Source organism: Lacerta agilis, chromosome 3, assembly GCF_009819535.1.
Source record: "Lacerta agilis isolate rLacAgi1 chromosome 3, rLacAgi1.pri, whole genome shotgun sequence".
Taxonomy (NCBI): Eukaryota; Metazoa; Chordata; class Lepidosauria; order Squamata; family Lacertidae; genus Lacerta; species Lacerta agilis.
In genome coordinates this window covers 110,528,685-110,590,527 of record NC_046314.1, presented here as the reverse complement: position 1 = coordinate 110,590,527, position 61,843 = coordinate 110,528,685, and the positions used below count along the sequence as shown (strand labels likewise).

Here is a 61,843-nt window from a genome sequence, read left to right as displayed (position 1 = left end):
CTAGCAAACTTTGATCCCTACATACGGACGTTTGGGATTTTTAAGCCTTTCAAACTGATTTCAAAAAAATTCTAAGGGCGAACAGAATCACATTAATTCCTTTTTTGGAATATCTCATTATTAAGCAACACCAGTTCTAACGTACAAAGGGTAGAACTGTATCTTGCAATAGCTCATTATATAACACACTTATTCTGCAGTATGAAAAGGCCGTTACCTAAAAATGCTTACTGTCCCCTCCAGTCCCTTTATATAATGCCTTATTGGATTGCAAGCTGTTGACGGAGTGCTTTGGTAAGAAGGAGGCCTATACATGTAATAGAAGCCCAGAGTTCTGTGGCTTTGTTGAAATTTGCAGCTGTTTCCATAACGTGGTAAATTTTGCTTCTTTTCTGGTCTGCGGGTAAGGTTCACTTTGCCTCTCAGATGGATGCCTCTGGCAGAACTCATCATTTCTGCCTCACGCTTGGTGTTTCATCAACACCAATGATGTATCAGTTTCGCTCGAATTTTGGGCAATGTGGCAGTAAGCCAGATGTGGACCTTCGTTTGACATCTGAAATGGTTTCTCCTCTGATGAAGAGCCATTTTGTCTTCTGAAAGTACTCCAAGAATAAATCTTTCCAGCATTGGACAAGCCGCTCGTTTAGGCCTTAGATATTTCCTCACACCAAAGCAAAATGGCAGCATCGCTAGCTTTCAAAATGGCCGAAATATGTGTGTTGGGCAACAGTCTCACATGATGAAAGGCTGCTCTTCCTTCCACATAGAAATAAGGAACATTGGGATCTGCCTTACATGAGAGTATCTACTCCGTGGGTAGACAAACTAAGGCCTGGGGGCTGGATATGGCCCAATTGCCTTCTAAATCTGGCCCGCGGACGGTCCAGGAATCAGCATGTTTTTACATGAGTAGAATGTGTCCTTTTATTTAAAATGCATCTCTGGGTTATTTGTGGGGCATAGGAATTCGTTCATCCCCCCCCAAAAAAAAAAATAGTCTGGCCCCCCACAAGGTCTGAGGGACAGTGGACCGGCCCCCTGATGAATAAGTTTGCTGACCCCTGATCTACTCAGTATTGCCTACACTGACTGGCAGCGTTCTCTCAGGTTGCCGAGAGGGAAGATGGAGCAAGTTTGTTTTCTCTTGCTCCAGAGGGTAGGACCTAAACCAATGGCTTCAAGTTATAAGAAAGGAGATTCCGATCAAACATCAGGAAGAACTTTCTAACAGTAAGAGCTGTTCAACAGTGGAACGTTCTCCCTTGGGAGGTGGTGGACTCTCCTTCCTTCGAGGATTATAAGCAGAAGTTGGGTGGCCACCTGTCCAGGATGCTTTAGTTGAGATTCCTACATTGCAGGGGGTTGGACTAGAGCAGGGGTCAGCAAACTTTTTCAGCTGGGGGGGCGGTCCACTGTCCCTCAGACCTTGTTGGGGGGCCGGACTATATTTTGAAAAAAAATATGAACGAATTCCTATGCCCCGCAAATAACCCAGAGATGCATTTTAAATAAAAGGACACATTCTACTCATGTAAAAACACGCTGATTCCCGGACCGTCTGCGGGCTGGATTTAGAAGCCGGTTGGGCTGTATCCGGCCCCCGGACCTTAGTTTGGGGACCCCCGGACTAGAGCACCCTTGGGTTCTTTCCAGCTCTACAGTGCTGTGATGCAGAAATGTAGAGAGCTGAACTTAAGACGGGGATAAAAATCAGGAACACAGAAACCAAAACTGACAGTTTCACCCATCCCTAGCTCTGGTGCACAAAGGTGATCAAGGGGCTCAGGAGGAACTGACCCTGCTGCCTGCAGCACATCCCTTGCTTTGCCTAACGGTAGGGTCAACTCTGAACAACACCTCATCTTTGCCAGTCAAGCAATGACAGAGTTAAACTGCAGGTCATGTCATTGCATGGTTGGATGTAGATTGCGTCAGTTCAAGAGGCCTGCAGATGTCACTGCAGAGCTGTTATCTGATGCAAGTGCCTAGCTTCGGACATTCAGTTGGGCTGCAGCTTCTCTGCCTGTGGTGCTCAAGCAGACTGGATTTTGGATTGGCGCACTTCGGATCGACACTGCTGAGCATCTGCTGAAGCCCAATTCCCAGTAGTGGACCCTCTTGCCCTGTACCTCACCTGCTCTCACCCAAGCGAGTGAGCAATAATCGAACCAAGAAGAAAGGCTAGCAGCCTCTACTTGCCTTGCCTTCTCCAGCTGGCCAGCAGTGTGGGTTGTGCTTTCACTGCAAGGCTTTTGGCCGCGACCAGGAAGGGCCCTACTGGATCAAGCCAAAAGCCCATCTAGCCCAACTTCCTGTTCTCACAGTGGCCAACCAGAACCCGAGAACAACGGGTCATCTCTCCCCATTGATGGCTCCTGCCAGCCCACCATTGTTTGATGTATTTGTGACATTATTTGATTTTTTCTTTTTCTCTCTCTTTTTTTAGTATTTTATTTGTTGAATATAAGAACAACATATAATCAAATACAAGCAATCAAATAGTGTTCCCCTATTCCCCCCCCAAAAAAAAACAGCCCCAACTATGTCCAGGTAATTACATTAGTGCTATAATCAACAACAAAAAATATTTCTACAGTTGCTGGTTTAAAAAATATAATTCCACATGTTCCCATGCGTTATAGGTGGTTTAAATGCATGTTCTTTCTTTGATGCATATGTCATAAAGGAGGACCACGTTATGTAAAAGTTATGTAATTTCTCACGTTGTTTTCTTTCACATACCCTTTCTGTTAACTTTTCCATCAAAATTAATTCCCAGACATAAGCATACCAAACTTCATATAGGTTCACGTTTAACGTCCTCCAGTGTCTAGCAACAGCAAGAAGTGCTGCAGTAATAAGATGCACAATTAAGTCTTTGTCTCTAAGATCTTGTGCTTCATCTGCAAATATAGAAAGCAATGCTATTTTGGGATCTAAATTGACCGATTGAGATGTAATTTGTTCCATTTGCTGAAATATTTTTAACCAGAAATTTTTAATCAATGGGCATTTCCACCACATGTGTATAAATGTTCCTTCATTCCCACAATTTCCCCAACATTGCGGAGAAATATTTTTGTCTATTTTGCTTAGTTATGTGGGGTGCAAGTACCATCTGTGGGTTAGCTTTAAAGTGTTTTCTCTTATTCGGGCAGAAATAGCTCGAAAGGGAGCCTTTTGCCACATTCCTTCCCACAAACCATCACCAATCTCTTCTCCCAAATCTCTTTCCCATCTAGTCTTCAACATGGAGGGCTTTGAGGTTGAGAAGTTTACAATCGCTTTATAGATTAAAGCAGTTAGACCTTTACCCCTTGGGTCTTTGGTATATAAAATATTTTCAAATGCAGTTAGTGACTTCGTTCCTTGTTTGTGGATTTCTGTGCTACTTACAAAATGGATGACTGGATGGATTACTATCCAATTGTAGGAAAAGTTTTGAACCATTTCTTGTAGTATTAATCCAGACAATGATTTTTATCTTATGCTTTTAATGGGAATTTGATTATATGAATCCATGATTTTCTAGCTTACACTCACTGTGTATTTAGAAAGAACAATGCGGGAGGGTTAATGATGACGCCGACAATGTGCACTTGAACACGTTTTGCCAAAAAAAGGTTTATTTACGCACACACAACCAGTTAAGAAAATGCAAAATAAAAATGTCATACCACAGTAACAGCAAGTTAGAACCTGAGAACTTTTAAAGTTTCGAACGACATAAAAACTTTTTCATGTTGACATGTTCATTGAACTGCCAGAAATTCTTGCGCCAAATATTGCTACAGGCTAGAAGGAATACTCTTCCCCCCTCCCATTTCATACTTTTGAGTATTACAAAAATAGAATTTATTATATTATCATAAAATTAATAAACCGCTTGTTCATTAAAAAAAAAACCCCACCCTCAGAGGTTTTACTAACACTTTACCTGCTTTAGAAGCACCACTAAAAACGGGGGGGGGGGGATAGTATCCTAAAAAGTTGGACATCCCTCCACCCTTACAATCTATTCACAAGGAAAGGGGGGGGGAGAAACCTTTTCACAGTGCAAGGAAAACCCAAAGGGAGTGTTGAAACTTTTCCGTCACCATATTTTTTTTTTATTACTGACTGTACTCATTTAGAAATCAATCAGAAACGAAAAAGCAACAAGAAACAAGAATAGCATCCTCATATCTGTGGCAAGAGTGGTCTCCTCAATGTGAGAATTCTGGAAGTTTCAATTAAAGATTATATATATATATACTCCAACATGTTTCAAAGGCATCTTTGGATTATTATTATTTTTTCCAAAAAAGAATTCACAATGACACAGTCATTACTTTCATCTAAATGTAGATTTGCCTAAATGCAAACAAACAAACAAACATATCAGTGCTGAATGTCAATCTCAAGAATAGCGGAGAGCTGAAAAGAAACCTGCAGATCTAATATTGAGTAAATTAAGGGTAACTATTTTGAGCCAGAGACAGTTCACAAAAAGAGTGACCAATTTCTTTCAATAGTCACATGGTTACATGTAGGTTTGTCATACTAATTAAGTTAAATCCTGGTCAATTAATTAACCAAGTTAACTCCGAAATCTTATGCATGCCTACAGTGGTACCTCGGGTTAAGAATTCGTTCCGGAGGTCCGTTCTTAACCTGAAACTCTTCTTAAGCTGAGGTACCGCTTTAGCTAATGGGGGCTCCCGCTGCCACCGCGCGATTTCTGTTCTCATCCTGAGGTAAAGTTCTTAACCCAAGGTACTATTTCTGGGTTAGCGGAGTCTGTAACCCGAAGTGTACATTTCATAGTACAGTGGTACCTCGGGTTAAGAACTTAATACGTTCCGGAGATCCGTTCTTAACCTGAAACCGTTCTTAACCTGAGGTACAACTTTAGCTAATGGGGCCTCCCGCTGCCACTGCGCGATTTCTGTTCTCATCCTGAGGTAAAGTTCTTAACCCGAGGTACTACTTCCGGGTTAGCGGAACCTGAAGTGTCTGTAACCCGAGGTACCACTGTATTTTAAGGACGTCCCGGTGAATTAAAAGTGGCTTGCTCCAAACTAAGTGTGCAGAGGAGCGCAGCCTAAATGTTCAGCCCCAATAAGACTGCAATATCAGTTAACAGCCCTTACATGGTAAAAGCATATTACCCTGCCTTGAAAAAGGCTAGGAATTGGGAGTCTTCGAAAGTTCAGTTGCCTGCAATTGTTATCAAAGGGGAATCCTTCCTTTTGTAAAACCTCCTTATCCGGTGATTGACGATGGAAGAAAACCAGTGCGTATGGGATAAAGTGGCCGGACCCAAAGGCAGAAGTACCCTAGCACAAGTAGCGTTATCTGCACTGCAGATGGGTTGCTGGGGTTTCAATACACAGTCTAGCTTGGCACCTATCCACGACCCATGGTAAATGGCATGCTGAAGCTGGCTGCCCTCTGGCAGAGTTGGGCTCCAGATCATGATGGAGAAGGGGAGTGGCAAGGCGTTGTGAGGGCTGTACAGTGTAAACCTGCCATCGAGCCAATTCAGTGCTCCTGCTGGCGCATTTACAGAATGCTGACCTCCAAGGCTCGGAAATACCTTATTTTCAACATGTCACCAGCTAAACATTGTGATATAACGATATAGCACTCTTTCTAAAATAAGGCTGAAAGTATGTAGAGGCGAAAAGTAGAGCTGGGCGATATCTGGTTTTCAACATCGCAGTATATCACCAGCTAAACATCGCGATATACCAATATATCACAATGTCTGAAATAAGGATGGAGGTACCGGCCAGCCTAACGGTTTTTCCCATATCATGATTTTTGCATTGCGTGCGCACGCACACACAATTTGCAATATATTGCCATGTCAAAAATTATGAAACCGATATCACGACATGGACTTCAAACTGGTTTGGGGTGATATACCGATCAATATATCGCCCAGCCCAACTGATCTCAGTCCTCCCCTTTGCTACTGCTCGGAATGTTTCTCTCCATCCCACAAGAACTTTGGAACTGAAGGCTTTGTCATATGGGACACTGGACCATCTTATAAAAAAATTAGATGTGTACTATCACAAGTATGGGTGCACAGGTCCAAGATTAAATTTGTTCAGGTGCAGAGGTGGCCTCAGTGAAAGGGAAGGAAGAGTCCCATCTTCCCTGTGTTGCTTCCATGCAGCTCCTAATTTGTCTCTGGCCCTGGCTGCAGTTGATGAGATTCCACATCTAACAGCCCTAGGTTTCTCTATTCCTGTGGCTTAGTCGCTATTGGGCCAGAGATGAATCCACACCTTGGAGAGCTTAGTCAAAGTACCTTTGCCAACACAATGGCATTTGAAGGAAGAGACCATATGGGCAGCAAGTCAAGAAGACGTTGATTTCAGCAGTAACGTTCGAAAGGGTTGTGGAAACAAGATTTTCACGCGGCGTGCTTCTTGTCTGAAAAAGAACTTTGCGTCGCTCCAGAGCAATAGTTTTTCCACAAAACGAAACGCACTCCCCTCCTTTCCCCCCCCAGAAAACACACAGGTCGAAGTTGCATTAAAAAGAGGGGGGGAGAGGAAGGGAGGAGATGCCACAACGTCAGACGTTCCTTCTTAAAAGGCAACCAACAAATGAAAGCACTGCATTTCCAATCTCACAAAAGAGAGGCAAGGCAGAGCTTGGCTGTTTTTCCCCTCAAATGTCAGTACACAGGAACATTGCTGAGCTGCTTGTGTGTAGGCAAAAGGGTGCGGCCCAAATTCAGCAAGGGAGATCTGAGCACAGAAGGCCTCTTCCAACCAAGCTGATACAGGTGGAAACTCGCATCTGCGCGCAGATTGTTTTAGATGCATCTTTGTTGGGGGTGTGGTTCATCCCTCTTTGGTGTCTATAGTTGTGTGATTAGAGCTGAATTGGGAGCCATAGGATCACATGAAACTGCCTTAGAGTAACTCAGACCAATGGCCCATCTTGCTTTGCATGGCCTGCACAGTAGCTCTGGTTTCAGCCTGGGAGTGTTCCCCAACCCTATCTGGAGACACCTAGGGCTGAACTTGGCAGGTGATCTGCCACTGAGCTAGGCCCTGCACAATTGCAGTCTGAAGACAAAGAAAGGGGCATGATGTGGCAAGGGCTGCCCCCTCCAGCATCAAGGGAGGACTTAAGGGAAGAAGACCCAGGCTACAGGCTGGGCACTGGCTATGGGAGGTATGGGGGCAAAGGCTCTCTACTCAACTATTCTCTGAACAAATGAAACAAAAATAGTGCAGTTTTACCTCCACTTGCAAAGCTACCAACACTGGCATAGTCAATGTTGCATTACAGCCTTTTAAAAAAAAAAATATTTTTTTTTAAAAAAAGAATTGCTGGAAAACTTAATCCGTCAGTGCCCAGTCAAGCAACAATGTGACCGCTACACCCTGTACAGAACCCCTACATAAGAACCGTCAAGTCCAGAATACAAAAAAGGGGTTGGGAGTTGCAGAACTCATTGGTTCAGCTGAACATGGCTTAACAAAAAGTCTGGCTACAACAAATGCACCAAAATATAATTTAAAAAATTAAATAAACCCTCTCAATCAACTTTTTTTTCAGCAGCACAAGAATATAACCACAGAGTGCTTTGTACAAAGCATAGTAAAAAAATAATAATAACAAAAAACCCTATCAAACCTCACCTGATTGCCCCTCCATCACTAATCCTAAAATTGCAGTGGCATTGTTTAAATTCCAGCATATACTAGTGCATTGAAAAGGAACATTACTTTCCCGCAAGAGTCATGTAAAATCTAATTATCTTGTTGAAAGAAACCATTGCCTGTCTACTGGAGCAACAACTCGACCTAATCGCTATTCAAAGCTTTAAATAATGGCATCAAAATTGCCCCCAAAAGAGTTAAGGAACTCTTCGTCTTGGGTGCTGTATGGAAAGTACTGGTTATTGGATAAATTCATTGGATTCTGCACGGCAAGGTTGCTAGGCGGTCTCGATTCACTGAGGCTATCCAGGTAAGCGAAGGGCATCGTCTCAAAGGCGCTGGAGACGGAACTCGAAGATGAGCTACCTGAAACTGCTACTGACATGCCAGGATGCGGTGCTGGCTGGACTTGCCTCTTGTGATCACCTGGATTCAAAACTTGGGTGAAGGATGCCTTCTCCAACATTATACTTGAGCACCGGGCATCATCCATCTCCATGCCGTTGCCGTTGGGCGTTGCAACGTTTACAGGGCGAAGAGGCTGGCTGCCGGCAGCGCTGGAGACACTCAACATGTCTTGCTGATACATGGATGACGCTGATGACGCTTGGCCATCCGCGGCTCCAAAGAACGCTCTGTAGAGGTTCCCATCCTTTCCGTTGGCCCAGTGCAGGCTGCTTTCCTGTCCCAGTGACGGAGAGCCACCGTTCTGCAGGCTGGTGTGCGGCGCTTCTCCTGAAAAGTTGCCTTGCTGCAGGAAAGAGCTGAGAGATGAACTGGAGGAACGCCAGCATGGCAGAGGAGCTCCGTCCTGCTTAATGGGCCCTGCCATCTGCAGACACGGGTCAGGGCATCCATTGGAACTGTGGTTGCTCATCGGAGGGGAATAATAGGACTGCATTGGAAAGGTCTGCGCAGGTGTTCTCTGCGGCGGGAGGAGGACACCCCCTGGAGAGTGATACATATTCAGTTCTGTGAGAAAGAATCAACACAGGTGAGATAGTGCAAGTCATGTATAACCATAGACAGAGATTCTCGAATTCAATAGTGTTTGTTTGCACGTGGAATGGACTTCCACTCCTCAACTCAACTTCTCTTTTCTCTCCTCGCCCACCTGCAGCGCCCTGTGAACCCCACAGCCCTTTGCTCAGGAGGGCCGGTGCCCCCTTAGGCATTTCAGTTCATAAATAACTTGGGTTGTCCCATTATTCCAGTGATGCTCCCAGGATTCCCCTGAACTCAGCTGCGGAACTTAATCCATAATGGAATCGCAATGCATTCTTGCTGCCTGCCTCAAGACGATGTCACTGCCCATATATGGGAAGATAAGGGGGGGATTAATGATGCTGTACAGGACCTCCTCACTGGGAGAGGCATAGTGTGGCAGATGCCCCCATTGCGATCTACTATATGAATAGTGTATGTTCTATATGCTCATGGTCATGGTAGAGATTATGTTGTGAGCCACCCTGAGATCTACAGGTGAAGGGCGGCATGCAAATTTAGTAAACAAATTAATTAAATAAAAGCTGATATGGGAAGGAAGAGAGACAAAGGTTAAAGGAAGAAAATGGGGCAAGCAGAACTAACCTTTCTTAATTATCTTTCCTTCACCAGCAGTATTCTGGAACAGAGAAGGTTTAGGCTTCTCGTATGGACCTGCCAGGGGGGGAAAGGTGGTTAAGCTGTGCATTTTCTTCTTAAAAATAATGATCATATATCAATCCTCTTAGGTGGTGAGTGCTGCCAAAAACAAATGCAAGGTGGAAGACAGTTAAGAAGGGGGTCTTAAGGGCTAAAGTAGACTTCATCAGAGGCCCTTTTCTGTGTGCTTCATACCGAGGGAGTTATGGATAATAACAGGCCTTTTCAGTGGTGGGTCCCCATTTGTGGAATGATCTCCCCAAGGAAGCACACCTGGCACCACCTGTGTCAGTTTTGAGGCACCAGGCCAAGGTATTCTATTCACCCAGGCCTTTGGTAGTTAAGTTAGGCTCCATTGTGGTGCTAATTGTTTAGCAGGGTGGGGGTCGACCTTATCTAGCTATTGTGTTTCGGACAATCATTTTAGGAACTCTCCGCTGAACATTCTTGGTTAAAATAAAGTAAAAGCCAAACATGCATCTGTTTGTATTTCATTTAGTTGAGTCGTTTTGGGACTTTTCTTCTGCAGAAAGCAAGTAGCAAATGCAATTATTAATTGTTATTAATTAATTGTTGATGACTGTCTGGCACCTTTCTGCATCCCCCTACAGAAGTGAGTGAATGGCATTTATTCCTCTGTATGAAAAATAAGACATAACACCTAGAGGCACTTGTTTGCGCTGAGGGCAAAACCTGACCCCCTTCGCCCGTGGTATTGTCCGTGCGGCCTGACTCTCACTGGCAGGGACCCTAATCCCTAATGGGGGGTGGGTGGGGTGGGATGTGATGCCATAGAGGCATTTAGAGTGCACAGGGCCTCCCTCCCAACACAGCCCATCCATCAAAAAGATAAGCATATTGTGATGGAAGCATAAAAAAACACACTTTGGCTGTTACTACAGAACATCAAAACAAGGAGAACTGGAGGGGGGAAATGTGAAAAGGACCCCTGGACAGTTAAGTCCAGTCAAATTTGACTACGGGGTGCAGTGCTCATCTCCGGTTTCAGGCCGTTTACCTTCCCGCCACAGCGGTACCTATTTATCTACTTGCACTGGCGTGCTTTCGAACCGCTAGGTTGGCAGGAGCTGGGACAGAGCGATGGGAGCTCACTCTGTCGCAGGGATTCAAACTGCCGACCTTCTGATCGGCAAGCCCAAGAGGCTCCGCGGTTTAGACCACAGCACCACCCGCATCCCTGGAGTGGGGGTGGGGGAGTATCCTTACCACAGTCTTGCATTAGCTTCTGCAAAGCAATTGGTGATCTCTGTTTTTTTGCCTTATGACCGTAAGGATCTAAAAGTGGAGGAGAAAATGGGATTGCGGTTAGCGATGTTTCCAGAGGAAGAAAGGCCCAGATTTGAGTTCTGTTCAAATTTTCGGTGGAATATAGGAAATTGTCTTATATGGGAGAATTGGGCTATTTGGTGTTGCAGGGCACTAACTTGACCAGCGGAGTTCTACCCATATTTCTTTCCCATCATTTGCTGCTTGACCCCACCCCCCTATATATAAGCTGGAAATGTTAGGGATTGAACCTGGGACCTTCTGCATGCCAAGCAGGTGTACTACCACTCCTTCCTACCCTATTTACACTTAACCCGGCAGCGGTGGGAGGGCAGGGGTCAGAACATTCCTGCAAGACTAAATACAAGGCTCTGTTCCGAAAGGACTTTCATGTGTTGAGTTTTAAAGCTTGCGGCTCCTCCTCCTTTGAGAGAGTAACTTTTTATTAGGGCAGAAGAGGAAGCTGCCCGGCATTAAAAAGTAAAGTAGTCTTTGAGTTCAGTCTTAAAAATATCTCGCTGGCGGCAGCAACGCTGTAGTGGAAACGGAAGAGGAAGTGGTTCTGAAAATAGGTTCTTGTAAGCTCAGTGGCCAATCTGGTTCCTGTGCAATTTCTTCCGAGATTTAATTCAGCAGCACTAGCAAACCCTGCATTAGATATCCAATGTGCGTGAGATGAGTCCTCTTCAGACTTGCACATTTTACACTAAGGACATGAAGGTCAGGTGAGGACATACATAATGGCTTGCCATTTCCACTACCCCGTCAACCTTCTCATTGTTCTACAACTCATGGAAGGTGACTGAATCGGAGAGCTTCGGGTCCCTGCATGTCTTAAAATCCTGGAAAATTAGGGTTCCAAAAAATAGCTGATGCAATTGTGAATACAGAAGGCTCCTTGGCCAGTTGCCCCCCATGAGGTATAGGATGGTGAGAACGATGGCATGGGAAGCAGAACTTGCCTCCCACTATGTATTTCATTAACACAGAGCTTTCCAAACTCTGTGTTGTGAAACGTGAGTGCGTCGGCTGCAATGTGTCGGTGTGCCGTGCGAACGCTCCTCAAGCGACTGGAAAGGGGTTTGTTTAACCTCTGGTTTGCTAGTAAAACTGAATTACTGTGCCGTGAAATGATTCATGTCTAAAAAGTGTGTTCACCAGCATGAAAAGTTCGGAAAGCTCCGCTATTAACCCCAAGGGGGCTTGCTTCCTCCAGCCGGTGCGGTACCTTTCTCCTCCGGCAGGTATCTGAAGTCCATGGGGTCGCTGACCTCTTGATCCGAAGGCCTGCGCAACTGCATCTTCACAGTCACGGGCTCCCCGATGTCTTTGTAAAAGGGAGGCGTCCTGAAGACAATGGCAACTTGCCGGTGCACGTCGGCTTGTGAGAAAATCCCCTTGGCTTCCCATTCGTCCATGACGAATCTGACTTCGATGTCATCTGGTTGCCAGAAAAACAACAAAGCGTTGGAGTTAGCGCAACGATTTAAAGAAAAAGAAGAAGAGGGCCAAGCACTTCTTAGCATCGCCGCCCAAGTTCTGCTTTCTGCTCTTGCCGTTTATCTTACGGCAACCCTATGAGGTTAACTTAGGTCACGTAAAATTGGCTTTGCTCGAGGCTGCCCAGCAAGCTCTGTGATGGACCAGGGACCCCCCCCCCCATGCCTAAACCCAAACTCAATTCGTAGCATCACACTATTATCAGTTTTGAATGATTAGGTAAGCAAAGGAGAGGAGCCTTTTGCAGGCTCATGTCAAAAGGTCCATTAAGCTCAGCGTCCTTCTTCACACAGTGGCCAACCAGTTGCCTCTAGGATGCCAAACACGAGGAAGGAGTGAAAGCAATGGCCCTTGTATCTAGGGTGCCGCCTATCAAGGTTCCACTTAGCCATCAACCTGTGGCCACCAGGCAATGGATTTCCCCACCTGCCTTGCCCCACCTTCCAGCCCTAGAAGCCTTTCCAAGACCATGACTCTGAGAACATCAGAAGCAGCTGGGAAGAGAGAAGAGGAGTTCGGGGATACTGTATTAAAAAAAAAAAAAAGATTTTATAAGTTGTGAGTCCTTGTTTCTCATTTCGATCCTTTTACATGGTTTTGTTTGTTTTCTGGCATTTTACGCATTGTGTTGTGCCATTATTTTTTCATTGATTATAGTTTAGTAATTCTTTATTGTAACTGATAAGTGTAAGCTGCTTAATTATTATTCCTCTGAGCCTCCGAAAGAAGATCTCAGGTCAGATGCTGATCAGGAGAACACACCAAGGCTGTCCAACAACCTTTTCCAGCAGTTTGCCTGTTGTTTCATGCCTGGCTCTGGATCCTAGCCTGCCTGGCTCCAGAAGACCCAATTTACGGACCATAAGACTATGCACATTTCCCTTTCTCTGCAGACACAGGAGGAAGTCTGGAGGAAACCAGTTACCTTTCTGAACTTTGTCGCACAGTAGGAAGATTTCGTCTCCTCCTTTCACACTTCCGCAATTTTTGTTCACACGACAGATTCTCAGTTCTGCTGAATTGGGAGCCCCTAAGCAAAAAAGAAAAAGGAAACAATGATTAGAGAAGAGAAGGAGAGCCGGTGAGGATGTTTACGGTAACTCATGCTTAAAAATAGAGGGGTGGGAAAGGAAGTTCTGCAGGCAATCGTGTTGTTCGGCGAGCAACTACCTGCCACAAGACTCTGCCATAGTACTGTGCTGAAATACAATTGGGAGGAAAAACGTTAACACTTCCCTGGAGCAACAGAGTCAGGGAAGTTTGCAAACAGGCCAAATGCATATTCACCAAATGTCCCTGTTAGCCATGTAAAGTCATGGGTCAGTTCCAGATCACCTGTTTATTGAGCATCCAACACGATTTGCTTGAATAATATTTGTGCAGAGGTTATGCAACATTTTGCTATTTATAGAGCACTCATTCTGATTGATGTGTGGGGAAGTTAGATGATGTTATATGAAGCAATTGTCATCCCACACTTTTCAGTGTGTTTTCCCATTATCTTCCTTGCTGCAAAAAGTTTATTATTATCATTATTATTATTATTATTATTAGTTTGTTGCACAAAAGTGTCAAATTCACTTTAATTGCACAACATGACTGCCAGTTTGGAACTGAATCCCACCCTCAAAATCAAAGACATCTTTGCAGCAAATTCCAAGGAAAAATATATGGAAAACAACTGCTTCAATAAGGCTTGCACTTATTGTGTTAATCCTATGGATGGCAACCATGACATGTACCTTGTGGGTTGACCAGCTATTCTGGGTCCACCTACTGTGAACTGCTCAGTCATCTGCCCCACCCATTCTGCTGGACAGCTGCCATCACTGACTAAACCACCACTCAGCTTAACAGTCTGCAGTTCCTAACTCTACATATTTGTAATCAGGAAGAAGCCCCAGTGATCTAACATGGCCCTGCAGATGTTTCCTCAGAAGTATCTTAAAGGTCAAGTGACACATGCATGGAATCTAAAGGGTGGAAATTTCAGACCTAAATTAGATATTCTAAAGAAGACAAAATAAGGATGAGAAAACAATGACAGATCCTGCTCCAGACTCACTGGAATATCTAATTTTCTATTACTAGACAACTGCCACTCAAATAATGCTGATGAATGTACTTAATAAATATTGTACTATGTTCTATTTATAGAGTTCATCTCATGCAATCTCTCTTTGCTTTCTTCTTTTGTCGTCCTTTTGTCAACACCTGATTCTTAATAGTTAACTACCATATTATGATGTCTCCGTTAGAAATGTTTATTACTGGTTCTTGTATTCCATAAATTGAGAGTGTACAGTCATACCTTGGTTGACGAACGCCTTGCCAGTCGAACGTTTTGGCTCCTGGAAGTGAGTGTTCCAGTTTGCGAACGTTCTTTGGAACCTGAACATCTGCCATGGCTTCCACGGCTTCCGATTGGCTGCACGAGCTTCCTGCAGCCAATCAGAAAACGCACGCTGGTTTCCGAACTTTTTGGAAGTTGAATGGACTTCCGGGGCGGATTCCGTTCGACTTCCGAGGTATGAATGCATACATGTTCTACACTGTTAAAGACTGTGATAATGTTAAAATTGAATAAAAGTTACAGTATATATGTGAGGTTTCTGTAGTGGTTTCTCACGAGTAAACACGTTGGACTCCCGACCGTCTGTTTACAGGTTTATTGTGCAAGTATTTACAGTGCAGAGCTCGAAAGTTCATGTCCATCTTAGTCACTCTCAGATTCCGGAAGTGGTGCTTTCCTGAAGCACCCCCAGCAAAGGAACTTGTGCACCCCCAGTCTCCTCCTTCCCTCCTTGCATTTCATCCCTCTACGTAAGTGGGTCGACTGAAACATCATTGCTCCCTCCTTGCTAGTCTGGCTAGGTGAGTGTGTGGGTTCTGGAACATCCCCCAGCCCTCTCCCCTCCAGGCTTCCCTCCTGCCTTTCATCCCACTCTCCTCACGGTGCTGGGGCTCTGTGTCCTTGACAGCCCCTGCACCACCCCGCTGGTCTCTGACGGTTCCCTGACTATAGATATAATATATATATGACTATAATATATATATATTCGTAAATATAAGCCGCGCCTTTACTTTTCACAGTCGGAATCTGGGGGGAAAGTGAGGCTTATATTTGGGACAATATGGTATATGCATCCTGTTATGTACTGAGTTGAATAGGATCCAAAATGCAGCAGTCTGATTGGCCCTAGAACAATAGGATTCAGAATGCAGCAGTCTGATTGGCCCTAGAACAATAGGATTCAGAATGCAGCAGTCTAATTGGCCCTAGAACAATAGGATCCAGAATGCACCAGTCTGATTGGCCCTAGAACAATAGGATTCAGAATGCACCAGTCTGATTGGCCCTAGAACAATAGGATCCAGAATGCACCAGTCTGATTGGCCCTAGAACAATAGGATCCAGAATGCAGCAGTCTGATTGGCCCTAGAACAATAGGATCCAGAATGCAGCAGTCTGATTGGTCCGCAGGAGCCACCCAATCCAGCTCCAGGTGGAAGTGAATCCGCACTCCGATTGGCATATCGGAGCATTCCGGAATTAGCCAATCATGTGGGGCCCATTGTGTAAATAGTGTATATAAAGCAGACGTTTTGGGGGAACTGTATTACTCACTACTATGAGCTGAATAAAGAGCATGAACTTCACACTTGACTCCGAGTATATTTCACATCCTCTACAGCACTATGAATTACTTTAAGGTTCAAAAAACATGTGTCTTTGTCTTCAAGAATATGGCAGGAGAGAGGTCCCAGAAAAAAGATGAGTGCCATTACTTCTCCTACTGCATGCAATAGCATTTAAAGTTGATATAAAGAGAAGAGCAAGAACCAAGTAAGCATATCTTACATAGTTTCCAGCTGACAGTGTCAGCTGCCTGCAGTTGCCCCTCAAACTGAACACCCAACCTGTTTCAAACAAAGCATAAAGGATTTCCCCCCACTGCCTTTGCCCTAGAACATGTATATTCTGAGCTCTCATTACTTTGACCTCTCTCAGTATATCATTTATGCCAGTTTGTACCATTATTGAAGGTATCAATTTCATTTTAATAAAAGCAATTGTTCGTGTGTGTGTGTGTGTGTGTGTGTGTGTGTGATAGATGATCTCTAATCCAGTCATAGCAGAAAGGTCTATTGCCAAGCTGTGATTTCATCTACAGATACTGAGGGAGAAGAGGGCATCTTCACACTCTTTCAGTCTATCGAAATGGCACTGACAACATTAGACCACAATGTTCGTCAGAACTGGTTATATCAACCTACTCATCTGAAATTTACCTAGTACTGCCTGTCACTAGCCTATTGTTTGAACATGTCTTGGTCATGTATAAGCCTATTCCGTTTTTAACCAATATCTGCAACTGTTGATTTCCGTCCGGTACATGGCACATTAAACAAATTTAGCATGCATGCTGACAACAGGTGGCATCCCTGAACTGGTTGAAAGAAAAAAAGGCAGACGAGTGGAGACTGCCCAAAGACGTGCTGAGGTTGGTGAGAGGGGGCTTCATTCACCCTAATGCACCAGCCCCCTCCCAGTTAGGTTCCTTCATTTTCAACCTCCCTCTACATTGGGGCTGTGCTGGATAATTACAGGATACTGCGCTGTAACGGATCAGCCCTTAGTCTGGGTATGGTCAGGAGCCCAGCGTATTATGAGTTAACACCCACTCTATGTGACTGGCGGCTCACTCGCAGGAGGCGAGGCTGTTCGCCCTTTTAAAAGGGGGGAATGGCAGTTGGTGAGGGTTAGAGGGTGAGCGGGTTGGAGAGAGCTTGTGAGAGGTTAGGCTTTGGGAAGGGAAGGAAAGGTCTTTACCCTTGCTATGTTACATGAAAAGAAGATTTGTAACAGTATTAACCCTGGACATCCATGTTTTTTAAGTTACCTCAATAAAGTTAATTGTGTTTCAACGTTTGTTGACTCTGGCAGCGCATCAGTGCCTAAAGAGTTGTGACTAAGGGGAGAGAACAAAGTTTTCCTGTGGAAGAGGAAACGGTTTGCTTATTCTCCAGTCATACAGAGGGCTCGGCAGTGAAGCCAAAGGTGCCACGCAGTTGCCAGAAGGGAAGGCAAACTGCAGTAGTTGGGAACCCGGGGAGGGAGATCCCATAGGTGGCAAGAGGTTTTCGAACGTGGAACACTGAGGTACCCCAGAGACATCTCCCATATGAACACTTTAGGATTCATTTTAGTCATCAGTGAAACCTAGGGAGAGACACAGTTTGGGGGAAGCATCGAAAGCGAGGGATCGGGAAGGAGATGGGGAATGAGGAAATGGTTGAGCGTGTGACCCAATGATGAGAGATATTGAACAAAGTACGTGTGGATCAGCCCTAACCCAGAAAGCACGGCTTGGGCCAAGGGGTCATCAGGCAGGGAGCCCAGCAGCAAAGAGAGAGAGAGAGAGAGAGAGATGAATCGCAATCTGATTCGCAGGTACTTACGGTTGTCATAAATAGGGTTGGAGATGACTGGGGCAAGGGGTAGCGTGCAGTTGCCATGTTCGTCAGGGAGGAAAGCTTGGAAGCAGAGCCTCACCACGTTGAGGTTGTACTCTTCGATGGCCATCAGATCCTCTTCAGATACTGTGGAAACAATGACAGTCCAGAAGTGAGGACAGGGCTGTAGGACAGTTGCATCACAGTGGCATCTGCTGAGGTCCAGGGGACTAGGTGAGCTGGGTCGTCCTGTTTCACATCGCAGTTCATACATTCTAGCCTATCATCCGCAGATCTTAATTCTAATAAGTTCATATCACCTATATTCTCGTCGATTTTACAGTCCTCTGTGCAAGGGTGTAATTTTTTCCCCCACTGGAAAAAAGAAGAGTTTTGTTCATTTCAGAAATAATTTTTTAAAATGCATTATTTGCAGCATATTAATCTTGGTGAAAGGACCGTAGTTCAGTGGTATGGAATATAGGAGGTGCTTTCAATGCATCTCCATGTAGGGCTGGAAATACTCCTTGTCTGAAACCCTAGAGAACTGCTGCCATTCAGCGTTGACAGAAGAACCATGTAAACGGAAACACAGCAATTACTTGAATTGCTTCACAAATTTTGCAATGCAGTTCTCCAAGCAAGGACAAGTGTACAATAATGTATCTGCCCTATAGGGCAGTGTTCCCCAACCTTGGGCCTCCAGCTGTTTTTGGCTTACAATTACCATCATCACTGACCACTGGCCTTGCTAGCTAGGGATGATGGGAGCTGTAGTCCAAAAACAGCTGGAGGCCCAAGGTTGGGGAACACTGCTATAGGGGGAAAGAGTGCATTAAAATAATTGTATTAGTGAAAATAACATACCAAAAGTACATTATACCTGGATAGACTGATTTGCAAAAATTGCACCATTGCGTAGGAAAACGGATAGATTGAGAGAAATTTGCACTAGAACGCTGATGAACTTTCACAGCTACTTTTTGACAGATAAAAAGATAATTGCAAAATGATGTGGAAATGTGGAGCACTAAAAACTTAAAGCTTGGAGAAATGGAGAGAAGCCAAAACCAGCAGATTCACCCATTCCTGGCTCTAAGCTGGACATGCAAGTCCATTCCGGTTGCCTCCTGCAGCTGTACCTGCTACAAGGAAACTTGCACAGCTTCCTCCTGTGTTATGTACTGAGTTGAATAGGATCCAAAATGCATCCTGCCTTGAGGTTTCACTCATTCATTTTAATGCAGAGAGGCAGCATCATGCATGCAAGGTGACACGCTTGCAGAACTATCTTCCTCCGCTGGAGTAAACGGAGAAGTGTTCGCATGTGGGAGCTCCCTGCACCACATTACAAATGCAAGCAGGCAGCCTTGATGCAAGCTACAAATCCATGATTGCTACTCATCACATCCTTACGATTATTACTCTTTCTTTTGCCTTTCTCTAATTTGCAGCTGAGAAAAAGAGGAAGAAGGTTTCTCTTGGGCTATTTTTAAATTCCACTTCCTACTACAAGAACAAAAGAGAACATGGTAAACACTTGTGTGTCCCACCCCCCACCCCCTTTTATAGGAACTATGATAACAATACCTAGTGTTCATGCAGAATTTTTGCTTAAGCACTATATGTGCATGATCTCAGTAATCCATACAAGAACCAGTAACGTAGGCCAGTCTTTTTACTGCCATGGTGCAAACAGGGATATCTGTGTGTGTGGACAAGGCACATGGCTGGCTTAAGGCCCCCCAGTGAGCTGTGAAGTAAAAAGGAACGGAAGCCTGCCCCCAAACCGCCCAATGTGTTTCCACACAATGTCTTCCTCAGGGGTGATAGTTGCACTTTCACCTGCCTTTAGAAAAGGTGTTTCCTCCAAAGGTGAGACTTGAAGCAGGTGTTTCCGGAGCCTCAGCTCACACTTCTTAACCACTAAACTGCAACATCATCTTTTTCAACACTACAGCATTTCCTGTACTGCCACCTCCACCAGAAAATTCTACCCTGGAACAAGAAGAGCCAGCCCAACCTACGGGCAAGTGAAGCAGTTGCCCTGAGCACCGGACATCAGCAGAAAGTAGCAGAGGACCAGATTCTGAGCATGTGGGCACTGTAAGGAATCGCCATGGATGTGCAGGCAAAGCACACTCACAAAGAATGATTAATGACCTTCACAAAGGTATCTGAAGAAGTGTGTATGCACACGAACGCTCATACCAAGAACTTCACAAACCAGTCTTGTTGTTGTTGTTTAGTCGTTTAGTCGTGTCCGACTCTTCGTGACCCCATGGACCAGAGCACACCAGGCACTCCTGTCTTCCACTGCCTCCCGCAGTTTGGTCAGACTCATGTTGGTAGCTTCAAGAACACTGTCCAACCATCTTGTCCTCTGTCGTCCCCTTCTCCTTGTGCCCTCCATCTTTCCCAACATCAGGGTCTTTTCCAGGGAGTCTTCTCTTCTCATGAGGTGGCCAAAGTACTGGAGCCTCAGCTTCAGGATCTGTTCTTTCACTGAGCACTCAGGGCTGATTTCCTTCAGAATGGATAGGTTTGATCTTCTTGCAGTCCATGGGACTCTCAAGAGTCTCCTCCAGCACCATAATTCAAAAGCATCCATTCTTCGGCAATCAGCCTTCTTGATGGTCCAGCTCTCACTTCCATACATCACTACTGGGAAAACCATAGCTTTAACTATATGGACCAGTCTTACTGTTATGAATTAACTTTAGACAACAACAACCTCTCCATTTCCGGCAACTATCACTCAGTGAATATTTTGTGGAATTTGCTGGTTGCTACCATTAACAGTAGGGCTGGCCATAGGGAGGTGACATTTGAACAGTGAATTGTCTGGCTCAGAGTCACAGCCACTATGCTACACTGGGTTCCCAGGAGGGACAGGGTCATTTCATCTTTCAAGAGATACTCTGCAGGAGAGAAGTATTTACATCGCCTACTGCTCACAGAAGAGAGAAAGCTTCTGTTTCTTGGCTGTACATACTCTGTGTTTGTCTATGGCTCAACTACTCCAGCATCTAAGGAGGTCAACCGCGAGCAAGCGAGATGCAACACAAGAACACTCTCATTACTCTAGTAAAAACTTCTGTCTGCTGGGGCCAAGGCTTTCTTACACACACACACCATTAGTCTTTTTTCTGCAAACATCCTGGCGACCGGTGGAAGGAAAAACTGTAAAATTCAGGCATACAAGTGATCAGAGAGAATGTTTTATTATCTGTTACATCGTTTCCCCCTATAAAAATTGCATTTTGGCCCTGGGGATGCTAATATTTTCCCTAGCTCCTGTGTGCTTTTCAAAGCAGCCTTGAGAGGAAGAAATCTGTAGCTGCTGATAGTGCTGATCTCAGCAGGGTGAGCGACTTTCCTCCCTCACTGATTTCAACAGATTATATAGCTGTTGACGGTACAGGAGCGAGCAGACCAGGTTACATAATGCAGCAAGGCATAGAGGCAAACAACTGCGAACTTTCCTTTTTCCTTTTTTTTTTTAATGCACCGAGATCATGTGCTTTGACAGAGAATGACTCCGGGGCTTGATTCTACAAACACACATTGAAAAAGCCATTTAGAACTCTGTGGCGAGTTTTGTGATTTTTCAGAAAAGGGGAGCCGGCAAAAATAAACTGGCACTAAAAATAACATGCTGGAAATGAAGTAAACGAGAAGCTAAACATGAAATAACAAAGATGTGGCAAGGACCATTGGCATCTGCAGCGGGGGTCAGAAAATGACTAGGCATCGAGTCCCATGACAGCTGGCATATCGAGATCCTACTCATAGCTAAGTCTCATGACCCTGTGAACACTCTCGGCCCCCCCCCCCGCGTGCACACATAGCCCTAGGCACTAGCCCCAAACCATTCCATGCACACATTTCCAGCACCACCTACACCCACTCAGCCCCCCCCAACACCAGACACCAGACACCTTCACCTACTAGTACATTATGTTCACAACAGATCAGCTTTCACCCACTCGCCCCACAAACCCATGACTCACCCTCCCACCCACCCACAGGCAAACTCCCCCTTGCGTGTTTGGGCCCAGACTGCCACACCTCCCCCCCCATCCACCCACATTTATTTGTGGGCATTGCAGACAATGATAGCTGCCAGGCTGCGTAAAGAGTTCTAAGAAACACGCTCCTTATTAACTGTCCTGTATGAAATTAGAAGACGCCTGCTTCTTGGGAGAAAAGCAATGACTAACCTAGACAGCATCTTAAAAAGCAAAGACATCACCTTGCCAACAAAGGTCCGTATAGTTAAAGCTATGGTTTTCCCAGTAGTAATGTACGGAAGTGAGAGCTGGACCATAAAGAAGGCTGATCGCCGTAGAATTGATGCTTTTGAATTATGGTGCTGGAGGAGACTCTTGAGAGTCCCATGGACTGCAAAAAGATCAAACTTATCCACCCTGAAGGAAATCAGCCCTGAGTGCTCACTAGAAGGACAGATCCTGAAGTTGAGGCTCCAGTACTTTGGCCACCCCATGAGAAGAGAAGACTCCCTAGAAAAGACCCTGATGTTGGGAAAGATGGAGGGCACAAGGAGAAGGGGACGACAGAGGATGAGATGGTTGGACAGTGTTCTCGAAGCTACTAACATGAGTTTGGCCAAACTGCGAGAGGCAGTGAAGGATAGGCGTGCCTGGCGTGCTCTGGTCCATGGGGTCACGAAGAGTCGGACACGACTGAACGACTGAACAACAACAACAACAAATTAAGCACTGCTCCTTCCTCATAGCCTCTCTGGCTTTTGTTTGTTTTGTTTTTGCTGCAGCAGCCTCCTCGCCGCTTCCTCTAATGCAGAGGTTCGCTAACTTATTTGGCCTACCGATCCCTTTTCAGAAAAAAATAAATAAATTACCCAGCAAACCACGCCCCCACCCCCCCACCCCCCGGAAATCTGCCTTCTTTAAGCAAACAGGAAGAGCTGTTAGGAAGAACTTCCTGACAGTAATTGCTGTTGGACAGTGGAATTTGCTACCAGGGAGTGGGTGGAGTCTCCTTCTTTGGAGGTCTTTAAGCAGAGGCTTGACAGCCATCTGTCAGGAATGCTTTGATGGTGTCTCCTGCTTGGCAGGGGGTTGGACTGGATGGCCCTTGTGGTCTTTTCCAACTCTATGATTCTATGAAACAAACAGAGAGATGCAGCGACTAATTTGCGTTCTTTTATGTATCTATATTCCTAATTACGTCCTGCAACGTAGTAAAGAAAGATGCTGTTGTAAATAAGACACGCTGGAGGTGCTGCAGCCCGCCTGCCATTGACCAAATAGGCAGGCAAACTGTGATCCGCCTCTCGGGTCCAGGGGAAGTAAAAAAGGGTAATAATAATAATAATAATAATAATAATAATAATAATAATTTATTTGTACCCCGCCCATCTGGCTGAGCTTCCCCAGCCACTCTGGGCGGCTCCCAAGGGTTCATTGTTACCGTCCCACAATGGCGCCTGACCTGGCCATAAGCATCATTACAAAACAGACGAAACACGTACGAATGGTTTTTCATATTTCTCTTCTCTTCTCTTATTTATGCTTCCACCGCCCCCTGTTTTTATTTAACACCCCCCAATTGCACCCAAGGCTACTACCACCCCCTATATTGTTCCAGTGCCCCCCAGGGGGAAATATTACCCACTTTGGGAAACACTGTTCATACACACACACACACACACACACACACACACACACACATCATTTTATTAACATATAAAACACATACATTTACACAATACGCACACACAACTACCTTATTTTCATAACATAAAACATACCTACATTACTCTATATAATACCTACCTATACTATACATATCAACATACCTACACAGCTATCCCACACGGACACCCACCAAGTGACTTGACTTCCAGCCGTTCTTGTTAGGCTACCGTACTTTATTTTTCCAACTAGCTTAAACACATTTCATTATTTCTTTAGTCTCTTCTTCTATCTAGAATTTACTCTCCTTTCACACTAATCATATTTCTGGATTCACTCAATATCTGTCAGAAATTCTACTTTTCCCACATAAATTTTGATGTATACCTTAAAGATAGCCCACTCCTTATGCACTTTTTGTACCATATCTCCTGTTCTAATGAAACACTGTTCTAATGAAATTATGTCACTCCCCATATATGTACACACTGCATTGGAAGCAGTCCTACCAGGACCCTGGGAACTGTGATTTATCCAACATGGAGCTACAATTCCCAGCACCCTTAATGAACTACAGTTCCCTGGATTCTTGGGGGGGGAGCTTTAAATGTACAGTGTGTATTGGGGGGGGGGTTGATTGCTTTTCTGTCTTCCAGCAAGATGTTTCCAGCCCACAACCAAAGCATGAAAGCAGGTAGCCCTAATCTGTTATTCAATTTGCACCCTCAGCCACAAGTGGCATTCAAAGTCTGGATGCAATCGGACCGGGAAGCTCCTTCCAATATCTCTGCTGACAGCTGTCCTCCTACACCGACCGGCTTAATCTCTGTTTCTACCGGCATCCCATTGAAAGCTTGTGCTTCGCAAGCGAGGTCATTAACCACGGCCAATCCCACAGAGGAGAGAGCTGCTTCCTCATGATCTCAGCCTCCCCGTGACGTGTCGGTTTCAGTGGAACGATTGCAGTCAACTGTAGGAGGGCCACGGAGTGTGATAGATAGGGGTGCTTTCGCAGAGAGCTGGGGCAGGCCTGTGTGAGTTGCACTAAGGAAAGCGAAACCCACAACTCTTCCCTTCTCCGCCGACCTTCAAGCAACCCCACCTGTTCAGCGAATGCTTTGCTCAGGCTGTGCCGCGTTTTCAAAGCTGCAACTCTGTATGTAGTTTACAAAAAAAAACTCACCGACAACAATGTACAGTCAAACCTCGCTCGTCGAACGTAATCCGTTCCGGGAGGCCGTTCGTCTTCCAAAACGTTCGACAACTAAAAACTGAAAGCGGAAGCCTCCATACAATAGGGAAACTCAAAACGGAAGCCGCGTAGCACGTTCGGCTTCTGGAAATTGTCCAAAAAACGGAGCGGTTACTTCCAGGTTTTCGTCGTCCGGGAGCCGAAACGTTCCAAAACGGAGGCGTTCGGGAACCGAGGTTTGACTTTACAGCATTTCAACCATTTCTAATAGATGAAACATTAAATAATATATACAGTGCCAAAATAATAATGACATACACAACTCAAAAGCTCAGAGCCAAGCAGTCCATATATTCCTTAAATACATCCATGAGAGCAGCTCTCTGTATTGTGTACTTGTTCTGGTGCGATCCCAACGGAACTCCAACAACGGCACTGAATATCTTAATTCAGATTTCGTATACTGGAAGTTGTTGAAATGCCGTACATTATTGTTAATGAATTTTTGTTCACGTGAATTTTTGTTCACGTGAATTTTTGTTCACGTGAATTTCTGTTCACGTGAATTTTTGTTCACGTGCCTGGCGTGCTCTGGTCCATGGGGTCACGAAGAGTCGGACACGACTGAACGACTGAACAACAACAAAAACTACATACAGAGTTGCTAAGTTGTGATTTATCTCTCTGTATTCCTTAGGCGAGGTCCAGTGCCGAGGGCCTTCTAGCGGTTCCCTCACTACAAGAAGCCAAGTTACAGGGAACCAGGCAGAGGGCCTTCTCGGTAGTGGCACCCGCCCTGTGGAACGCCCTCCCATCAGAGGTCAAAGAGATAAACAACTACCAGACTTTTAGAAGACATCTGAAGGCAGCCCTGTGTAGGGAGGCTTTTAATGTTCAATAGATTATTGCATTTTAATGTTCTGTTGGAAGCCGCCCAGAGCGGCTGGGGAAAACCAGCCAGATGGGCGGGGTATAAATAATATATTATTATTATTATTATTATTATTATTATTATTATTATTATTATTATGCATTTCAAAGTTGTGCAGATATTTGCCCAGTATCTAATACTCCAGAGTTGGAGCAGGGGGGCTTTCCAATCCCTCCTGGGCTACCTTCCAAGCCTATGGTTCAATTCCCAGGGAGGGCAAGGGAAGCCCCTGCCTGAAAGCCTGGAGAGCTGCTGCCAGTCAGTGTAGGCTATATTGAGCTAGATGTATGTACCAATGGTCTGCAACAATGTACGCCTGCTTTGTATGTCCCTATATCACAGCTGCTCAATCGTAGGAAAGGTAAAATCTGAAATGTAACAAAAATTGAGACTGAAACTCCTTAAAGTGTGTTCTGACTCTGAGTTACCTTTATTAATAGGCGGGTTATGTCACATTTAAGGGAAACTATGGACTTCCTTCAGCATTCTCAAAAAAGAAAGAAACCATTTACTCATCTGTTTATTGCAACTAACTAACCAGATTTTGGTTTGGGTTTTTTTTAAAAACAAAACAAAACAAAAACACAGATTGCTAAATGAACCATAACGTTTCATTGATTTATAAGATTTCCTAAATGTTAAAATGCAAAGGGAGTCAACGACGTGTACAAGATAATGAAATACCGGTACACACTTTTGTATCCCCACAGCAAATAGATGCAATCAGTGGCTCAACTGAGACAGCAGGCTAAACCATGGATTTTCCCCATGCACAAGTTTGTTCGATCCAAACCATGGCTTGGTTCAGTCATAAGGTAAGGAAAAGCAGGGCTGCACCACCAATCGGGAGGGGGGGAGGAGAGAATGTGGGAAACCACACACGTGCAGAAATAATATTTTCATGATCTCTGGCATTGAAGGTGCAAGAAAATACAGAAGGAGGTGTAAGTCTAAATTGCAGAACAAGATGTAATCATCCAAATGTCAAGCGTTAGGCACTTAAACAGTCAATCAGACAAACAGCTAGCCTTGAACCACCTTGCTGAAAAATAAGTAACTCTCCCACAATAGTATATTTTGCTCCCTCCTCCTCAAACCCCCCCCCCAATATTCTCCTCCTCCATTCACACACTGTTCACGGGACACTGGTGGTCCTGCAGATGGGAGCGTGGCGGGGGAGAATTATGCTCAGTACTACAAAAAACAAACAAAACAAAAGGGTCCAGTAAGTACGTTCACTGGTCACAGGGTGCAGGATGTAGGGGGAATGGGGAACTGGTGAGGGAGAAGTAAAGGAATGGAGTGCCTTTGAAGGGGGTGTGGCTGGCTGGCAGCCTGGAGCACTGAACTGAAGCTCTCCTCCTTACTGCAATATTAATACAGTGGTACCTCGGGTTAAGTACTTAATTCGTTCCGGAGGTCCGTTCTTATCCCGAAGCATACTTAACCTGAAGCACCACTTTAGCTAATGGGATCTCCTGCTGCCACTGCGCTGCCAGAGCAGGATTTCTGATCTTAAGCGGAGTTCTTAACCTGAAGCGTACTTAACCCGAGATACCACTGTACTGACCTATCTAAAGTGAATACTGGAAGGCACGGCTACGGAACCTTTTCAGCCCAGTGGACCAGATCTTTTACCTCCAAGACCCCAGCAGGTGAACTTAGACAGGTGGGCAGCCCGACAACCAGCTGATCGTCAATCACTTGGAAAGCGCCGCAGAAGGCGCTTTGAAGGCACTGGTGATTGGCGGTGCCTTCAAAGCCCCTTTTTAGCCAAGCCTCACCTTTCCCCGGCCTGCGCTGGGTGTTAGGAACATAACAAGACAAAGCATGCGAAGCACTTGAACGCTTAAAAGCACCACCCAAATCCAAAGGAATAACAACACATTGGGACTAATCACCAAACTTAAAACCATGGAGAAACCTGGTCTGAACAAAGACATTGGATTCTTATCTCATTATACATAACAAAGCTATCTTTAGCCATCTCACCCCTTGCCTTTCCCTGCAAGACTAATTGCAGCCGTTAAGAGTCAACAGGTTTTCCACACCTATCAGCTGATCACCCATTCCCACCACCCTTCTGAGTAATACCCCTCCCCACTCCCTCACTATATTTAAGGATCTGGTGACTTCTGTTTCAGTGTATCTGAAGAAGCGTGCATGCACACGAAAGCTCATACCAAGAACAAACTCAGTTGGTCTCTAAGGTGCTACTGGAAAGAATTTTCTATTTTGTTTCGACTACGGCAGACCAACACGGCTACCCACCTGTAACTGGAACACATTGGGAATAAAGGACAATTGGCACAGCCCAGTTTACAGAGCCTCTGGTTTTCCTTTTCTACCTCTTTCCCTTTTCCTTCCCCGCCCACACCAGACAAGAGACTGGACATTGCCAAAAGGAAACATATCACTGCAATTATGAGTCAATGGCAGAGGACTAGTGGCATGACTAAAGCCTTGCCAACTCGACACACGGCAAGTGGGTGGGAGGTTGCCCCACCATGCTCTCTGCCCTGTGGGTGGCAAAGCGGCCGCCGTATGATGAGTTCAACCTTTCGGTTCAGCATCATGTGGTAAAGGGAAGCAATTCTGTGATGTACTTCATGATCCCCTTTAAGTAACGACTGTGTCTGAGGAACTACTTGGTGTGCAGAAGGTCAGAGGCTCAATTGCCGGCATCTCCCGCTAAAAAGGCTCAGGTAGCAGGTGATAATACAGGTCTCTGCCTGAGAGCCACTGCTAGTCAGAGTAAGGTTTAAAAAAAAAAGGGTAAAGGACCCCTGGATGGTTAAGTCCAGTCAAAGGTGACTATGGGGTTGTGGCACTCATCTCGCTTTCAGGCCGAGGGAGCTGGCATTTGTCCACAGAGAGCTTTTCGGGTCATGTGGCCGGCAGGACTAAACCGCTTCTGGCGCAACGGGACACCGTGACGGAAACCAGAGCACACAGAAATGCCATTTACCTTCCTGCCGCAGCGGTACCTATTTATCTACTTGCACCGGCGTGCTTTCAAACTGCTAGGTTGGCAGGAGCTGGGACAGAGCAACGGGAGCTCAACCCCGTTGTGGGGATTCGAACCGCCGACCTTCTGATTGGCAAGCCCAAGAGGCTCAGTGGTTTAGACCACAGCGCCACCCGCATCCATTCAGAGTAAGAAAATACTGAACTAGATGGGCAAATAGTCTGACCTGGTACAAGGCAACTTCCTATGCAGAGCCGTCTCATCCATAGAAGCCGGTGGCGCGGTGCGCCAGGGCGCTGGGCGCCCCAGGGGCGCCCCCGCGAGCCCGCCGGCATACCGGGCTCCTCCTCCCCAACCCGCCCCCGCCCCCACGGGCAGGCGGGCACTCGCGCGCCGGCGGGCGGGCTGTAAGCCGCCCGCCCTCGCCTCCCAGAGCCCCAGCTGGAGCGCTGGAGCAGCGCGGGGCTTTGCGCGACCTTCCAGCACTCCAGCTGGGGCTCTGGGAGGCGAGGGCGCCCGGCTCGCGCTCCCGCCCGCCCAATGCAGCGCGAGCTGCCCAGCAGCGCCGCGCCGTCCAGCTGCACGCGGAGCGCGAGCCGGCCGCCCTCGCCTCCCATCCCGGAAGCGCTGGAAGGGCGCGCAGAGCCCCGCGCCGCTCCAGCGCCACGCCCCTCACCCCCCGCTCGCCCACCCCCCTCCCAAGGGGCGGCAAGCGCGGGAGGGAGGCGGCGGAGAGGCGGCATGGCGGGGGCGCCGGAGGGATAGCCGCGCCAGGGCGGCAGATCCCCTTAAGACGGCTCTGTTCCTATGCTCCACTGTAACTCTCAGCGACCATCCATTTTCTTCAACGGCATGTTGTACAATTCACACTTAGGCATTAGTGAGTCAAGTAAGCAAGACAGAACCCTGTCACTCCAAGTTCTTTGACTTCAAGTTGCCTGTTCAAACTCTCTCTTTCTGATTGTGTTTGTGTAACCCAGGGGTCCCCAATCTTTCTCAGCCCAGGGACACTTTCAGAAAATGGAGAGTGTGTTGTGGGAAACGCAAAATACCTGTTTCACAGCAAGGAAAACTGGTGATGTTCAGAAAAGAACTCCCTTTAAAAAGGGGGGGGATCCCAGGTATACAGTAAAGTTTACATTTTCAGGTGTTCACTTAAAATAACTTCAGAGAATGCCTATACTATGAAGTGTTGGAGTAGCCCTGGCTCTGACCTCCAATTTCAGGTTGTCTTCCCTAATACTTCATTCCCATGAGACCAGCGGAAGAAGAAGAAGAAGAAGAAGAAGAAGAAGAAGAAGAAGAGGAGGAGGAGGAGTTTGGATTTGATATCCCGCTTTATCACTACCCGAAGGAGTCTCAAAGCGGCTCACATTCTCCTTTCCCTTCTTCCCCCACAACAAACACTCTGTGAGGTGAGTGGGGCTGAGAGACTTCAAAGAAGTGTGACTAGCCCAAGGTCACCCAGCAGCTGCATGTGGAGGAGGGGAGACGCGAACCCAGTTCCCCAGATTACGAGGCTATCGCTCTGAACCACTACACCACACTGACTCTCGGTAGGGAGTGTTTTTTCAGCATGAGGACCAGGTTTCCTTCTGGGCAGCTTTCTGAGGTTCACACGCCCATGGAGGCAAAGGCGGGTGGAGCAATTATTGCAAATGTTACCTTTGTAAAGCAGGCTAGTTTCTACACACTCAAACACCCTTCCCTATCCTTCATCGAGCTACTGGTCAAAACTGGTTCAGATGACAGGGGTGGCTGGGGCCTATTGGGTCTGGGAAGGTGGAAGGGCTGGGAGGGCCTCAGAAGGTGGAGCCAGAGCGAATTACAGGTGGAGACCACTATCTATAGCTTTGTCCCCCATCCTCCTCCCTGCCAAGCTCTGTGAGGGCGAAACTGTGCCCCGTTCACCCTGATGGATGTAGCCTCCGCTGGCAAACAAGATGCATTCTATCAGAGCCAAGGACAAATTCCAGCTTGGCAAAAACCACTAAACGAGGGTGTGAAGCAAGACCGATGGGCGATATGGACTCAGGAAAGGGGGTGTAGCTGTGGCGGGGTGGTGCCAAACAGGCCTGATATTCCCTAGCCCTGCTGTACTATTCGTTGCATTATTTCAAGCAACATCTTCAGCAGCAAATGCAAGAATTACTTGAGCTAAGCATCTAATGGGATGGGAGTTCCATAGACACGTAGCTGTTTTAGCCTGCCCTTTGACATGGCTTGGCGCATTCCAAGAAAATGACCATCCCCGAAATGAATCCAATGGATAAAATGTTGGCAAAGTTACTTACCACTGAAGGGGTTGATTTGCTTTGCGATCCGGGAGATGATAGATTCCTTGAGCTCTCTCTTCTTCACGCACTGTATGCCCAAATTCTGAAAACTGGAACATGCACAGTCAACCATTAGCAGATTTAAAAAAAACGAAAAAGAAGAAGAAGAAGAAGAAGAAGAAGAAGAAGAAGAAGAAGAAGAAGAAGAAGAAGAGGAGGAGGAGGAGGAAGAAGCAACAGCAACACAATATTGGCATGAAATGAATTGCCGTGGAAATTCCGATTCTGACAAATTCCGCTGCAACTAAATGAAGAGAACAAAAAGGAACATAAACTTTGGCAAAAAGCAAAAAAAGGGGGGCAAGCAAACCATAAGGTATGCTAAAAGAGAATCTGAGGATTGCATTGCTAAAAACAAGAAGTTCCTTAAGGACATTTGTAGCAGGAGACCTTCTAAGGAGGCAACTGGGCCCTTAGATGACAAGGGAGTCAAAGATTTGCTAAAGAAGGATAAGGAGACTATAAAGAAGCTAAATGAATTTTTTGCATCTGTCTTCACAACAAAAGACAAATCCCACTGAATGAACTAAGTTTTGCGAGTCTGAGAAACTGAGACAGATAGTGGTAGCAAGGGATGAAGTTCTAGGCCAGGGGTCAGCAAACTTTTTCAGCAGGGGGCCGGTCCACTGTCCCTCAGACCTTGTGGGGGGCCGGACTATATTTTGAAAAAAAAATAATGAACGAATTCCTATGCACAACAAATAACCCAGAGATGCATTTTAATTAAAAGGACACATTCTACTCATGTAAAAACACCAGGCAGGCCCCACAAATAACCCAGAGATTCAATTTAAATAAAAGGACACATTCTAGTCATGTAAAAACACGCTGATTCCCGGACCGTCTGCGGGCCACATTTAGAAGGTGATTGGGCCACATCCGGCCCCCGGGCCTTAGTTTGGGGACCCCTGTTCTAGGCCTAACAGACAAAATTAAAACTGACAAATTGGCGAGTTCAAATTACATGAAATGGCCAAGCACCTAGAAGAACAAGCCTTACTGAAGCAGAGGCAGCATGGCTTCTGCAAGGAAAAGTCCTGCCTTTCAAAGAGTTCTTTGAGAGTGTCAACAAGCATATAGCTAGAGATGGTGCGGTTGACAAAGCGTACCTGGACTTCCCAAAAACTTTCCTCAAGGTACTTCACCAAAGGCTCCTGAATAAGCTTAGCAGTCATGGAACAAGAGGAGAGGTCCTCTTGTGGATCTGAAATTGGTTAAGTATGAGGAAGCGGAGAGTAGGAATAAATGGACTGCTCTTTGAATGGAAATGTTGAAAGTCCCCCAAGGATCGATACTGAGACCTGTGCCTTTTAATTTGTCCATCAACAATCTAGAGCTAGGTGTGAGCAGCGAGGTGGCCAAGTTTGCTGATGACACTCAATAGTTCAAGGTTGTTAAAACAAAAAAGGATTGCGAAGAGCTCCAAAAGGACCTCTCTAAACTGAGTGAATGGGCAGTAAAATGGCAAATGTGACCCAATGATTTGATGCTGTGGCAAAAAATATTAATTTCGCATATATTCCCATGGGGTCTGAGCTTGATCAGGAACAAGACATTGGGCTCATTGAGCTATCGCTTGTCCCTTGCCCAGAAAGCACGGGTCTGATTAGCTTTTCTGCTCATCTCGTGCTTAATAATAATAATAATAATAATAATAATTTATTAACAAAATAAAAAATAAAAAAATTCCTTCCAGTAGCACCTTAGAGACCAACTAAGTTTGTTCTTGGTATGAGCTTTCGTGTGCATGCACACTTCTTCAGAAGTGTAATTATTTATACCCTGCCCATCAGGCTGAGTTTCCCCTGCCACTCTGGGCGGCTCCCAACCGAATATTAAAAACACAATACAGCATAAAACATTAAAAACTTTCCTAAACAAGGCTGCCTTCAGATGTCTTCTAAAAGTCAGATAGTTGCTTATTTCCTTGACATCTGATGGGAGGGCATTCCACAGGGCAGGCGCCACTACTGAGAAGGCCTTCTGCCTGGTTCCCGGTAACCTCACTTCTCGCAGGGAGGGAACCTCCAGAAGACCCTCGGCGCTGGACCTCAGTGTCCGGGCAGAACGATGGGGGTGGAGATGCTCCTTCAGGTATACTGTGCCAAGGCCGTTTAGGGCTTTAAAGGTCAGCACCAACACTTTGAATTGTGCTCGGAAACATACTGGGAGCCAACGCAGGTCTCAGCGGCCACTCCCAGTCACCAGTCTAGCTGCTGCATTCTGGATTAGTTGTAGTTTCTGAGTCACCTTCAAAGGTAGCCCCACATAGAGTGCATTGCAGTAGTCCAAGTGGGAGATAGCCAGACCACTCTGGCGAGACTGTCCGTGGGCAGGTAGGGTCTCAGCCTGCGTACCAGATGGAGCTTGTGGACTGCTGCCCTGGACACAGAATTGACCTGCGCCTCCGCAGTTTTCTGTGTCCGCCACTCCTTTTCCCAGGAAAACCTGCTCTTTACCGCTGAATCGGAGCAAATGTCAAGCCACGGAAAACCCAATCAGCATTTGCTCCGATTCAGGGGTAAACAGCGGGTTTCCCCAGGGAGAAGTGGCGAGACAAGCAGAAGTGTGGACGAGCCCTGAGTGTGCGGCAGCCGCGAGAAAGACAAATTCCATGTCGTGGATCATTAGGGAAGGAATTGAAATCGAAACTGTTGATATCGTAACGTCGCTATGCAAATCTACGGTGGAATACTGTGTCACCTCCAGAGGAAACTGCAGAGTTAGAAAAGGGAAACCAACACAATCAAGGGGATGGAGCAACACTTGGGACTTTTCAGTTTGGAGGAAAGGCGAGGAAGAGATGTCACAAAAAAGAAGTTTATAGAATTGTGCGAGGCATAGAGAAAGTGGGTAGAGATAGGTAAGCTGTTTCCCCCTCTCTCACAACACTACAACTCATGAACATCCAATAAAGCTGAATGTCTGAAGATTCAGGATAGATGCAACACGTTGTTAAACTATGGAACTCACTGCCACAGGAGGTAGCGACGGCCCCCTAACTTGCATAATTTTAAAAGAGGATAAGAGAAATTCACAGAGGAGAGAGGCATCAATGGGTACTAGCCATGATGGCAGGGCTCTGCCTTCGTGGTCAGAGGCAGAAATACTTCTGAATATCAGTTGCTAGAAACCTCAGGAGGAGAGAGTCCTCTTGTGCTCAGATCCTGCTTATGATCCCAGAAGCATCTTTTTGGCCACTGCGAGAACAGGATGCTGGGCTGGGTGGGCCATTGGCCTGATCCAGCAGGCTCTGATTATGTTATTTGGGAATCAGTGCCAGTCAATACTAGCTAGCTCAGCTAAACTGCCTGGTGATGATTGGACTCATAGTCCAAAACAGCTGGAGGGCACCAGGTTGGGGGAAAACAGCACAACCAGAACACAGAATGACTGAAGTGAGGTAGATAAGAGGGCAGCAGGGCACACGTCCCTTGATGAGTTGTGCCCATTCAGCCATGTCTGGACAATCTGGGCAGAGGAAGAAGCTATGGCTTTTGGGGGGGGGGGCTTTTCTCAACGTTATCAATGTTATGGGCAACTTAATTAAATAATTAAATGAAATAATTAGAGCTTCAGTTTGATTGGCTGAGGGCAAATCCAAGGGGGCGAGAGAGTTTAGAACCTATTATTTTTTGGGCTGTTTTTTTTTGGGGGGGGGGTTGCATTAGTGTGTTATCATAGCAAATGATGAAATACTGAAGAATGACCTTTCCTTTTAAGAATGTCTACTTTACTTTGTTGACTAAACTCTAAGATTCAAATAGGCACTGAGCTTTGTGTGAACTAGGCTTCAATTATCTTGCTTTCAGTTCTGTATTTTGTTACACACACACACACTGTATATCAGGGGTGGCCAACTCCCAAGAGACTGTGATCTACTCCCAGAGTTAAAAACTGGCAGTGATCTACCCCCTGTTTTTGGGGGTTCAGGTCAAAGTTGTTGAGGTATTTTTTGGGAGGAGGATAGCCCAGTTTTTTAGGGGTCCAGGGCAAAAATGCTGAGCTTTTCTTAGTGGAGACAAACCTGTTGAGCTTTTTTGGGGGAGTCAGTGATCTACCAGTGATCTACCACAGATGTCCAGTGATCTACCGGTAGTGATCTACCTGTTGGATATGCCTGCCATATAGATAGATAGATAGATAGATAGATAGATAGATAGATGGATGGATAGATAGATTTTATTGTGTGATCCGCCCTGAGATCTACAGATGTAGGGCAGCACAAAAATTAATAACAACAAAAAAAGAAGAAGAAGAAGAAGGAGAAGAAGAGGAGGAGGAGGAGGAGGAGTTGCTCCAAATTACTTGATAAGCCACTTGGAAAATTTTGAGAAGTGCAAATTTCAAAGGATAGCTGTGCTTTTGGTTAGTGTGTTGCCTTGGAAAGCCTTTAAATGCAAACTGAAACCAGTTCCTCCCACCATCCCTACAGTGAGGTTTGACCTCATACGGAAGAGTTACCGGTAGGCGCAGCCCCCTGGCATTCACACAACCCTGCGATGACTGTGCCCCAATCGGCGTTGGGATTTCTTACAAAATGGCAGGCCTAAGTGGACTGGGTTGAACATGTGATCAGCCTTTTTTTCTTTTTACGGCAAAAATCAGCGAGTCCATACCAGCATTTACCAAACCAGATGTTTTTGGACTACAGTTCCAATAATCCCTGACGCTGGTCCTGCTAGTTAGGGATTATGGGAGTTGTAGTCCAAAAACAGACGGAGACCCAAGTTTGGGAAACACTGGTATAGACCAGGGGTAGGCAACCTAAGGCCTGTGGGCCGGATGCGACCCAATCGCCTTCTCAATCCAGCTCACGGACGGTCCAGGAATCAGCGTGTTTTTACATGAGTAGAATGTGTCCTTTTATTTAAAATGCATCTCTGGGTTATTTGTGGGGCATAGGAATTCGTTCATTTTTCCCTCCAAAAAATATAGCCCAGCCCCCCACCAAAGTCTGAGGGACAGTGGACCGGCCCCCTGCTGAAAAAGTTTGCTGACCCCTGGCTATAGACAAACAGCATTACAGTATAAGACAATACAGTTTAACCCTCACATTGCTACAATTCCCAGCACTCTTAACAAACTACAGTTCCCAGGATTCTTGTGGGGAAGGGGCCAGGGTGACTTAAATGTACAATGCAGGTGTGATCCTTAACCATAAAAAACCATGAATATGCATTCTCCCCCCCCCCTTTCTTTCTTTTTTAATTAAATGATTTTCTTGATTTACAAAAGTGTGTGTAATGTCTCTTTCTTGATTTGGTGGCACACAGGAATTTGGAGCAAGGAGCAGACAGTATTAAACACTTCCCCGGCCCAAGAAAATCCTGCTGCCACTTGCAAATCCAGGTGTGATCTAAGGCAATGGGAGTCCCTGCAACCACCAGACATTAACGCTTGGAGGCAAGGGGAGAGTGTAGAATTGGGGCAGGTATCCTTTCCTGGGACAGGGCATGCCTGCCCAATGAGACAGACTGAAGCGGCCACCAAGGGCGGGGGGATCCCATGCGGCTGCTTCCAGCGAGATCTCGTGGAATTCTCACGAGATCTCGCCAGAAGCCGATGCTACAGCAACCTCAGGCACACAACCCCAGAAAGCAAAGCTTCAGCAGGGACGGCACCTTCCTGTTTCGCCTCAGGTGGTAGAAGAAGAAGAAGAAGAAGAAGAAGAAGAAGAAGAAGAAGAAGAAGAAGAAGAAGAAGAAGAAGAAGAAGAAGAGGAGTTTGGATTTGATATCCCGCTTTATCACTACCCGAAGGAGACTCAAAGCGGCTAACATCCTCCTTTCCCTTCCTTCCCCACAACAAACACTCTGTGAGGTGAGTGGGGCTGAGAGACTTCAAAGAAGTGTGACTAGCCCAAGGTCACCCAGCAGCTGCATGTGGAGGAGCGGAGACGCGAACCCAGTTCACCAGATTACGAGTCTACCACAGGCCGGGATGCCCCCTGTGTGAGGAGACCTCCTGGGTCTGCCCCCCCCCCGGCACAGTCATCTGTGGGTCTGCCACTCCCTCAGCTGCCAAACCAATGGCCCATCGGCTATGGCTGCGTCGATGACTAGGAAGCCCCAAAAGCTGTTTTCTCAACATCCAGGTGCTTTGAAAGACCCAGTGGTGTAAACCCAACTCCTTCGTGAGTCACAGGAAAGACGGCGGCTTCCTTTCAGAACTGGGTGTTCTGCTCTGATACGAAGTGCTGCAGTTCAAAAAACCAAAACTGCTGCTTCTCTGTTTTCGCCTCTTTCACGGGGAGATGAAAGCGTGTGTTTCTCTCCCACTCCTCCCTCTTCGGCAGAAAGTCCAAGAGGCAGGGATCTGTGCTGTAGTAGAGGAGATGCACAAGGTCCAGGGCTTCCCCCCCCCACCTCCCCACAGCGGGAACAATGATTACTCTACCTGCCAGAATGCCCAGGGTCTCCTTAGCTCTGGCTAGTGAATGCAGTGATAACGAGGCTTTCAAGTTCATTTGAGACAGATTAGCATAGAAGTAGTGTGGCTATTTTTAAATACGACTTCATCCAGGAAATCTATGTCATAACCAGGACCTTCAAAATAGCAAATTCCCTTGAAATGCACCAATGTATACGTTTACAGTACAAGTCGTCTAACTCAGAAGTAATTGAGTTCAGGGGTGCTTGCTCTCAAGGAAGCAGGTATAGGATTGTAACCTTACAGTACAAATTTGGAATCCTAGATATGTAGAGCTGGAAGGGAACCCGAGGGTCATCTAGTCCAACCCCCTGCAGTGCAGGAATCTCAACTAAAGTATCCAGGACAGACGGAGCTTAATCATTTCCACCGAGAAGTAAGCCCTATTTAATTCAGTGGGTCTTACTACCAGGAAAGCGGGTTTGGATTACTGCAGTCATAACCCCACTTACCTAGGAGTAAGCTCCACTGATGTCAGAAGGACTTGTTTGCAAGTAGACATGATTGGGATTGCACTGCGAGTCTGGAATTCTAAGACTACTTACATGTAAGTAAGTAAATCCCACTTAATTCAGTGGGATAGTAGATTACGGCTTGCACCGTAAATGCACACGGAATGGAATTTACTCTGAAGTTTACTCTATGTCTTCAGACTTCTCTTTTATGAACATGAGCAGGTTAAATGGAATAGCTTTGAAAGGGGGCATATACTCCCACGCAGAGAAAGATCTCCCCCTTTAAACTGTCAGCAGAAGATGTGACCGTCCATTTAGCAGTAGATATTGGACTGCAAAAAGATCAAATTTATCCATCCTTAAAGAAATCAGCCCTGAGTGCTCACTGGAAGGACAGATCCTGAAGTTGAGGCTCCAGTACTTTGGCCACCTCATGAGAAGAGAAGACTCCCTAGAAAAGACCCTGATGTTGGGAAAGATGGAGGGCACAAGGAGAAGGGGACGACAGAGGGTGAGATGGTTGGACAGTGTTCTCAAAGCTACTAACATGAGTTTGGCCAAACTGCGAGAGGCAGTGAAGGACAGGCGTGCCTGGCGTGCTCTGGTCCATGGGGTCACGAAGAGTCGGACACGACTGAACGACTGAACAAGAACATTGTGGTTTCGTGTTTTAAAAAGCATTCACACGGGAAATAGTGCAAATTGGTCAGGTTAGCATCAGAGTTTCAAAAAAAAAGAGGAGAATGTCAAACCATGTTATCAAGGAAAAAAAGGTAATATATTGTCTACACACAAAAACACAGATAGATGGCAAATAAATAGATACAAACAGAGAGAAACAGAGAGAAACAGAGCCAGTTTTCTGATCTCATTTGGATAGGTGCTATAGCAGCTTCCTAATTTGCATGTGATGGTATCAGGTCACAGGACAGCATTAAGGGACTCTCCCCACCTACCTCCAGAAACCTGATTCTTTCCCACATGGAAAACCCATGACATCACCCCACCCCTGGGAGGATGCAAAATAGGAAGTTGAAAGCCAGATAATACTATGCAATATCAGAAATCAGAGCAAATTGCAAAAGAGGCATCTCATGCTAACCAGCCGATATCTCCCTATCCCTGGGTCTTCCTGACCCCATTATATGCCTGGTGAGATCAACGCAAAACAAACCCTTGAATGTAGCGTGGCTTATGCTTTTCAGAATGACTGCTCTAGCAGGAGAAGGAAAAACGAACAGAGGGTCTTGTAGCACTTTAAACTCTAATTGACATGCAGAATGAGCCTATGCCTGTTTACTTGCAATGCTGTGCTCAATGGGGCTTTCTCTTTAGTAAGTGTGTTTATCATTTGCTGCCTTATCGAGGCACAAGGGACACGGGTGGCGCTATGGTCTAAACCACTGCGGCTCTTGGGCTTGCCAATCAGAAGGTCCGCGGTTCAAAGCCCCACGATGGAATGAGCTCCTGTTGCTCTGTCCCAGCTCCTGCCAACCTAGCAGTTTGAAAGCAGGAAGTTTGTGGCAGGAAGGCAAATGGCATTTCTGTGCACTCTGGCTTCCATCACGGTGTCCTGTTGTGCCAGAAGCAGTTTAGTCCTGCTGGCCACATGACCCGGAAAGCTGTCTGTGGACAAACACCAGCTCCCTCGGCCTGAAAGCGAGATGAGCGCCACAACTCCATAGTCACCTTTAACTATCCAGGAGTCCTTTACCTTTTACCTACCTAGATGGGAGCCCATTTCATCAGATGTGTGAAGCATTTCTACTTTGCCACTATATCCATGCACAGATATTGTATGTGAGAGAACTTGCACTTTAACGCTCTGTGTCTGAGTGTTGTTGTTGTTTTGCTTCGAGCTTTCCCCTGGCTCTTTAAAGCTGAATCAGAGCAAATGTCAGTTCGGGATTTCCACTGATTGATGTTTGCTCCGACTGAGCTTTAAAGAGCAGGTCGTTGTGGGGATAGCTCCAGAGGAAACAAGAAAGGGTGCTCAGACACAAGCCCTGAGTGTGGATGTGATCCAGAGAGCTAGAAACTATGAAAGGCAACCAGTACAAGTTGCCGTCACTGCTATGCAAAGCTCAAATGCATCTTCTGGCTAGCTCAGTTGGTTAGAGCGTGGTGCTGATAACATCAAGGTTGCAGGTTCGATCCCCACACGGGACAGCTGCATTGCAGGGGGTTGGACTATATGACCCTCAGGGACCCTTCCAACTCTATGATTCTATGATGTCTCCAAGCTGGATGAATAGGCAGTAAAATGGCAAAAATGCAATTCAACACCGGCAAGCATAGGGGGGGGGGGAGGCAAATCTAATTTCACAAAATACACTAATGGTGGTGATGACCACGAACGAGACCTTGAGGTATATGGAATTATGCACAGTATAGAGAAAGTGGGTGGGCCTCTTTCAAAGCATTAGAACCCAAAGGCTAAATGTTAGATGAAACAGGATGCCACCAACTTGGATGGCCACCAGCTTGGATGGCTATAAAAGATGACTAGCCAAATTAATGGAGAATGGAGTTATCCATAGCTACTAATCATGATGGTTATGTTCTACCTCTGATGTGGGGGGCAGCATGCCTCCGAAGTCACAAGTAAGGAGGTGCTCTCGCGCTAAGGGGTCTGGCTTGTGGGTTCCCCCCAGGCATCTGGTTAGGCGCTGAGAGAACAGGATGCTGGACTAGATGGGTCATTGGTCTGATCCTGCAGAGCTCTTCTTACATATGCAAGATACATACCGTGGCCATTTACCACAGCAGTAAGTAGCACTGACAAGACTCTGCTGTGAGCAAGAAGTCCCAGTCTTGATTAAGCTCTAAAGGTATCAAATCAAAGATGCAGATAAGTTTCAGGTTGGCAACGTTGCACTGGAATCTCCCTTTGAAGTTTGTGTGTGTGTGTGTGAGAACTTATAGGGAAGCAGCAGACCAATGGAAGCAGGCTCCTGTTCACAAGAGCTTATTCTGCAACAAGCCTGTTAATCTTTAAACTTTAAAGGTCACCCTCTTTCCTACCTGGAGATACCAGGGATTGAACCTGGGACCTTCCTGCTTGCAAGGCAGACACTCTACCGCTGAGCTATGACTCTGGAAAGGACTATAAGGTTGGAGCCAGCATTTGTTTTACTGCCATGTTCTTCTGATTGTTCAAGTTGAGAAGGAGCTCTTGAAACATGTCTGAAGAGCTCACAAAGAACCCCCTTTCTATATTAACCATCCCGTCTGGTTATCCTCTCCGAAAAGAGGATGCTGGACCCGATGGGTCTCTGATCCAGCAAGAAGAGAAGAAGAAGAAGAAGAGTTTGGATTTGATATCCCTCTTTATCACTAACCTAAGGAGTCTCAAAGTGGCTAACAATCTCCTTCTCCCTTCCTCCCCCACAACAAACACTCTGTGAAGTGAGTGAGGCTGAGAGACTTCAGAGAAATGTGACTAGCCCAAGGTCACCCAGCAGCTGCATGTGGAGGAGCGGAGACACGAACCCGGTTCACCAGATTATGAGTCCACCGCTCTTAACCACTACACCACACTGGCTCTCAAGGATCTTCATACATTAATTCTGTCTTTGGCCACACTTAACAACAGCCACTACTTACATCAGAACCCTGCGCTCTGGCCCAAATTCAGCTTCATAGAAACCATTTTCGCAGTCTTTTCCAACCAGCCGATGGGGGTGAGGTCTGTATGGCTCGTTCTTGGTCACCAATGTTATTCTGATTTTTATTTTCCCGAAGTAGTTGAACACCTGCAAAGGAAAGAGAGGGGGGGAGAGCCCATCACCCTTGTGCCTTTTGTCAGACGTGGAGAGGAATTGTCACATTCAAGGCGTAACCAGCGGCCCTGATTACAAGAACCGTCTCCAGGTTCTATTTCAATATGCTGGTTTTAACCTTTAAAGTCCTTCACAACCTCAGGCAGCAAGTAAACGCTGGAAGCAGGGCCTTCACAACTGTGGCCGCTGAAATATTTTGTTCCCAAGGAACTATAATAGAACCATAAAATTGTAGAGTTGGAAGGGATCCTGTGAATCATCTAGTCCAACCCCCTTCAATGCAGGAATATGCAGCTGCCCCATACAGGGATCGAACCTGCAACCTTGGTGTTATCATCACCACACTCTTATGGGATTCAAAAGGGATTGTCAAACCTAGTAGCTAGTCTTTTTGCTATGACTTTTTAAAAAATTCTAATTAGTCATTTGTATTTATTGTTTCGTCTTATAGCAGTTTTATGATTGCATCACTGCTTAGGGCAAGCGTCTTATAAATAGCTAAAACATACAAACAAATAAACAGCAGTACACAAGCAACTGAAGAGGCCAAACTACAGGTGCCACTGAACATGTGGTTAAATATCACATGTATTTTCTTCCAACAAACAGGAGAGCTGCCATTTCTGCTGGGTCCGCTTTTAAGCTCCCACTTTCCTGCCTGCTGCAGTCCTGCAGTTTGGCCATCTTAAATGCAGGACAAATAGAAGCATAGAGTTGGAAGGGACCCCAACGGTCACCTAGTCCAACCCTCCCTGCAATGTAGGAATCCTAACCACAGCCATCTCTGGATGGGCTCAAACCACCAGCCTTCTGGCTAACAGCCAGAGGCAACAGTGAGTGGAGAAATGAATGTGAATTTGTATTTGTGCAGTAGAGTATTTTCCACAAACATCTACAGACCCCTTTTCAAGCTTCTATTCAGGCAAGCAAGATCCATGACCAGAGTTCAAGACCCATGACATTCCAGCCAGGCAAAAACACTAATGGAGGGTGAAGGATGTGGCCTGGGGAGGGAGCATGTGTCCAGGGAGGAGGAATGGCCAAGTGAGAGTCCTGGGGGCCAGATGGAGCAGCATGGAGGGCTGCCTTTGGCCCCCTGGCCTGAGCTTGCCCACCTGTGTCCTAGAGATCAACTTGGGGCACTTCCAATCACATACCAGTGACTTCAGAGTGCCCGAGGAGAGTTGATTAGGAGGCGCGGTGTTAAGAAGCCCGCTTCCACCGTAAAGATCAGAGTTCTTACAATAAAGAAAGTGACAGGGAAATGCACTGGAAAGTGTGAGATAACACTTGCTCTGAGACAGCATCATCTAACCTCCCCATAAACAAGGTTCAATAAGCAGGTGGTCTGGAAGGGCCCTTCTCCTGCAATGCTATACCTAAGAGCTGTTCGACAGTGGAGCAGACTCCCTCAGGAGGTTGTCGACTTCCTTTCCTTGGAGGTTTTTAAGCAGAGGTTGGATGGTCACTTGTCATGTATGATCTAGTTAAGATTCCTGCATTGTAGGGGGTTGGACCAGATGACCCTCGGGGTTCCATCCAACTCGACAATTCCATGATTCTATTATTCTACTTCAGGCATCGGCAAACTCGGCCCTCCAGATGTTTTGGGACTACAACTCCCATCATCCCTAGCTAACAGGACCATAGAATCATAGAATCATAGAGTTGGAAGAGACCACAAGGGCCATCCAGTCCAACCCCCTGCCAAGCAGGAAACACCATCAAAGCATTCCTGACAGATGGCTGTCAAGCCTCTGCTTAAAGACCTCCAAAGAAGGAGACTCCACCACACTCCTTGGTAGCAAATTCCACTGCCGAACAGCTCTCACTGTCAGGAAGTTCTTCCTAATGTTTAGGTGGAATCTTCTTTCTTGTAGTTTGAATCCATTGCTCAGTGTCCGCTTCTCTGGAGCAGCAGAAAACAACCTTTCACCCTCCTCTATATGACATCCTTTTATATATTTGAACATGGCTATCATATCACCCCTTAACCTTCTCTTCTCCAGGCTAAACATACCCAGCTCCCTAAGCCATTCCTCATAAGGCATTGTTTCCAGGCCTTTGACCATTTTGGTTGCCCTCTTCTGGACACGTTCCAGCTTGTCAGTATCCTTCTTGAACTGTGGTGCCCAGAACTGGACACAGTATTCCAGGTGAGGTCTGACCAGAAATACTGTGGTATTTCTGGTCACTGTGGTATACCAGTGGTCAGGGATGATGGGAATTGTAATCCCAAAACATCTGGAGGGCTGAGTTTGCCTATGCCTGTTCTACTTACTTACTGAATTCAATGGTCCATGCTTCCAAGTAGACATGCATATAAGCTGGCTGTTAGTGGCCTTTAGGGCCTTACCCCCATGTGCCCACTCAACCACTTTGATTGGCAGAACTGGCAGGTGCCACGTAATATCTGTTCCACATTTGTAAGCATTCGATCATGTAGTGTGGCATCACCTACACTTTGGGACCTCCACCTGTTGACATCAGGCAAGCCCCTTCGGTGCAATATTTTCAGCGCCTGCTAAAGTATTCTTGTTTAGACAAGCCTACTCAGATGCTTAGGAAGTTGAGGTTTTAATATTTTAACTTTTGTATGTTTTAAAGTATTGTTGCATCCCCCCCGCCCTTGATTTTATTGTTTTATCTGTTTTTTAAAACAATTTGAGCGTTGTTTGTTTGTTTGTTTGTTCATTTTACAATCAAGTGACATATGAAATAAGTAAGTGAGTAAGTAAGTAAATAAGTAAGTAAAACGATAAGAACACAATACTCACTGGCTCCTCTCAGATGCCAACCCTAAAGTCACAGCTGCGGTGGCAAAGTTCTGTGCTGTCGCTATTAAGCTTCGGTCCGCGCAAATAGGTGGCTCCTGATCCTTCTTTCGATTTAAGTATTATAATAATCTGAATTGTTGATTCTTTTAATTAATTTTAAATTTATTCTTTTAAAGCAATACATTAATTTTAATGTATTTAAATTTTAAGACGGCCAACCCCTTCTAGATCAAATCTCAGATAAATTTTAAATTGCATTTATTATTGATTCTGTATGTGTGTGTGTGTGTGTGCTGGTCATCGACCGTAATAAAGCAGATGAGGTAAAACAATAAGCATTTGCCTCTTGGGCAAAACAACTCCTGGTTCCTTTTTTAAAGAAGGGAAAGACAAAAACACAATAATGAAGAGGAATACCTGCAGAGCCGGGAAAGTCCGATTCATATCGCTGCTGTGTTCTCCTGGAATGCTGCCTGCTGATCTCCCCTCACATTTGTACCGGAAACGCATCCCTCTCTGTCTAGGCTGCTCACATATTTCAATGTATGGTTCATGACCATCTTTGGAAAGAAAGAAAACAGTATATATATATATATAGGTATAAAGGTAATGTATCCCCTTACAGCAGGCAGGAAAGTCTACAAACAGGGGGTGTACAAAACAGGTCTCTCTCCCGTTGCAAATTCTGCAATACGCATTTTCATACACCTATTTATACCTGTAGAGCAGTGTTTCTCAAACTTGGGCCCTCTGACTACAATTCCCATCATCCCTGACCACTGGTCCCAGTAGCTAGGAATGATGGGAGTTGTAGTCCAACAATAGCCAGGGACCCAATACAGAGGAAAAACCTATCCTTTGGCTTTATACTGGGTAAAGCCAATGGTCCCTATAGTTCAGTGTTGTTCACACTGACTTGCAGAAGCACCCCAGGGCTTCAGCAAGGGGTCCTCTCACAGTCGTACTTGGAGATGCGAAGGGGTTGAACCTGGGAACTTCAGTACTCTGCCACAGTTATCGCAGCCCTTCGCTTAGTTGCGGATAAACCAGAAAACTCCTCTGATCTTAGAAATCGGGACTGATAGGATTAATTAAGACTGTCCGAACAGGTGCTTCTCTCAACTTTGGAACTATGGTTTAAATAAGGATGATTTGGGAGCATGTGATAAATATATGTCTCGGTGTTGTTGTTGTTTTTTTGCTAAGGGCAGCTATGCTAGCTAAGAGTATCTGCGAGTCATTGTTCTCCGAACAGAATGCTGCTTCCAGCAGCCTCACGTGTCATATTGATGTGCAGCCTGAAAGTGGATTTGTGAAGCAAAGTACAAGCGCATGTCAGAAATATGTACGGGAAAGTGTGCCTTGTCTCTTCTGAAGCAGAAGCGATGGGAAACACTGTCTGCCCATTGGCTCCTTCTCTTTCTGAACTGTTTCTTGTGCCTAGCTATTCAATATCAGAACAGCTATGGAAAATTAACAATCGGTAGCTAAGTTTGCTTGTTTTCCTCTTCTCTCCTCATCCCTTTATCATTTTACGCTGTGTCTTTTAAATGGTAAACTTGAGGACAGGGATTGTCTTGTTTTTACTGATCTTATGTAAACCACTTTTCATCTAAATCAGGGGTCAGCAAACTTTTTCAGCAGGGGGCCGGTCCACTGTCCCTCAGACCTTGTGGGGGGCTGGACTATATTTTTTTGGGGGGGAATGAACAAATTCCTATGCCCCACAAATAACCCAGAGATGCGTTTTTTTTATAAAAAAGCACACATTCTACTCATGTAAAAACACCAGGCAGGTCCCACAAATAACCCAGAGATGCATTTTAAATAAAAGGACACATTCTACTCATGTAAAAACACGCCGATTCCTGGACCGTCTGCGGGCCGCATTTAGAAGGCGATTGGGCCGCATCCGGCCCCCCGGGCCTTAGTTTGGGGACCCCTGATCTAAATAGTGGTGTGTTGTTGTTTTTTTAAAAAAAATGTTTTGAACCACAGCGAGTCACACACATGTTTCTGCTCATCTTTTGAATATGCAACTTTGTCAGATTATTATTATCATGTGCGCTCATCATTTCACTGATTAATTTTATGTGGTGCTCCTTGAAGGAAAGCCAGTCTTCTTAAAACAAAAATGTTAAAACCAAAAACCAGTCCCCTCATTAGGAAGGAATGGCTTGACTGAGGCTAGTTGGGTTAATGAAATTCAAAAATCAACTTTTATTATACAGCCACAGACCCGATACAAGCAAATCAAAATCATTAATAAAGTTGTCTCATCTAGCTGCTGCATTGCTGCTTAAAAACTCTGTCTTTTTGGCCTAAAATGAGGAGGCGGAGAGAGAGAGAGAGAGAGAGAGAGAGAGAGAAAGAGAAGGAGGGAGAGAAAGTTATTTGGTTTTTTATCCTGATCATGACATCACCTGCACTTCACTGAGTCAAACATCAACCTCTTTCCAACCACTTGATCTGTGGTTGGAAATTAATATCGCCATCAGTGTGTGTACATATGTGCAAAGGCAGAACTCAGTGTTCAAAGACACAGTCCAAAGGTACTGCTCTGGAATAGCTCGGTTAGTAGAGCATGAGACTCTTAATTTCAGGTTTGTGGGTTTGAGTCTCACCTGAGGCAAAAGATTCCTGCATCGCAAGGGTTTGACACCTTCCAGCTCTATGATTCTATGTTCAGTTTCATATTTACTTTGAACAAAGAAATCGGTGCTTTGAACATGTTCTTCAGGACACGGTCACCAAGAGAACAACTATCAGAGCCCCATGCAGAATGCAGCAGCTAGACTGGTGACTGGGAGTGGCCGCCGGGACCACATAACACCGGTCCTGAGAGATCTACATTGGCTCCCAGTACGTTTCTGTGCACAATTCAAAGTGTTGGTGCTGACCTTTAAAGCCCTAAACGGCCTCGGTCCTGTATACCCGAAGGAGCGTCTCCACCCCCGTCATTCAGCCCGGACACTGAGATCCAGTGACGAGGGCCTTCTGGCGGTTCCCTGATTGCGAGAGGTGAGGTTACAGGGAACCAGACAAAGGGCCTTTTCGGTAGTGGCGCCCACCCTGTGGAACACCCTTCCATCAGATGTCAAGGAAATAAGCAGATATCCTATTTTAAAGAGACACCTGAAGGGACGTTTTTAATATTTAATGTTAAACGCCCTGTTTAGGGACGTTTTTAATATTTAATGCTGTATTGTTTTAACATTTGTTTGGGAGCCGCCCAGAGTGGCTGGGGAAGCTCAGCCAGATGGGCAGGGTACAGATAAATGATAATAATAATAATAATAATAATAATAATAATAATAATAATAATGATGCAGCCTGTTAAGGCCAAATTTATACATTTCAGCAGAATTCAGTGATTAGGTACTGTATACACCACTTAGGCTGCAGATGAGGAGAGTTCTTTCAAGCATCTAGGAAAGCAAACCATCAGGGAGGGACAAATGTTTTAAGGCCTGGGGTAGATTAAAAGACGCCTGCTTCTTGGGAGAAAAGCAATGACAAACCTAGACAGCATCTTAAAAAGCAGAGACATCACCTTGCCGACAAAGGTCCGTATAGTTAAAGCTATGGTTTTCCCAGTAGTGATGTACGGAAGCGAGAGCTGGACCATCAAGAAGGCTGATTGCCAGAGAATTGATGCTTTTGAATTATGGTGCTGGAGGAGACTCTTGAGAGTCCCATGGACTGCAAGAAGATCAAACCTATCCATTCTGAAGAACATCAGGCCTGAGTGCTCACTGGAAGGACAGATCCTGAAGCTGAGGCTCCAATACTTTGGCCAGCTCATGAGAAGAGAAGACTCCCTAGAAAAGACCCTGATGTTGGGAAAGATGGAGGGCACAAGGAGAAGGGGATGACAGAGGATGAGATGGTTGGACAGTGTTCTCAAAGCTACCAACATGAGTCTGACCAAACTGCGGGAGGCAGTGGAAGACAGGAGTGCCTGGTCCATGGGGTCATGAAGAGTCGGACATGACTAAACGACTAAACAACAACAAGAAGATTCTGTTCGAATAGGCAAACCTATCTATTTCACATTTTCTGAAACAGGATGTATGTGAAATGAACAACATTTGCCTTTTTGTGTTCTGCTGTGCAGTCCCCCAACCAAGTAAGGTGTACACAAAATGCACCATGGTAGGGCAAAATGATCATCAACCGACGGGCATATATTGGTGAAAATAACATATAGAAACACATTCTATCTGGGGAAGTTGATTTGCAGAAACGTGAAAATCAGGCGAAACCTCACACATATATGTAAATTGGGAGAATTTCCCACCAAATTTTACAAGGAAAAAGAAAATCACAAACTGATGTGGAGAATGGGACTTAATACTGGATCAATGAAAAACGGAGAAGCTTTTTAACTTTTTAACACAGCTTTTTTCTGTGGCACAACCCTAGTAGTGAACGCTTGGACTTCACATGTCCAAAACTAAGAGAGCTTTACTTCAGAGTATTTTGGAGACTTCCCCTTCTTTATCAATGTAACCATTACAAAGGGGCAATTAGCTAGAAACATATGGCTTTACTAGGAAGTCAGAAACTTCCCCTGTTGTTTGAAAAAAAAGGGGGGTGGACACGCTCCCATAACAGGCCACTAACTAGCTTAAAATATATTGTCTGCAGTTGGAGATACACATCTTAATAGCGCTCTAAATCACCCATTCAATTATCAGTCTTCCACAAATCCTGAAATCTGGTAGCTCTTTACTTGAGTAAGCAGATTACCGGTATACACGCACCCAGAACACATTCAATACAGGTTTGGTGACATTTTTGGAGTTCCCTTGTAACTGGCTGCTTGTTAGTGCCAGGAACACCGAAATGAACCTCTTTGCAAGTCCTCTGAGGCTTGAAGATATGCATTTTGAGGCTAAAGTTTCTATATGCAAAAATCAACCTTTGAATAAATAAATGTGACATTTTCCCCAAAATGTGTTCATTAGCATTTTTTGCTTTTTAGAAGTTTTATTGTAAGTTGCTTAAACTGAGGTACTTATTTAATGTGATATTTGGGAACTATGATGGTCTAGGACCATAATAAAGATTTGGATTGGATATTTGGGAAGGGGTTTAAGGGGGGGCGGGGAATTAGTATCCACCCTATCTCTTGGAGATGAAGGACAGGATAGAAATCATGTATACAAATACATCAATATTCCTAAAATAAAAACGTCCCAAGGCACTGAACTGCACCTCCAACTGTTGCTGGCTTTCCTGACCATGATGAGGAAATGGAAAAACAAGGTCAAAGCAACAGCTCAAAGTACCAAAACATCAGCAGAAACAATGAACGACTTCAGGCAAACAAATTTGTAAGGCAAAAGCTGTAGAGCAAGCATAGCTCAGTGGCAGAGCTCATGTACCTGTACGCAGAAGGTCGCAGGTTCGATCCCTGGCGTTTCCAGTGCAAAGGTGATGGGAAAGACCTCTGCCTGAGATCCTGGAGAGATGCTGAGTAGACAATATTGAGCTAGAAAGACAACAGTCTGACATTTAAGGCAACTTCCCATGGTATCTAGACAACTGAATTGCTCAGCATTGTCTGCTCTGATTAGCAGCAGTTCTCCAGGATGTCTGGTGGTGGGTTTGAACCTGAGACCTTCTGCATGCAAAGCAGTTGTTCTACCACTCAGCTATGGAGAGAGTGGTGGTGCTCAGCACAATGAAGAGATGCAGAAAGGGACAGCAGTGCCCCTGATGCAGCAATGTTTATACTTGAGTGGAGACATTTACAATCTATCCTGTAATGCAGCAAGGGGTTTAACGGTGTGGTGGCAACGACAAAGCTTCTGGCTGTGATTGGCTAAACCAACCTACTGTCAAGGAAGCTGGGGGCTGGACAGGCACCTCTGGCTGCCATTGGCTAGGCTGAACTGATTTGGTTCTTAAGGTCTGGCTCTGCTTTTTGACCTCTCTCTGCCACTGAGCTGCCTCCTGGAGTTCCTCTGGGACAGGGTTTCCCAAACTCAAGTCTCCAGCTGTTGTTGGACTACAACTCCCATCATCCCTAGCTAGCAGAATGGTGGGAGCTGTAGTCCAAAAACAGCTGGAGACCCAAGTTTGGGAACTAGGTTGAACAGAGGGTGGCAGCTGTAAAATGGGGAGTGTTGCACGCTAGCCTTGCTGTCAATGCATCTCCACATTTAGGTCCTACAGAAGAGGATTGTTGGAAGGCAGTAGGCCTCTGAATACCAGCTTGCAGGCTTCTCATGCATATCTGGTTGCCTGCCATAAGAACAAGGTCTTTGGCCTGATCCTGAGGGAGAGGCCGATGGACAAACCCACCCCCTCAATTTTACAGTATCTTACTTAATGGCATCACCACCCTTTTGCCTCCTAGGCAAAACATTATGGAGTCCAGGCTGGTCCCATTTTTGGCCAGAACAGAAGCAGCTGCAGGGAGCTTGATTCCCTTCCTCCTTGCCATGAAGGACCCTCTGCTCTAGCTGCTAGTTGCTCTGGAGACCTGCAGATATTGTGGGAAACAGCCAGTGTGGTGTAGTGGTTAAGAGCGGTGGACTCGTAATCTGGGGAACCGGGTTCGTGTCTCCGCTCCTCCACATGCAGCTGCTGGGTGACCTTGGGCTAGTCACACTTCTTTGAAGTCTCTCAGCCCCACTCACCTCACAAAGTGTTTGTTGTGGGGGAGGAAGGGAAAGGAGAATGTTAGCCGCTTTGAGACTCCTTTGGGTAGTGATAAAGCGGGATATCAAATCCAAACTCTTCTTCTTCTTCTCCACCTCTGGCCAGGAGACCAAGGGCTAGTGAGAGGCTGCACCCTCCAGGAAGACCATCATGCCAAGGGGGAGACCAGCCTGGCACCATCTGTTGGGCAGAGATGGTGCAACTGCTCTAAGGCTTGCTTTGCTCTTCTCTCCCCATTCCTCCTTTCGTATTGCATCTGTCCGTGAGCAATATTAACAGACCCTTTTTAACCCTCACAATGTCCATGTAGGATAAAAGGTAAAGGTAAAGGTACCCCTGACCATTAGGTCCAGTCGCGTACGACTCTGGGGTTGCACACTCATCTCGCTCTATAGGCCGAGGGAGCCGGCGTTTGTCCGCAGACAGCTTCCGGGCCATGTGGCCAGCATGACAAAGCCGCTTCTGGCGAACCAGAGCAGCGCACAGAATCACCATTTACCTTCCTGCCGGAGTGCACGGAATGTGCTTGTGTGTATAAATTTTGGTGGCATTTTGCACAGGCACCCTAGCAAAATGTCATCAACAGAAGCCCCTTGAAAGCAATAGTCCACTATTGTATATTTCAACCACTCCCACATATAAATGGCACTTGGTAGCAGCCAGCAACGTCTAGTGTTACTGTGTGAAATTTCTAAATGGAGCAGTGAAGAAAATAACAGTGGAATGAAGATCTCCTTCCTGCCCCCAAAACGTGCGCAGCATGTGATATTCATTTGCATGCGGTCTATCTGATGTGCAAAGAACTTTGCATGCTTACAACAACTCTTACAAGATATGAGGCAATGTGTCTCTCTGAGCAATTCCACACCTCCTACCCAGAGGTTATGGTGATTTAAAAGTACTCCCACCACAACTCTAACAACCCGGCCGTGTCATAATTTGGGGCGTTTTGCTCATCAGAGTGACGGAGATGATGCGCAGCAGACTTGAGTTCTAACACCCACCCACAACATGTTAGGAAGTTAGCATTGTAGTTTGTGACAAGGGCTGGGCTGAAAGGCTACGGAGTGCAGTAACGTTATTCCTGTCTGAAAGAAGGAAGCAGTGTTATTAATATACTCCTTCAAACACTAATTCTCAGAGCAAACAGCTGACCTGCTGCTAACCAAGGCTGTGGATATAAAAATGCATGCCCCTTTGGTATTGCAATTTGCATCATGCGTTTAATGCGTTTTGCTCATTGGGAGCCTGTGTGAGATAACCTGCTGCATCTTACAGATAGAAGAGGCATGACAAAGACACTTTTTAATCGTTTTCATCATCGAAAAATTAGAGGCGCCGTGGCTCAGGTAGGGCGCCGTGGCTCAGGTGTAAGACCATATGTTAGCCTTGCAGGCTCCATTTAAGGATGGAGCAAAATCTCAGGATGAGGGGCTAGGATTGAGGATTGGCTTAAAAGCGTAAGAGCATAAGAAGCACCCTGCTGGGTTGAACCAAAGGCCCACCTACTCCAACATAGCTCCGTTGGTTAGAGCACAGAGCTGATAGTGCCAAGGTTGCAGGTTCGATCCCAGTATGGGACAGCCACATATCCCTGCATTGCAGGGGGTTGGACTAGATGATCCTCAGGGTCCCTTCCAACTCGACAATTCTATTATTTTCTTCCCCAACCAGATGGGAACACCCAGAAACAGGACATAAAGCACAATACCACCCTTCTGTTTATTGTCCCCAGGGACTGGAATTCAGAGGCATATTGACCCTAATACTGTGGGTAAGATATTGACTCCATAAGTGCAGTAACAATGGATTGCCCTACGCTAAACTCCCTGACCCACCAGTTGCCATCCTATGCCTCCACAACTAGGTTTCATCCTTATGAATATAGCTAAATATATTTCTGGAACGTATGTTTTTACCTGTGTGTTTCTTTTTCCCCCTTTTTGCTTGTTTTAAACACCATATTATTTGAGTGACGAATTGTTTTGTTGATTGTTTTGTAAACTGCTTTGTGACCGTCTGTGGTGAAAGGCAGTCTATAAATATTGGAAATAAATAATAATAATAATAATAATAATAATAATAATAATAATAATACAAAAAACTACCCACCCTTCACTAATCTCCTCTCCTAATTTGCTGAGCATCACCTGTCATCTCCCAAACTCCTTCCCCTTAGATTCTCAAGGTCCGAAGCTCCAGGAAACCTGATAACCTTGACAGGGCTTAAAACTACTCGGAAGTAATCCACTCTGACGCCTAAACCTTTCTTATATTCCCAGAAGTGTAAGAGATGGCTGGGATTGCTCAGCGGCAGGGGCCAAGCCCTCTGCTCACAGCTTCCGAGGGCTGAGCCTCGGGGCGGGGGGGAGGGGAAAACAACAACAATTCATCAGTCAAATAATATGGTTCAAACTAAATCCTGCTTCAAACTAAATCCTGATGTCACTTTTGCCTCAGTCATTCCGCAGGGCTCGACAGCAGAGCCACACCCTTCCTGTAAGGGGGGGGGGAATACACGGATGCATAACCAAAACAAAACCATAAAGTTAAAGCAGCCGTCCTCCACCACTCTAAGACTCAGCTACTTCCTTCATGAGGCTCAGTTACTTCCTCCAAGGTGTTCCGCCTCCTCCTCTGTGACACTGGTCTTCTCACCTTTTTTGTTCAGAGCTGTTGCATGCCTCAAGTGGCAAGGCAGGGTGAGGTTGGGGGGGGGGAACACCCTCTCCAAATCCTCTCCTCCTGCATTAAACCACTGCCTTCCTTATTTCTCTCACAGTAGGCAAGTGGACTGGCAGGAGGCAAATCTCCCACATAAGGCAACTGGACTGCACAGCGTTAGCAGAGAAAGGACACTCAGCGGTCCTCTTTGTGCTGTGTTCTGACTTGGTTTTCATGAATTGGTGGCTGTCATCAAGTTGTTTTGCTTCTATCCAAGCCAGAAGCCATCCATGGGGTTTATTTATTTACTAAATTTCTATACAGCCCTGCAGTTCACAACACAAAACTACAATTAAAAAAAAACCATTAAATACATAATAAAATCAAAAACAAAGGCAACCCAATAATCTTCCGTCCCCAACACATTTAAAATGGCATCAGATGCCAAAGGGCTGGTTAAAGAGGGATGCTGTCGCCTGGCACCTAAAGGTATATAACAAAGATGTATAATTTGAAAACCGGAGGCAGGGAGAGACAGCGATTATCTCTTGCACACACTCCAGAACATCAGACGCGCACAAATTCCTTGCGAAATTAAAATTAAATTTATGGGGGGGGGGTTTCTTCTCTTGATCATTATCATCTAGCATTTGCCACAAAACATCTGGTCTGTGTGACAGATACCAAGTCAAATGAGTGAATCCTACCCAGACAGAGTCTGGTGACGTGAACTGTGATGCCTCACAACTTCATGAATTTCTCTAAAAGTCAGATAGCATAGTTTCCCAAAGGTTCATAAGTAGGCTGTTTGTATCCTGGTTACCAAAGACTTGAGATTTGTTGTTGTTGTTGTTGTTGAAGTGCCGGTTACAGAGAAGGGAAGCCCTCCCAGCTCATCATTTGTTGGCCTATTGATACTTTTCATTTGGTGTCCTTAAAGGTAAAGGTAAAGGGACCCCTGACCGTTAGGTCCAGTCGCGGATGACTCTGGGGTTGCGGTGCTCATCTCGTTTTATTGGCCGAGGGAGCCAGCATACAGCTTCCGGGTCACGTGGCCAGCATGACTAAGCCGTTAACCTTCCCGCTGGAGCGGTACCTACCGGTATTTATCTACTTGCACTTTGACAGGCTTTCAAACTACTAGGTTAGCAGGAGCTGGGACCGAGCAACGGGACCTCACCCCGTCGCGGGGATTCAAACCGCCGACCTTCTGATCAGCAAGCCCTAGGCTCTGTAGTTTAGACCATAGCGCCACTCACATCCCATACTATGTAGTATAAGAAGTTGAATCAGAACCATACATTTAAAGCACACAACTTTCCCAAATGGCTCCTGGGAACTGAAGCTTTGTTTCTAGGAAATGTATGTCCTCAATCTTGAGAATGGTATTTAGGCAGAAGGTCAACAGGAGAGCTTTACTTGGAATGCAGTTGAGGAAGTACAGTATTAAGGTTTCAGTACTGATTGATCTGTTGTTGACTTGACAATTACTGTCTTATCTTGCTATGAACCTGAGCCTGCATGGCCAATTATGGCTTTATATTTTCTAACCTCGCTCTCTTCATATTTTCTCTTTTGCATTCAAAATAATGAAAATAGAAATGAAAACATTATGCAGGCAAAGTTGTGGCTTGGAGCGAATTCTTTCAAACTGTGTTGTTGTTGTTTTGAAATCAACCACACGTAAAGGCCGCCTTTCCAAGTATGTATATACGGAAGTAAATTCCCTTGAAGTTAGTGGCAATTGAATGTAAGTAAATGGGTGATTCCCCCCCCCCACCGCCTCTCCACACACCACAGTGAGGGGAAATCCTAGTTGATCCCTTTTCTTACTGTGGTGTGTAAATACATGTCATTAAGTAAGAGCCAAGTGATGGGAAGAAGAGATTTAGCACAGCAATACCTGAAGTCAGGCAGTAACCACAGAATGCCAGCATTGTCTCAACACAGGAGGGAGAAAATATATTTTAAAGTGGTTGGAATTACAACATGCTCCGAAGGCTTGCTCTTGCACACGGACAAGATTCTAAGGAACATTAGTTGTGCGAATTGACAAGCAGCAAAAACAACAGCAACAAAACAGTGTCCATCCCTTTTAAAATAATTTATAGAAAATTCTTTCCAGTAGCACCTTAGAGACCAACTGAGTTTGTTTTTGGTATGAGCTTTCGTGTGCATGCACACGAAAGCTCATACCAAGAACAAACTCAGTTGGTCTCTAAGGTGCTACTGGAAAGAATTTCTATTTTGTTTCGACTATGGCAGACCAACACGGCTACCCACCTGTAACTAAAATAATTTATGCCCCTTTGATTCGTTGTTATGGTTGTCATTCAGTGGGGGTTGGACCTGAGGGAGCTGGTGGCCACAAATGGCTGCTACAGCACAGCGGCAAAAAGCTTATTCTACACTTAAAAATCCCTGCTTCAATTTGGGAGGTGGCCCGTCCGCATGAGCCCCTTCCCTGCAATGAGGCTGTGATGTGCTGAGTCTGACATGCCTTACAGGGCTGTGGTAAGGATTACGGAGATAATGCATGCAAACCACTTCCAGGTATAGAAAGCGTTGCCTAAATGCCGCAACAACAAGGAGTCTGGAGGGCCGGAGTTGCCACATCCCTGCCTTAAGGAAAACCTTAACAACAGCCTGCTGGATCAGGCCACTGGTCCCTCCGGCATCCTGTTCTTCTCACAGTAGCCAGCCAGATGCTCGTAGGAAGCCTGAAAGAAGGCTCTCTAGGTACTGTACCAACAGCACTTGCAGTTCTCAGCAACTGGTATTCAGAGACATACTGGCTCGACTTTTGAGGCAGAGCACAGCCGCCACGGCAAACAGCCACGACAGACGGTGGCACCGTTTTTAAGGCTGTGAGAAGATGCCACGAGCCAAGCTTCATCTCCAGCCACTTCATCTCCATATCAAGAGAAGCTACAGGTGCTTAATGCTGTGAGCCACCCTGAGACCTACAGATGAAATTATTATTATTATTATTATTATTATTATTATTAATTTGCCTCCTGCTTTGCCTCTGGCTCTTGTGTTCTTCCACAGAGAGCAAGCCAAACATCTCAGTCAGTAGAGCAAGGGACTCCTAACCTCAGGGTCGTGGGTTCGAGTCCAGCCATTGGGCCAAAGATTCCTGCACTGCAGGAGCGTTGGACTAGGATGAGCCTTGTGGTCCCTTCCAGCTGTGCAGTTCTAGGATGTGGCAACATGAACCGCTGCATCTCACAGACTATGCTTATCGTCCTCCAAAGAGCTGGGCTTCTTTCTCTCTCTCTCTCTCTCTCTCTCAGACTGAGGTGGGGAATGTGTGTTTGTGCGTGCGTCTGCTAACATGCAAAAAGTTCTGAGTCATACCACCTTCTTAGAATTTATTTTCATTACTACTCCAGCTCAGGTCTCTGGCACACAGAGAGAGAGAGAGAGTGCGCAAAGCTTGGGCTCCTGCCCCGCGCAGCTGCGCCAAGAAAGAGAGGAAGAAGTTCACTTACCAGCCATGGTGCTGTTTTCCTCCCGCTGGCGGCGTCTGCCCGATCGGGGATTGCTTTTTTGCAAAGCTGTCCGTCTCCCAGGCTGCAGCTTGTGCCTTCCGATGTTTCTGGTCTGGGCTGCTCTCGCCGGACTCCAGCTGCTGCTACTACTTTTCCTCCGCACACACACCCCTACCCTACCCCGCACAGGGCTGGGAATTTCCCCCGAGTGGTGACGAGCATTTTTGGAGGCTGGCTCCGAGGTGACGTACTAACTTGCCTGCCTCCTTCTCCCCAAAGTGCCTTAGACAGCCCAGAAACCTCAACACCACCTTGCTGGCCTTCTCACTTTGCGTGCCGGTGAGGTCAGAACCCCACAGCCCAGCCCATAACCTTTCTTTTCTGAATGTCAGGTTAGGGGAGCCCCCCTTTGTGATCTTCTTTCCCCCCCCCTCCCCACCCAAATTAGCCACTCAGCAAATATGCTAAAACTCTGGAGTCATCACGAACGCTTAAAATGAGAGCAACCCCCCCCTTTTCTTTTTCACCCAGTGGGGACAGAAATCCATTTCTGCTTTTGTGGGGGGCACCTAAGCCAGGAAAAAGAAAGGGGTGGCTATTTTATTTAATTGTGTTTTTATCCATTTATCCCAGACTCCAGAATTTCTCCTCCCAGGGCAGCTCACATATTGCATTTGACCACATTCATCAAATGATTAAAAAAAATACAATTTAAAATTGTTGTTGTTCAGTCGTTCAGTCGTGTCCGACTCTTTGTGACCCCATGGACCAGAGCACGCCAGGCACGCCTATCCTTCACTGCCTCTCGCAGTTTGGCCAAACTCATGTTAGTAGCTTCGAGAACACTGTCCAACCATCTCATCCTCTGTCGCCCCCTTCTCCTTGTGCCCTCCATCTTTCCCAACATCAGGGTCTTTTCCAGGGAGTCTTCTCATGAGGTGGCCAAAATACTGGAGCCTCAACTTCAGGATCTGTCCTTCTAGTGAGCACTCGGGGCTGATTTCTTTGAGAATGGATAGGTTTGATCTTCTTGCAGTCCACGGGACTCTCAAGAGTCTCCTCCAGCACCATAATTCAAATTTAAAATAGTAGAGGCAATAAATGGTTCATAATTCAATTTAAAATAGTAGAGGCAATAAATGGCAACAGCAGCAGCAGGACAGTACATTTTGCAGCTTGCTTGCATTGCATCCTTCAGTAGCCGGGCGGCAGAGTTACTTTGGACGGCTGGGAGGTTATTGATTCCCAGTGTGGAAGGAGACGGTTTTAAAAAAAAAAAAAATATTTTATTGTATTTCGATTTCTTACATCCACCATTATCTCAAACATTTTATACATACTTTTCATTTGTACTTGTTTTACAAATTAAATTCCACTATATAAATTAATAAAATGTATGTACTCTCCCATATATAATTTCTCTTTCGTTGGCTCGTTTTTCTTGCTTCCTCATGCACACAATAATGACAAAAATGCTACTAATAATGAAAAGCATGAAAATGTAAAACTACTCATATTATATTCTTTTATATCTTTTTAACAATACAATACTAAAGAAAAAAAAAGGAGGAGATGTTTTGGAGTGATCTTGCCTCTACACTTGTTGCCAGGGACGTAGCAAGGTAAATTGGTACCCAGGGGCAATTTTTTTTTTGTCAAACCCCCCCCCCCAAGGCATGGGAAGGTCAGGTGGTACCCGGTCCGGAAAATTTCTTGTCAAACTCCCCCATTGATTCCCCCCCCCCAAAAAAAAATGGTTTTACGTTATTTCATATTTTCTTACAAAGGAATAATAACAAGTAATAATAATAATAAACTTTTATTTATATCCCACCCTCCCCAGCCAAAGTCGGGCTCAGGGTGGCTAACATCAGATACATACCATTGGTATAAAATCAAACAATAATTAAATTACCTCCTAAAAACATCTGAAAATCAAATTAAAGTCTAATTAGATGGCTTTCCACAAGGTTAGGGTTGGGAACAGTAAGTGTTCTCTAAACTTAAATTTCAGCCTTCATGAAATAGGAAAACAGCCAAGTGAACAGCTATTTTGGTGGAGGAGGGTCAAGATATTAACCGATATGCATGAAATTTCATATATAGCTATATAATCCCTAGTATAGTAAGATAAGACCTTCGGAGCAGGCATTTTCCCAAAAAAAAAAAAAATTCAAAAAAGATTGTTCCTTGATAATTTGTCACCCCCTCCATTATGGAACACGGGCCGGCCCACCCCCACCCCCACCCCCACCCCCCTTGCTATGCCCCTGCTTGTTGCAGCTCCAGTTGGAGGTAACCCAGCGCAGTTACCAAGAATGTTTTGTGGGATCAGTTTCACCTCATGCAATCAGAGGATGCAGACAAGGTGGCAATGCATCGCCCCCCCCCCCTCCTGGCTTATCAAATCTTGCAGACAGGGAGCCAAGTGGTTGGTTCAGGACCCTTTGGATCGCAACAGCTGGTTGCCAATACCCCCATTTTGTGGGACGCAAGTGGTGCTGTGGTCTAAACCACGGAGCCTCCTGGGCTTGCCGATCAGAAGGTTGGCGGTTCGAATCCCCGCCACGGGGTGAGCTCCCGTTGCTCTGCCCCAGCTCCTGCCAACCTAGCAGTTCGAAAGCATGCCAGTGCAAGTAGATAAATAGATACCACTGCGGCAGGAAGGTAAACAGCGTTTCCATGCACTCTGGTTTCCGTTGCGCCAGAAGCGGTTTAGTCATGCTGGCCACATGACCCAGAAAGCTCTCTGTGGACAAACGCCAGCTCCCTTGGCCTGAAAGCAAGATGAGTGCCACAACCCCATGGTAACCTTTGACTGGACTTAACCGTCCAGAGTTCCTTTATCTTTCCTTACCCCCATTTTAAAGGAAGGTGGTGGAAAGGACCGTGGTGGGGCAGCTGCAGGCATTCTAGGAAGACACAGATTATTTACATTCATTCCAATCTGGGTCCAAGCCTGGCCATGGAACTGAGTTGCCCTTCCTTGCCCTGGTCCATGACTTCTGCAGAGAAAGGGATGGGGGGGAGTGGAACCTTGCTCCTGTTTAATCCACAACTGAATTATTATTATCTTGACACAGCTAGCAACTGAAGGGGGGGGGAACTGATCCTGGCAAGAAACTAATCCTGGCGTCGTGCTTATATGCCTTTGAGAATGGCAGCTTGATTTGCAGAAATCTGCAGGTGATGCAACAATGCCTGCTATCGTCTGAGGATCAAGATGCTGTTAAAAGGCCCAGGAGCAGGGACCAATGAAAGAGCTAGCAGCCTCTAGCTCTCACTTTGCCTCAAAACCCTCAGTTCTTTGAAGTTTGACAGTGACCTTTTTTTAAAGAAGAAGAAGCTGTCAAAGGTGACCCAGTGAGATAACAGAAGATGGACATGCAAGTCCCTTCTTGGGATGACATTATCATCCCCACTTTTTTTTTTTTGCTTGTTTTAATCCAGCAAGTAACAAGAAACTTTGCTCTTTAGAGATGTGCACCCGAAAGGCAAGAGCAAGAGAAGATTTGGCATTGCACAAGATGCAGTGCCAAGGAAACCTATGCCACAGTGGTCCTCTTGGCTTCCATCATGGGACTGAGTGAGGGTATGTTCACACTGCTAGTTTTCGAAGACACATCTACACAACATTAGCCGCAATTCATATGGAGCCTGTCGTTTCTTGACAAATACTGCTCTTTGGTATGTGTGTGTTTTTGTTCTCAAACAAGTGGTAATGCGAACATGCCCCCTTGCAGCTGTCACACATGTACAGAACGCAGCTTCATGGGGTTGGTGGGCGATTGCATGGGTGGAGAAACAAGAAAGTTTATGTGCATTGGCTGGGGACATCCCTGCCCCATCTTGTAATGCAGCAGGGGGAAAATAACCTCACACTTTAAGCTGCTATTGTAGACATACTCTTAAGTTGCGTCACAAGGAGAAATGTGGTATATTGCAAAGGACCAGAGTTGCCATTATTATCCAAAATTCTTGCTTCTTGAACTGAGTGCCTTTGAACACATTTGGCATCTGAACATGTTTGGAGTGTTTTTTTCCTCTGTGGAGGGAACCAGCTTCTGGTTTTGAAAATGCATCGAAAACACAGAGAATCTTTCTGACTAAATGCAGAATGCCTTTACATCCAGATTAGGAGGTAGATTTGTTTGTTTGTTTGTTTTTAAATGGGAAGACAAAAGAGCCTCTGAATATGTGCAGAGACCCCTCTGAGCATGCATGCATTTGTTGATTTATAGTGGTCCTTCCATTCTAGTCCTGGATCTGCAGGATGAAATTCAAGCTCAGCTATTAAAATTCTGTCCAGCTGGCAACTCTGTAGAGAGGGAAAGGAAGGGTTGCCTAGCCCTATTGTAAACAAAATACTCTCTCTCTCTCTCTCTCTCTCTGTATATATATGAATTAGCAGTATAGTAGAAATAGCCATAGTTTTTCTATAAATTAAATTAAATTAAATTAAATTTCTGGGACTTTTGCTGACTGATTTTCAAATATGCTTTATAAACTTTATAAATAACTAGCTGACCCGGCCACGTGTTGCTGTGGTTTTTTTTTTAATGGTTTTTTTTAAAATGATTGTATTGATTTAGTTTGTGGCACCTCCCCGTATTCAATTACCTGATTTTCGCCCCCCTCGTTTTCAATTACCCTATTTTCACCCCCCATTTTCAATTACCGTATTTTTGCCCCCCTGTTTTCAATTACCCTCTTTTCATTCCCCCATTTTCAATTACCCTCTTTTTGGCACCCCCTTTTCAATTACCCTCTTTGCGGCACCCCCCCCCCCCGTTTTCAATTACCCTATTTTCGCCCCCCCCCTTTTCAATTACCAGTTTGTGATATTGCAAATGGCCGACGGAGCTCTGCCAGCGGGAAGCTGTATTAGCTGCAGTACCAGG

The 61,843-nt window shown here is 45.7% G+C and overlaps 1 protein-coding gene across 1 annotated transcript; it reads right to left on the bottom strand.

Moving 5' to 3' along the window:
• Nucleotides 1-7,433: 7,433 nt before the first annotated feature.
• Nucleotides 7,434-57,057, bottom strand: REL (REL proto-oncogene, NF-kB subunit). The gene is made up of 10 exons (XM_033145132.1): nucleotides 56,943-57,057; nucleotides 44,530-44,672; nucleotides 41,160-41,308; nucleotides 30,625-30,716; nucleotides 17,568-17,708; nucleotides 13,030-13,134; nucleotides 11,833-12,045; nucleotides 10,545-10,613; nucleotides 9,264-9,332; nucleotides 7,434-8,645 (listed from the first exon to the last, which is right to left on the bottom strand). Exons 1-10 carry the CDS (start codon nucleotides 56,947-56,949, stop codon nucleotides 7,837-7,839), a joined length of 1,797 nt encoding a protein of 598 aa, XP_033001023.1. The 5' UTR covers nucleotides 56,950-57,057; the 3' UTR covers nucleotides 7,434-7,836.
• Nucleotides 57,058-61,843: the final 4,786 nt, after the last annotated feature.

What these genes read in the sequence shown, in the direction of transcription:
- REL (XM_033145132.1), bottom strand. An exon ending in GGACTTTCCCGGCTCTGCAG is followed by an intron (nt 41,309 to 44,529) that starts GTATTCCTCTTC and finishes TTTCCTTTGCAG; the next exon opens with GTGTTCAACTACTTCGGGAA. An exon ending in CAACCCTATTTATGACAACC is followed by an intron (nt 13,135 to 17,567) that starts GTAAGTACCTGC and finishes TTTTTTGCTTAG; the next exon opens with GGGCTCCCAATTCAGCAGAA.